At 48.4% G+C, this 72,089-nt stretch overlaps 1 protein-coding gene and 1 pseudogene across 1 annotated transcript; both read right to left on the bottom strand.

Moving 5' to 3' along the window:
• Positions 1-16,084: 16,084 nt before the first annotated feature.
• LOC143768259 (uncharacterized) lies at positions 16,085-31,701 on the bottom strand. Its single transcript, XM_077256953.1, has 3 exons — positions 31,675-31,701; positions 31,540-31,630; positions 16,085-17,885 (listed from the first exon to the last, which is right to left on the bottom strand). The coding sequence occupies exons 1-3, from the start codon at positions 31,699-31,701 to the stop codon at positions 16,996-16,998; spliced, it is 1,008 nt and encodes a 335-aa protein (XP_077113068.1). The 3' UTR covers positions 16,085-16,995.
• Positions 31,702-53,332: 21,631 nt separating this feature from the next.
• LOC143768019 (zinc finger BED domain-containing protein 5-like) lies at positions 53,333-55,622 on the bottom strand (annotated as a pseudogene).
• Positions 55,623-72,089: the final 16,467 nt, after the last annotated feature.

Genomic DNA, 72,089 nt, shown 5'->3' on the forward strand with positions numbered 1-72,089 from the left:
AAACCAGCATGAAACCGGTGTAAAAAAGCAGTGGAATGGCCGCAAAGAAAACCAAAATTACATGCTGCAGAAAATAGTGCGCAATATGTCAGCGCAGTATTGTCTGCAGCATGTAATATAACATTCAAAATGACCAATGAAAGAAAAAAAAGCAGTTGCATGTCATCAAACCCAAAAAACTTTTAAAAAAAAACTGCAGAAAATGCAACGCAATATTTCAGCGCAGTATTTTCTGCAGTCTGTTATCTAACATTCAATATCAGCAATGACATTTAAATAAAGCAGTGGAATGGCCGCAAAGAAAACCAAAATTACATGCTGCAGAAAATAGTGCGCAGTATGCAGTGGCGTAACTACAAAGTTATGGGCCCCGGTGCGAACTTCCAAATGGGGCCCCCCCCGCCATAAAATTCAATGTAACCCCCATAGAATACAATGCAGCCCCCCTCATAGTATAATGCAGCCCCTCCATACAGGGGCAGTGAGAAAGACACGAGCAAATGGTGACGAGGGGGCAGGGGAGAGGACACAAGGGGGCAAGGAAGACAGGCACAAGGGGACACATGGGGGCTAGGAGGCAGGGGAGAAGGTTACAAGGGGACTAGTGGGCAAGGGAGACTGACACAAGGGGACAATGGAGACTGACACAAGGGGCACACGGGGACAAGTGGGCAAGGGAGACACACAAAGGGCACACGGGGACTAGTGGACAAGGGAGACTGGCACACGGGGACACAGGGACTAGTGGGCAAGGGAGACTGATACAAGGGGACTAGTGGGCAATGGAGACTGACAAGGGGACACACGGGGACAAGGGACAAGCACAAGGGGACAAGGGATACAAGCACAAGGGGACACACAGGGACAAGTGGGAAAGGGAGACTGACACACAGGGACTAGTGGGCAAAGGAGACTGACACAAGCACAAGGGGACAAAGGAGACTGACACAAGCACAAGGGGACATAGGAGACAGGCACATTGGGACACACAGGGACTAATGGGCAAGGGAGACTGGCACATGGGGACACAAGCATAAGGGAGACAGGCTCAAGGGGACACACGGCCCCCTGACCTGCCAGAGACGCTTGCAGCTGCGACCGTGGTAGTTACGCCGCTGCCTCACACACACACACACATACTACAGATATCACAATTTAATAAAAAAGAAAACACTCTACAGATATCAGTGGAGCGATATCAGAATCAGTTAAAAAATCGGAAGCACACGCAATTTTTGCGGGATTCAGAGGAGTTTAGGACTAACAGGGCATACAACTTTACAGGGAGTGTGGACACCACCTCAGAGATATCTTCCTCAGAGGCAGAAGGTTCAGACACAGAGAGAGCAGGTGGTTTTTGGAGACAAAGAGGGAGAGGGGGTTCCTCGTCATATAGAGGAAAAGGAAAATGGCAGAAATCGAAAAATTACAAAAGCAGATACCAAGGGGGCAGGGATCAAGAACAAGGTTATGGTGGTCCAACAAATGGAGTTGGTGGTTTTGGTGTACCCCAAAGAAATCTAGCACAAATGGTGCCGCCCTCGTCCTCGGCTGCCTCTCTGTCCTCCTCTTCTTCCTCTCATACTTCTTCTTTTTTAGAACAGAGACCCCCTGGGGGGTACGATCTGAGGAAACGAATGTAAAAATGAGTTATGATGATAATCAGATTTTGAATCTTAGCAGTCATGTCCTGTCATTTGATGAGATGAGGGTTCTCAAAAAAGGACTGACATTTGTCCCAACGACTTTGTTTAATACCTTTTCATGGGTAAAAGATCTAAACCTTTATTGTCGTAAGTTAAAATGGAAGAAATTTTTTTGCTTGCACAATAGACAGCAATGCACGGAACTGGGCATATCCGAAGAGGATCTGGAGGGAGTAAATATCCTGACGGGTCTCTTGGAGGATAATGAGAGGGAGGAGGGTTTGGGTCCACATACAAGCCTTAAATTAAAGAGCAATAGGATGCCCCCCCCTGGTGATTATGCCAACATTGACATGTTTTTAAAAGTGGTCGAGGATGACCTTAAAAAAGTTTGCTGGAAAAATGATAGGTCATCTCAAAATTTGAGTAGTGAGGAATGGGAGGCTTTGGAGATGTTGGAGAAAAATGATCAAATTGTTATTAAGCCATCTGACAAAGGTGGTAATTTGGTCATCCTCGACCATCAACTGTATGTAGGGATGTGCAAGCTGATTTTGGATGATAAGGGGACATATGGTAGACTTACAAGTGACCCTACTGATGAGTATACCATGTTGTTGGTCTCTATTTTGGACACAGTTTTGAATGACAGGCTTATTTCCCATAATGAACACAAGTTCCTGGTTCCCCGTACTCCCATGATCCCTACCTTTTACGCCCTTCCTAAGGTCCACAAGGGTCTCTCGCCCCTAAGGGGGCGCCCCATAGTTTCGGGTGTGGGCTCTTTGAGTCAGAACGTCGGTATCTATGTAGATAATATCTTACGTCCGTTTGTAACATCTTTACCCTCCTATGTCCGGGACACGTCTGATCTACTCCAAAAGATAGATGGCATTGTGGTGGAACAGGGCACCATCCTGGGTTCAATTGACGTAGAGGCCCTGTATAGTAGCATTCCACACACGGAGGGCCTCAGAGCATTAGAATATTATCTGAAAACAAGGGCCATCTATTTTGAGGAACATAGTAAGTTTGTGGTAGAACTGATGAAATTTATCTTAACCCACAACTACTTTCTTTTTGACGGTAAGTACTTCCACCAGCTCAGGGGGACTGCGATGGGTTGTTCCTGTGCACCCTCGTATGCAAATCTCCTCCTGGGCTGGTGGAAGGAAACCGTGGTGTTCCCCGAGATTGAGGGTTGGTGGAACAACAGAATTTTGGGGTGGTATCGTTATATAGACGATGTCCTGGTCATATGGAGTGGCACACAAACGGAATTCGGTGGGTTTGTACAAGAGTTGAATAACAACAGGGTTGGCTTAAGATTCACCTCGGAGAGTAATATGTGTGAACTGGCCTTCCTAGACGTAAAGATCACCATTGGTGCCAACGGTACTCTAGAAACAAGATTGTTCCGCAAACCTACGGCTACCAATGCCCTTCTTCGGTGGGAAAGCCATCATCCGGTTCCCCTGAAGAGGGGCATCCCACGAGGTCAGTACCTCAGAGCCCGGAGGAATTGTTCCAATCTTGCCACCTTTAGGGCACAGGCCTACGATCTGAGGGAAAGGTTCCGGGATCGAGGCTATCCAGATGAGGTCCTGGATCCAGCTTTTCAAAATGCTATGGGAAGGGATAGACAGTCCCTCCTGAGTACCATCAGAGAAAGGGAAACCGAGAATGCTCTGAGGATCATTGGAACCTATGATAATCAAACCAATCGGGTGTTCAATATCCTAAAGAGACACTGGAGCATTCTACGGATGGATGAAACCCTAACAGATGTCATTCCAGATAGACCCCAGATTACCTTCCGTAAAGGTCGCTCTCTGCAAGATCGGCTTGTACACAGCCACTATAAAAGAGGAAAGCAAGCAGGAACTTGGCTTGACAGACGGCCAAATGGCACGTTCAGGTGTGGAAACTGCTCATTCTGTGACTTTATAAATCCCGGCAGGAATTTTGTTAGTGCATCTAATGGCAAGCAGTTTTTCTGCAGAGACTTCTCTAATTGCAAGACGACGGGCGTGGTATATATAGCTACATGTGGCTGCCCGAAAAATTATATAGGTAAAACCAAGAGAGAGCTGAGGAGGAGAATCGGGGAACATCTGGGTGACATCAAAAATTGTAGGGACACCCCCATAGCACGTCATATCTGGGAGTCTCATCAGGGAGATAACAGGACACTCTCATTCTGTGTCCTGGAGGTGGTGAAGCAAAATGGGAGAAGGGGGGATTGGGATAGAGTCATCTTACAAAAAGAGACACAATGGATATTTAGAATGGAGTCAGTAGCCCCTAGGGGGCTCAATGAACGATTAACATATAGTTGCTTCGTGTAAATTGTCTGCACAGGTCCAGGCTTCCCCGGTTCCCCGACATGATGAGAGAGGCTGTGCGGACCTAATAGATGGTTCGCAATATATAACAATAATAATTGGGGGTTACTTAAGGATCTAACCCTGTTTTCCGCCAGTAATGGACGAGAGGATAAATTCTTTGCAGGTGGGGGAAGGGCTCCTTACTATATGGAGCTGCACGGCCATGACCACAAAGGCTTTTGAGTCACATTTGAAGTGGCCTACGTGCAGACTGATAGATTTAGTAAGACCCTAAACTGGGGTATCTAGCATTTCTGGTACCATGCCCTAATGGGTATATCCATAGATGCTGACACTTTATAGGGGTAGATTCGATACATTACGAACGATATGAACTGGGGTGACTGCATATATTATAAATCAGATGTTAATTTGTATCCTGCTTGAGGATCCATAGAATGGTTCTGATATTAGCTGCAATGAGCACGGTATGTCCTTTAAGGGAGATAGGCTCCACATGAAAACGGAGTCCTCCCCGAGGGCCTGCGCAGTCTGGAGTAATACAATGAGTCTGTAAAAGGCGCATGCGCAGTGTGAACATACCGATAATGCTATAGGAACTATCTACAACAAAATGGATTCCTCTCTGAGCGCCTGCGCAGCTTGAAGTAATACAATGGACCTCTAGGGTCTGAAAACGGCGCATGCGCAGTGCGGGCACGCCGAGAATGTCATTGGAATAATGGCGGCTGCCATGTGCAACACAAGAAGACGAGCTGGGGGCATTTACTGGACATTTGCGTCACTATCAGCATATCAATCTGTAATTCAGAGGTATGATTCAACCCCTTTACTACCGCTGAATGGGCGGGAGCTATGTGTGAGATATATAAGCATGTTTATACCAGTGTTATCCCTGCACCTGCAACCAGGCACAGCATATCACCGATGTGGACACACACGGTTTTTTTCCCATGTGCCTCCTGAAGAACCATATCATGGGGGGGAAACGCGTTGAGGCGAGACCTGGGCACAGATAAGTGCAACAGATTTTTAATTGCTATCATTTTGACGTTTTCACCATGTGTATATCTTGAAACAATAGAGACATCACTATATATGTGTCTCTAGGGTATAAATAAGACTGCATCCATTTTTTGCTTTGTATGAGTAAATCAATGACAGAGCTACAGTATGTTCTAATTCACTGTGCAACTTCTGTTTATATGATAAGCTAAAGTATATTGTAGCCCTGCATCTAATCTTTGCTTTGTGTGAGTAACTCAATGACAGAGCTGATATACAACGTGCTCTAATTCACTGTGCAACTCCTATCTATATGATGAGCTAATTGTACATATTGTAGCCCACCAGTACAGCCCCATAGGCACTTTCCCGCAGCGGGTCCAATTTTTTGTAGGGACCTCTTTAGGGTGCCCCAGGGACAGCCGCCGAGGAGCGGGGGCGCCATAGTGCGATCAAGAGGGTGCCAACCTCCGCTGTGAGGTAGGGTATCGTTGGTAGGGACACGCTAGGGCGTTATAGCCAGTGAAGGAGGCCTAGAATAGATGGTTCAGTGTTTCAAGTTTTTGGATTGAGCCTTAAGAGACGGTGTTTTTATCTATTATTGTGGTATTGGTGAAAATATCATATCTGGTTTATATTGGTAATATTTGGGCCCTAGGAGTGGGCAGGCATGAGGCATTAACGACGTTCTGTGCACTAGGGACTCATAGGGCATTGAGGGTTAGCCGTCGACGAGCGGGGGCGCCATATTGCGTTCAAGAGGGTGCCAACCTCCGCAGTTAGGTAGGGGACACCACAGGGACGCGTAGGTTTAGATCCTAGACAGGGACCCCATCCCCCTGCCCGTATATACATATGTGACCAGATAGGTAACCCTGTCTTATACAGAAAGGGTTTTTTAAGGGGTTGTGTTGGTATATTTATCCTTAATATGTTGAAATAAAGATATTGGTTAAAAATTAGTTTTTGTTTAGTTTTTCTATTTAATACTAATTTGGGGATATCATTGAATAAAATTCAGACACACAATAAAACCAGCATGAAACCGGTGTAAAAAAGCAGTGGAATGGCCGCAAAGAAAACCAAAATTACATGCTGCAGAAAATAGTGCGCAGTATTGTCTGCATCATGTAATATAACATTAAAAATGACCAATGAAAGAAAAAAAAGCAGTTGCATGTCATCAAACCCAAAAAACTTTAAAAAAAAAACTGCAGAAAATGCAACGCAATATTTCAGCGCAGTATTTTCTGCAGTCTGTTATCTAACATTCAATATCAGCAATGACATTTAAATAAAGCAGTGGAATGGCCGCAAAGAAAACCAAAATTACATGCTGCAGAAAATAGTGCGCAGTATGCAGTGGCGTAACTACAAAGTTATGGGCCCCGGTGCGAACTTCCAAATGGGGCCCCCCCCGCCATAAAATTCAATGTAACCCCCATAGAATACAATGCAGCCCCCCTCATAGTATAATGCAGCCCCTCCATACAGGGGCAGTGAGAAAGACACGAGCAAATGGTGACGAGGGGGCAGGGGAGAGGACACAAGGGGGCAAGGAAGACAGGCACAAGGGGACACATGGGGGCTAGGAGGCAGGGGAGAAGGTTACAAGGGGACTAGTGGGCAAGGGAGACTGACACAAGGGGACAATGGAGACTGACACAAGGGGCACACGGGGACAAGTGGGCAAGGGAGACACACAAAGGGCACACGGGGACTAGTGGACAAGGGAGACTGGCACACGGGGACACAGGGACTAGTGGGCAAGGGAGACTGATACAAGGGGACTAGTGGGCAATGGAGACTGACAAGGGGACACACGGGGACAAGGGACAAGCACAAGGGGACAAGGGATACAAGCACAAAGGGACACACAGGGACAAGTGGGAAAGGGAGACTGACACACAGGGACTAGTGGGCAAAGGAGACTGACACAAGCACAAGGGGACAAAGGAGACTGACACAAGCACAAGGGGACATAGGAGACAGGCACATGGGGACACACAGGGACTAATGGGCAAGGGAGACTGGCACATGGGGACACAAGCATAAGGGAGACAGGCTCAAGGGGACACACGGCCCCCTGACCTGCCAGAGACGCTTGCAGCTGCGACCGTGGTAGTTACGCCGCTGCCTCACACACACACACACATACTACAGATATCACACAGACACTACAGATATCACACACACACACATCATACTACAGATATCACACACACACACACATCAGTTATCACACACACACTACAGATATCACACACACACATCATATTACAGATATCACACACACTACAGATATCACACACACACACACGCTACAGATATCACACACACACACACACACACACACTACAGATATCACACACACACACACTACAGATATCACACACACACACATCATATTACAGATATCACACACATACTAGTTATCACACACACACTACAGATATCACACACACAGACATACTACAGATATCACACACACACTACAGATATCACACACACACACATAGTACTACAGATATCACACACACACACAGATACTACAGTTATCACACACACACACATACTACAGATATCACACACACACACACACACCAGAGATACCAGCTCATATACACAACTCACAATCTCCTCTCTGGTACAGGGGTGGCTGATGTAAACCGGCTGCAGCTCCTCAGCTTCTCCTGACTAAAGCGGCTCTGTCCCGCACCTCCCGCCTGCTCTCGCCTTCTGTCCCGGGGTTATTTTGGCTTTCTCTTAAATACGATCTCATTCAGACGTACATGAGATGTATGAGGAGGAAAAATACAGACTGAGAAGCTGTCTCATCGTGATGACTGGAGCTGCTTCCTCTCTCTCACGTGCCCCGGCTGCCCCCTTCCCCTAGATACGCCTCGGACTGTTGCCGTGCAGGAGGAATCTCCTGCACTGCAACATGGTGTTGGGTGCCAGCACAGTGGTCTATCCAGCACAGCCCGCCCAGTGGTCTATCCAGCACAGCCCGCCCAGTGGTCTATCCAGCACAGCCCGCCCAGTGGTCTATCCAGCACAGCCCGCCCAGTGGTCTATCCAGCACAGCCCGCCCAGTGGTCTATCCAGCACAGCCCGCACAGTGGTCTATCCAGCACAGCCCGCACAGTGGTCTATCCAGCACAGCCCGCACAGTGGTCTATCCAGCACAGCCCGCACAGTGGTCTATCCAGCACAGCCCGCACAGTGGTATATACAGCACAGCCCGCACAGTGGTCTATCCAGCACAGCCCGCACAGTGGTCTATCCAGCACAGCCCGCACAGTGGTCTATCCAGCACAGCCCGCACAGTGGTCTATCCAGCACAGCCCGCACAGTGGTCTATCCAGCACAGCCCGCACAGTGGTATATACAGCACAGCCCGCACAGTGGTATATACAGCACAGCCTGCTTCTCTCGCCCCCCCCCCCCCCCGAGAATGCCCCCGCAGTCCAGTAAAAAAAACAACAAAACACTCTCCTTACCTTTCTTCTTGTCAGCGTTGCTTCCTGCTCTGGTCTCAGGCACGGCTGCAGTCTGCCCGGGACACAGCAGGTGCGCGATGATATGACGTCATCGCGCACCCGCAGTGTCAGAGGCAGAGCGGGGAATGATGGGAGAGGGAGCGTCTGTAGACGCTCTCTCCTCCGTCATTGCATTCAACTCGCCGGTATAGTTGAATGCGACGGCGGGGGGGTGAGTCGGCGGGGGGAGGCGGATCGAGCTGCCCATGACTGGCACCGGCTCTTCTGGCATTTGTCAGAAGTGCCCGATGGCCAGTCCGGCCCTGCTCTGACCTGCCGGGCCCGGTCGCAATGGCGACCGCTGCAACCGCGGAGGTTACGCCCCTGTCCATACTGTACAATGGCCACACATAGTGCTCCATACTGAACAATGGCCACACATAGTGCTCCATACTGTACAATGGCCACACATAGTGCTCTATACTGTACAATGGCCACACATGATGCTCCATACTGTACAATGGCCACACATGATGCTCCATACTGTACAATGGCCACACATGATATTGCCTACAGTATAATGGCCACACATAGTTACTCCTACACACGCGGCTGAGCTCCGTACACATTGCACATGCGGCTCCCCTCCGTACACCTCGTACACACGCGGCTCCGCACCATACACCGCATACACACGCGGCTCCGCACCATACACCGCATACACACCCAGCTCCGCTCCGTACACCTCATACACACCCAGCTCCGCTCCGTACACACCCAGCTCCGCTCCGTACACACCCAGCTCCGCTCCGTACACCTCGTACACACCCAGCTCCGCTCCGTACACCTCGTACACACCCAGCTCCGCTCCGTACACCTCGTACACACCCAGCTCCGCTCCGTACACCTCGTACACACCCAGCTCCGCTCCGTACACCTCGTACACACCCAGCTCCGCTCCGTACACCTCGTACACACCCAGCTCCGCTCCGTACACCTCGTACACACCCAGCTCCGCTCCGTACACACCCAGCTCCGCTCCGTACACCTCGTACACACCCAGCTCCGCTCCGTACACCCCGTACACACCCAGCTCCGCTCCGTACACACCCAGCTCCGCTCCGTACACCTCGTACACACCCGGCTCCGCTCCGTACACCTCGTACACACCCGGCTCCGCTCCGTACACCTCGTACACACCCGGCTCCGCTCCGTACACACCCAGCTCCGCTCCGTACACCTCGTACACACCAGGCTCCGCTCCGTACACCTCGTACACACCCAGCTCCGCTCCGTACACCTCGTACACACCCAGCTCCGCTCCGTACACCTCGTACACACCCAGCTCCGCTCCGTACACCTCGTACACACCCGGCTCCGCTCCGTACACACCCAGCTCCGCTCCGTACACCTCGTACACACCCGGCTCCGCTCCGTACACACCCAGCTCCGCTCCGTACACCTCATACACACCCAGCTCCGCTCCGTACACCTCGTACACACCCGGCTCCGCTCTGTACACCTCGTACACACCCGGCTCCGCTCCGTAGACACCCAGCTCCGCTCCGTACACCTCGTACACACCCGGCTCCGCTCCGTACACCTCGTACACACCCGGCTCCGCTCCGTACACACCCAGCTCCGCTCCGTACACCTCGTACACACCCGGCTCCGCTCTGTACACCTCGTACACACCCGGCTCCGCTCCGTACACACCCAGCTCCGCTCCGTACACCTCGTACACACCCGGCTCCGCTCCGTACACCTCGTACACACCCGGCTCCGCTCCGTACACCTCATACACACACGGCTCCGCTCTGTACACCTCATACACACACGGCTCCGCTCCGTACACCTCATACACACACTGCTCTGCTACATCCACACAAACCCCTCCTGACCTCACACAAAAGCTTACCCTCCTCCAGCACGATGACAACCAGCACTGCACTACTGTCCTGCACTACACGGAAGCCCTTGATCATGTGACTCCGACTCCTCCCCTCCTGTGACCTCATCACAGGTCCTGTGCGCACAGAGCAGCTGCAGCCATAGTTGTGGTGTGCGGCTCTCTGCGGTGGAGGGGCTCTGCTGCGGGACAAGTGCAGTCCCACCCGTGATCGCGCATGCACTGAGAGAGTGCACGCGCACCAGGGCCTGTAAAGGAGGTTTATTTAAAGGGCCGGCGGCCCATTTTGTAGCTCAGAGTTCTTAGGGGCCCGCCCAGTCTGCTGGACTGGAGGGGCCCCTAAGCACTGCGGGCCCCGTCGCAATTGCGACCCCTGCGACTGCGGTAGTTACGCCCCTGGCAGTATGTCAGCGCAGTATTGTTTGCAGCATGTAATATAACATTAAAAATGACCAATGACAGAAAAAAAATGAGGCTTACCGCAGGGTCACCATCAGCCGCTCCGCCGGTGTGATGGCAAGCCTCATCCTTGTGTCCTGTCTTCGGATGACATCCTCCATTTTTGCAAGCAAAAAATCAAAATGTTCCATCCTCATCCGCACGTAGTTGTGGAATTTGTGTGGATTGTGCCGCAACTCCAGGTAGAGAGTGGACTGGACACCCCGGGTCATCCGTAGTTCATTAATCGGATGAATCCACAGTCGTCTCCGTCTCCGTTGCTGCAGAAGCATCCTACGCCTTTCCACTGCCGCCTCCTTCTCCCGCACTATGATATCCAGGCGATTCGTCTCAAAGATAACGTCGGTAACCAAACTAGCAATCCTCACAAGAACACCTTCCATCGCTGCCACAAAACTAAAACCCTCAAAGATGGGCTGTAAAAACAGTAACTATATAGTTTTCCATATTTTCCAGTAGCCAATCAAATTTGGGAGCCTCCCATTTTAAAAACGGATCCGTCGGAAAAACGGATACAACGGATGGTAAAAACGGATGCAACGTATGCAACGCATCCAGTATTTTCGACGGAAACGTTTAGCGGATTTGCGACGTATCCGTCGAAATGCTGGATGCGTGGCATACGTTTGTCAACCGTTTTTCACTTTTTTGACGCATCCGTTTTTTCGGCAAAAAAGACGTTTTGAGACGTAATGCAGTTAACGCTAGTGTGAAAGTAGCCTAAGTTTCATATCTCTGTCACCACCTGGGGTAGAATTATTCATCATGAATAACTTTCACACAAATCACAAAGCACATGGCTGCAAACAAAAGAACTAATTTTCTGCTACCCCGCATTCTTGAGGGAGGGAGAACAGTCACACACAGGAGTTTCACATTACAGCTGTATTGTCAGCAGGGAGAAAGAGCTGGGAGGAAGGAGGGTCGGAAAGCCCACAGCGTGTGTTTGTACTCAGCTCTAATGGATGTAGCAGAGCTCAGTGTGCGTGATAATAGAGAATCAAATACATCATATTCCTGACATCACCTGACAATACAAAGGTGACATTAACCCCTCAAATATGAACCTCACATGCCATCGCTACAGGGCAAGTGGGAAGAGTCGGGCAAAGCACCAGAATTAGTGCATCAAATAGATGCACCTTTTCGGAGCATCTGCGGGCTTCTGTTTTAAGGTTGGGGTGCCTATATAAATGGTCCCTTACCAGCCCAAGAATACTAGCCCCCAGCTGTGAGCTTTAGCAAGGCTGGTTGTCAAAAATGGGGGGACCACACCCAGTTTTTTTTAATTATTTATTTAAATAATTCTATTCTTGATAACCAACCTTGCTGAAGTTGACAGCTGAGGGTTGCAGCCCCCAGTTGTGAGTTTTGCCTGGTTGGTTCAAGAAAATAGGGGGGAACCTACGTCGGGTTTTTCATTATTTTTTTTTGTTATATCGCAGGTGGTGGCTGAGGAATACCCCTACCATCCGTTCATGCTGTCATTATTATTAGCGGCAGCAGGTGTCGGATGATGGGAGTAAGAGTCCCAAAAGCCCACACCTGCTGTCATCGTTCTGATTTTAAAATAACTCTCATCATTCTCTTCTGCTCGTGCCGATTGTGGCAGAGAAGGGGAGAATGATGAGAGCAGTCTTCAGCACCTACCGCCGGGGAACAGCGCTTACTGTAGTGCTTCTTCCCCAGCATGACATGGACGGAATCCGTGTGCGGTATGTGTTTACAATCATTGACTTGTATGGGTCTGTGTGATCCGTGCAGATGCACAAAAACGGACATGTCTACGTTTGGGGCACACGGACACACAGTCCGGGAAAAAAAAATAGATATGTGCTGTGGCGTGCATCACAGGAGGTCTGTTGCAGTCCAATTCCAGGACAGGTGGCTGGGGTTTGTAGTCCCAGAAACCTGTATGTCTAGTAAAATGCTGGATTTAGGGTTAACCAGATGTGATGGGTGGGTCTGGTTAACCACACACCTTCCAAGGGGTGTGCTCCTAGAAAGACAGGATAGTATTTTGTTTCCTGTGTGCAGCACATGGTAGAGGCCCATGTGTAAGACTGGAGTGGTCGAGTGCTCCTGTGGAGTCCAGGAGGCACTGAGGGTCCGGGCTGAAAGGACCTATATGAAGCCAGGCTGGGAAACCTGATGACCTCGTAAGCAGGTAACCCTGAGAACTGTATGTGTTTGGCTCCAAACCGAGCCTGAATCCTGGACAAATAACCAGGCCTGTGTGATCAAAGGTCTGATTGAGCAAAGCCATGTTTATGGACATTGTTATTTTTGTTTTGCCAGATCTAAAGACTATTTTACTTTGTAGACAAAAAGAAAAAACGAATGGCACTAAGGTCATGCAATTAGCACACCTGTCGCTCGTGATGAACAGCACTTTGTGAACAGCGGTATGGAAGCTCTGGATTAACAGTACACGACATGAAAGGAACACATCCAACTGAAGCGTACACAGGAGAATAGAGATGCAGGGGAAAAGGATGGCATGCCTCCTACATCGGTTCGTCCCATGAACTTTGTGCAAATACCTATCATGGTTGAGTAAAGGACTTCGTTTTCACAGCTCATGGGTGAGTGCTGCATCTCTTTTCTCCTGTGTACGCTTCTGTTTTACCTTGTTTGTGCTGCTGGGGTTATGGAGCAATAAATCAAGGTGAACTTTTAAAGAAATACAGTTCTCCTGCATGTTTTATCGCTGCCAAGCGAGTACACCCCATCTGAAATGTCACAGTGCATAGACCCATTCATTTGAATGGGTCTACTTGTGTCAGTGTCTCCAGTACGTGTGAAAGCTGTCACCACACTTACTGGAGGCACTGACATGTGAAAGAGGCCTTAAAGTCTGGAAGGTGATTAAATCTTTGGGCATTCGAGTTTCAACAAATGTTAGATCATTTATACCTCCGAATTTGGATCTGCTATACATGAAATTCCAAGCAAAAGTCAACACCTGGTGTAAATTACATAATCAGCAGTGGCACAAATTTTGTTAAAATGATTCTCATGCCCCAGCTGTTATATGTCATCCATAACGCCCCGGGGTGGATTCCTCTGAAACATTTTTACAAATTTCAAGCTATGCTCGGAGAATTAATTTGGAAAAAAGGCACAGCTCGGATTAAATGACACATTAAAGAGGCGGAGGATTGGCTGCCTCTAACCTGTGGCTGAATTTTCTAGCCTCACAATTGTAAGAGCTTAAACTGCTTCAGGGCTCTATAGCTTCCATTGTCCGGGGATATACGGGGGAAACCCAATTATCCCATTTTTGGAAGCAGGTTATTGGGGGGGGGGGGGGGAATAAGATGAAGCTCCCTGCTCTAGTTGTCATGATTAAAACCTGGGAAAAACTAAGCAACTCCTTAATATTGATGGGTTTACTCCAGTTACTCCTACATGGCAAAACCCAAAGTTGCTGGAAATATTCACGTTAGAGGGCTTTAGCCCGGAGACGAGCAGGGATCCTATTTATAGATCAACTTCAGTTGGATGGAGTCTTTAAAAGGATTCAGCAGTTAAGAGATGAATTCCAGCTACCACATAAGGACTTTCTTCAGTACCTTCAATTGAGACAGGCATGGCATAAACAGGAGTCCCGAACTCCGCTTAGAACCCATAATCATTTATTGTTTACTATGGTTGGGAACCAGGATTGTGTCGCTGGTGCAATTTCTAGATTTTATCAACTACTCCTTGCCCAGGTTATAGATAAGCATCCGTTGAAGCTTAAAGAGAAATAGGAGCAGGATGTTGGGGTAATAGACAATGAGCAGTGGGATGACATATTATGGTCAATTCCCCAGCTGTCCACTAGTGAGGCACAAAGGCTGTCACAGATGTACCTGCTGCATCGGGTATACCGGACTCCCAAATTCCTGCATAAAATTGGGGTAAGAGAGGACTTGTGTCCGAGATGCGGTTCGGGCCCTGCCGATTTGCTACATATGTTTTGGTCATATGGTTTCATATGGAATTTCTGGACCCAAGTCATAGACCACATAAACACGGTGTTTAGGGTTGTGATTCCTACTCTCTGGTTTGTGCTTTGCGTTTTTTGGATGGGGTTGCTGAAGATGAAAACATAAGGTTGGCACTTAAAAGATCGTTATATCAAGCCAGGAAAATTATAGCAGCACACTGGTTGGACAGGGTGCCACCTATGTTTAGGGAATTTATGGAAAAAATTAATCTACTGCTACGTCTGGAAGAAGTATATAAAAAAGAGGAGAGCCCAGCATTAATTCTGTAAAACATGGGAGGCCTGGAAAAGTCACTAAGGCATGGATATTATGTCCTTACTTGGAGGTGCTGGGTAATATTACCATATATGCTAGAGTATAAGCTGACCCGAGTATAAGCCAAATCACCTAATTTTGCCACGGAAAAATGGGTAAGCTTATTGACACGAGTATAAGCCATGTAAGCATTGACCCCTCATACTTGTCCTGGTACGCGTGGCTCCCCTCGTTGCTGTCCTGGTATGCGTGGCTCCCCCCGTCACTGTCCTGGTATGCATGGCTACCCCCCTCCTGTCCTGCTATGCATGCTTCATATTACAAAAAAAACCAAAACATCATACTCACCCTCTTCCAGTGCGTCCTTAAAGAACCATGTTGGTGCCGGCTTCCAGCAGCTCTTCCTGTGCTTAACAATCACGTGGCACCGCTCATTAAGGTAATGAACATTCCCTCCACGCCTATGGGAGTGGAGACGTGTGCATATTCATTACCTTAATGAGCGGTGCCACATGATCATTTAGCACAGGAAGAGCTGCTGGAAGCCGGCATCACTGAGATGCTGCGAGGGCACGCTGGAGGGCAAGTAGGATGTCTTCTGGAAGATTTCGGCTGCGGCTCCCACTGTGCACACTATAAGAGAAATGAATATTAATTTCTCTTTAGCAGCGGCACAGGCTTTAACCACAGCCACCTGCTCCTGCCTCTGTCACCCGCTGCTGCGCCTCTCTCTCTCCCCTAATGGCTTTCTGGGACAATGACTTGTGTATAAGCCGGGGGGGGGGGGGGGGGGGGGTGCGTTTTCAGCACAAAAAAATATGTGTTCAAAAACTCGGCTTATACATGAGTACATACGGAATAACGTGTGTTGAGCTAAATATATCTGATTAAGGTCCTTGGAGTGAAGCATATAAAATCTGTTCCCATAATGTCCTTCCTGTTTCAGGTGAAATCTAAACAACTTGGAGACTTGGGACTTATCTTTCATAATGTTTATTTGCACATGTGTGTACAGATTCCAGTATTTAGCTTAAATATGTTGATTAATATAATAAGATACTTGTTAATTGCTATGTAGTCTGGAACAAGGAGGGGGAGGGGGTTTGGATGGGTGTTGTCATTTGCTGCATATTGAAAAATTCAATAAAACTGTATCTGATTTAAAAAAAAAGATTTTACAAAAGGGATAAACAATACAGCATATGCAGAGCATGAAATAAACAAGATTAAAACAGGAAACTTACTATGGTGATCACAGAGATGATTTGGCTTAGCGAAGGAGAGCACTGTGATTGGGAACGTCCAGTGAACGGGATCGTACATACACTGATATATATCTTTTTGCATGAACCCAGATCATAATTAACCTTGACCTTTTATCAGCACCTAAGTTACACCCAGACAACCCTCCTTGATGACCTCACGTGGGCCGGCCGGGTTGTGGGATGTTCTCAGCCCTTCAGGATTTTATAAAATTCCCAACATTAATAGCTTCACTCCTCAAGACGGCTATGTTTTTTATCGCGATTTTACTTTTCCATATAGATAGTAAACATGACATGGCTCGAGTCAGCGATCTGACCACTACTGATTTGGGTCTTAAACGCAGGTATTGCTTTATGGATTTTAATGTTTTCCATAGCAGTGTCTTATAGTAAAAAAAAACTATGGTTAGTTGTAAAGTAATTTCCCTTTCCCATTTAATTATACAACTGTCTGTTATATCTTTTTGTACAATTTGTCAATTACATTGTTTCTCCCCATCTGAGAGCAAGGCTCGTGTGATGTAACAACCTCACGTGAGCCTCGGGAATGCGAGTCCCGACACCACTGGAACAGCGCCTGCACGGAAACTGAGATGAATATTTTTATTTTAATGAGGCCAATCATGAGGAATCACAAGGGGTTGTTGTCGGTTAAATCATTTCCAACATTCTGAACATAAAAAAGCTTCTCCCCTGTGTGAGTTCTCTGATGTGTATCAAGAGTTGATTTAGCTACAAATGATTTCCCACATTCTAAACATACAAATGGTTTCACCCCTGTGTGAGTTCTTTTGTGTCTATCAAGATGCCCTTTCCGGTTAAAACATTTCCCACATTCTGAACATGAAAAAGGCTTCTCTCCTGTGTGGGTTCGCTGATGTTCGATAAGCCATGATTTCACTGTAAAACACTTTCCACATTCTGAACATGAAAAAGGCTTCTCTCCTGTGTGAGTTCTCTGATGTTTGATAAGATGTGATGTATCTGTAAAACATTTCCCACATTCTGAACATGAAAATGGCTTCTCCCCTGTGTGAGTTCTCTGGTGAATAACCAGATTGTATTTCTTGCTAAAAGATTTCCCACATTCTAAACATGAAAATGGCTTCTCCCCTGTGTGTGTTCTCTGGTGATCAACCAGATTTGATTTCTTGTTAAAACATTTCCCACACTTGGAACAATAATAGTTATTCTCTACTGTGTGAATTTTTTGATGTTTCAGAAAAGATTTATCAAAAGGAAAACTATTTCCATATTCTAAACCTGAAAATGAATTTTTTGCTTTGTGAGCAGTTAGTTTTTTAATGCTTATTTTGTGACTTTGATTTTTTTTAGTAGTCTGTAATGAATCATAAGACATGACCTGTTTGAAAGGATCAGATGAGAGATCATCGCTGTGAAGGGACGATGTTATATCTGGAGTAATGGCAGTCACTTTAATTATATCCTGTGGAATCTCAAGATCATCTGATTTAAAAATTGAAGATGTCATCATTCCCTCTGATCTCCTGGTACAGTCATCTGCCAAGAACAAAATCAATTATTAATTTTGACTAAAATATCCTTGACATATATTTTTGAACATTTCTACTTAAACTGTCTGTAAAAATAGCAAGTCATGTAAAAATATTGATTTACCAAGACAACAGCTAATAGGCTAATAGAAAACCTCATAAGATGCACAAGTAGATCGTGGCGCTCAACTGTTTGTTCACTCTGCTTCCCAAATATCGAATAAAAAGCCACCAAACTGTATTGTAGGCAAAAATAATACCAATAAAAACTCTAGTCAACGGAAAAAAAAAAAAATCCCCACTCAGGTCATCATCTGTCAGTGGAAAAACAGGTTTCCACATTATTAATGGCTCAAATTCTTTTGAAAAGCAAAACGGCTTCTGTAAGCCAATCCAGCAATATCAGCTCTGCCAGAAGGTGCCAGATATAGGCTTGTTCTCCTCTGGTTCAGTCCTCTATAGTGATGGGTGATGGTGTGTCTGTCTCGCCTGTACTCCTTGATTGTCCAACAAACTGTGACCTCTGCCGCCAGTGTTTTCAGCTGGAAAATTTTTTAACAATTCTGCAGCAAGGGCCCTCTGGTACTGCCCCATTTTAGTAGACCTGTCTGCCTCAGGAATAAGAGATTGAAAGTACTCTGTGTAGCGTGGGTCTAGAAGTGTTACCAACCAGTGATGACTGTCACCCAATATTTTGAGAACGCGAGGGTCACGGTAAAGGCAGCGCAACAAACTCAGCCATGCGTGCCCGACTGCTAACAGGCAAGGCTTCCGTGTTCTCACCAAGAGGACAACTGACCATGCTCTACCCCTCCTCCTCCTTTCTGTTCTCAGGCCATCCCCACTGAATTGATGGTATGACAGTTGTGCAGGTAGCACCGTCTATAGCGAATGAAACTAGCTCCTGTTCTTCCTCCTCCTGCTCCTCTTCCTCATTGTCACCCAATCGACGTTGGGATGAGATGAGGCTGGGCTGTGTGTAATCATCGTGTATGGTTCCTTGCTCCATCTCATCGTTCTCCACCTGCAATGTGTACTCTTTGATTGAGAGAGGAGAGCGTTTCAGAACACAGAGAAGAGGGATGGTGATGCCTTTTATGGCATCATCACCACTCACCATCTGGGTGTAGTCCTCAAAGTTTTGGAGGATGGTACATAGGTGTAACATCCATGTCCACTCCTGAGGTCTTATGTGTGGAATCTGAACTGAATACCAATGGCCTTGTTGATGCTGGTAGTCAACAACTGCCCTCTTCTGCTCACAAATCCTTTCCAACATTTCCAATGTAGAGTTCCAATGTGTGGGGACATCACACACCAGTCGGTGAGCAGGAAGCTGCAAACGCTGCTGAAGCACGGCAAGGGCGGCGGAAGCTGGAGTGGACTTTCTAAAATGGGCACACAGGTGGCGTACTTTGACAATTGACAAGCAGATCCAGCAGCTCCGGGTAGGTTTTTAGAAACCACTGAACCATGAGATTAAGCACAAGGGCCAGGCATGGTATGTGTGTGAGCTCACCTCGTCTCAGAGCCGCCACCAGGTTCCGGCCATTGTCACACATGACCATGCCTGGCTGTAGGTTCAATGGTGTCGGACACAGATCTGCCTGCTCATTCAGAGATGTCCACAACTCTTCAGCATTGCACGGTTTCTCACCTAAGCATTTTAGCTTCAGCACAGCCTGTAGCTGCTTGGCTGAGGCAGTGCTGCAGTGCTTCCAGCTTGTGACTGATGTGGTCATTTCGGAGATGGAGCCTGAAGAGGAGGATGAGGTGCAGGAGCTGTAGACTGTGGAAGCATCCCTGATTGACCTAGGGCCCGCAATCCTCAGCGTCGGGAGGATGTGCTCTATCCCAAGGTCCGACTGGGTCCCGGCTTCAACTATGTTAACCCAGTGTGCCGTCAACAAGATGTACAGTCCATGCCCACAAGCACTTGTCCACGTGTCCTGTTATGGACCTGGTGGTTAGGAGCACCCGGAATGACCTGATGAGTAAACTAGTAATCGGGACAAGCTCTGGGGAGTGGGAACTCTGCTTACCGCAAACCCTACTCCTATCACACACACTAGAAATAGCCATGGAGCGTACCTAACTCTCCCTAGACGCCTCTTCACAGCCTAAGAGCTAACTACCCCTAAAGATAGAAATAGAAGCCGAACCTTGCCTCAGAGAAATTCCCCAAAGGAAAAGGCAGCCCCCCACATACACTCACCGGCCACTTTATTAGGTACACCATGCTAGTAACGGGTTGGACCCCTTTTGCCTTCAGAACTGCCTCAATTCTTCGTGGCATAGATTCAACAAGGTGCTGGAAGCATTCCTCAGAGATTTTGGTCCATATTGACATGATGGCATCACAGTTGCCGCAGATTTGTCGGCTGCACATCCCAAAGATGCTCCATACAAGGCAGGATGGATCCATGCTTTCATGTTGTTTACGCCAAATTCTGACCCTACCATCCGAATGTCGCAGCAGAAATCGAGACTCATCAGACCAAGCAACGTTTTTCCAATCTTCTACTGTCCAATTTCGATGAGCTTGTGCAAATTGTAGCCTCAGTTTCCTGTTCTTAGCTGAAAGGAGTGGTACCCGGTGTGGTCTTCTGCTGCTGTAGCCCATCTGCCTCAAAGTTCGATGCACTGTGCGTTCAGAGATGCTCTTAGGCCTACCTTGGTTGTAACGGGTGGCGATTTGAGTCACTGTTGCCTTTCTATCAGCTCGAACCAGTCTGCCCATTCTCCTCTGACCTCTGGCATCAACAAGGCATTTCCGCCCACAGAACTGCTGCTCACTGGATTTTTTTTCTTTTTCGGGCCATTCTCTGTAAACCCTAGAGATGGTTGTGCGTGAAAATCCCAGTAGATCAGCAGTTTCTGAAATACTCAGACCAGCCCTTCTGGCACCAACAACCATGCCACGTTCAAAGGCACTCCAATCACCTTTCTTCCCCATACTGATGCTCGGTTTGAACTGCAGGAGATTGTCTTGACCATGTCTACATGCCTAAATGCACTGAGTTGCCGCCATGTGATTGGCTGATTAGAAATTAAGTGTTAACAAGAAGTTGGACAGGTGTACCTAATAAAGTGGCCAGTGAGTGTATATTGACTGTGAGTCAAGAGGAAAGTTACAAACACAGGAATGAAACAGGTTTTAGCAAAGGAGGCCAGACTTCACTAAATAGTCAGAGGATAGAAAAGGGAACTATGCGGTCAGCACAAAAAACTACAAAAACCACGCAGAGTATGCAAAAAGACCCCCACACCAACTCACGGTATGGAGGTGCAACTCTGCACCCCCAGAGCTTCCAGCTAGCAAGGAAATATCATGATAGCAAGCTGGACTAGAATTTAGCAGTACTAAGAAATACAGGTCCTTCTCAAAAAATTAGCATATAGTGTTAAATTTCATTATTTACCATAATGTAATGATTACAATTAAACTTTCATATATTATAGATTCATTATCCACCAACTGAAATTTGTCAGGTCTTTTATTGTTTTAATACTGATGATTTTGGCATACAACTCCTGATAACCCAAAAAACCTGTCTCAATAAATTAGCATATTTCACCCGTCCAATCAAATAAAAGTGTTTTTTAATAACAAACAAAAAAACCATCAAATAATAATGTTCAGTTATGCACTCAATACTTGGTCGGGAATCCTTTGGCAGAAATGACTGCTTCAATGCGGCTTGGCATGGAGGCAATCAGCCTGTGACACTGCTGAGATGTTATGGAGGCCCAGGATGCTTCAATAGCGGCCTTAAGCTCATCCAGAGTGTTGGGTCTTGCGTCTCTCAACTTTCTCTTCACAATATCCCACAGATTCTCTATGGGGTTCAGGTCAGGAGAGTTGGCAGGCCAATTGAGCACAGTAATACCATGGTCAGTAAACCATTTACCAGTGGTTTTGGCACTGTGAGCAGGTGCCAGGTCGTGCTGAAAAATGAAATCTTCATCTCCATAAAGCATTTCAGCCGATGGAAGCATGAAGTGCTCCAAAATCTCCTGATAGCTAGCTGCATTGACCCTGCCCTTGATGAAACACAGTGGACCAACACCAGCAGCTGACATGGCACCCCACACCATCACTGACTGTGGGTACTTGACACTGGACTTCAGGCATTTTGGCATTTCCTTCTCCCCAGTCTTCCTCCAGACTCTGGCACCTTGATTTCCGAATGACATGCAAAATTTGCTTTCATCAGAAAAAAGTACTTGGGACCACTTAGCAACAGTCCAGTGCTGCTTCTCTGTAGCCCAGGTCAGGCGCTTCTGCCACTGTTTATGGTTCAAAAGTGGCTTTACCTGGGGAATGCGGCACCTGTAGCCCATTTCCTGCACACGCCTGTGCACGGTGGCTCTGGATGTTTCCACACCAGACTCAGTCCACTGCTTCCTCAGGTTCCCCAAGGTCTGGAATCGGTCCTTCTCCACAATCTTCCTCAGGGTCCGGTCACCTCTTCTCGTTGTACAGCGTTTTCTGCCACATTGTTTCCTTCCAACAGACTTACCATTGAGGTGCCTTGATACAGCACTCTGGGAACAGCCTATTTGTTGAGAAATTTCTTTCTGGGTCTTACCCTCTTGCTTGAGGGTGTCAATGATGGCCTTCTTGACATCTGTCAGGTCGCTAGTCTTACCCATGATGGGGGTTTTGAGTAATGAACCAGGCAGGGAGTTTTTAAAAGCCTCAGGTATCTTTTGCATGTGTTTAGAGTTAATTAGTTGATTCAGAAGATTAGGGTAATAGGTCGTTTAGAGAACCTTTTCTTGATATGCTAATTTATTGAGACAGGTTTTTTGGGTTATCAGGAGTTGTATGCCAAAATCATCAGTATTAAAACAATAAAAGACCTGACAAATTTCAGTTGGTGGATAATGAATCTATAATATATGAAAGTTTAATTGTAATCATTACATTATGGTAAATAATGAAATTTAACACTATATGCTAATTTTTTGAGAAGGACCTGTATATTCAGGAAGCAGTAACAACAAGTGAACTAGCAAGGACTTAGCTTCTGCTGGAGTAGACAGGTCCTCAGAGAAGTCCAAGAGAGATCTGAACCAATACTGAGACATTGACAGCTGGCATGAAGTAACGATCTGAGTGGAGTTAAATAGGGAAGCCAACATAGCAGTAAACGAGGGCAGCTGAGAAAGCCAACCTCAGTGACCAGCAGTTCCGCTCAAAGCCACCAGAGGGAATCCAAGAGCAGAACTAACCAAAGTACCATTCATGACTACAGGAGGGAGTCCGAGAACGGAATTCACAACAGTACCCCCCTTGAGGAGGGGTCACCGAACCCTCACCAGGGCCCCCAGGCCGATCAGGACGAGCCAAATGAAAGGCACGAACCAAATCGGCAGCATGGACATCGGAGGCAACAACCCAGGAATTATCCTCCTGACCATAGCCCTTCCACTTAACCAGGTACTGAAGCTTCCGTCTCGAAATACGAGAATCCAAAATTTTTTCCACCACATACTCCAACTCCCCCTCAACCAACACCGGAGCAGGAGGATCAACGGAGGGAACCATAGGCGCCACGTACCTCCGCAACAATGACCTATGGAACACATTATGGATGGCAAAGGAAGCTGGAAGGACCAAACGAAATGACACAGGGTTGAGAATTTCAGAAATCTTATAAGGACCAATGAAACGAGGCTTAAACTTAGGAGAAGAAACCTTCATAGGAACATAACGAGAAGACAACCAAACCAAATCCCCAACACGAAGTCGGGGACCAACACAACGACGGCGGTTAGCGAAACGTTGAGCCTTCTCCTGGGACAACGTCAGATTGTCCACTACGTGAGTCCAAATTTACTGCAACCTGTCCACCACAGAATCCACACCAGGACAGTCAGAAGGCTCAACCTGCCCTGAAGAAAAACGAGGATGAAAACCAGAATTGCAAAAAAAAGGCGAAACCAAAGTAGCCGAACTAGCCCGATTATTAAGGGCGAACTCAGCCAATGGCAAGAAGGTCACCCAATCATCCTGATCAGCAGAAACAAAGCATCTCAGATAGGTTTCCAAAGTCTGGTTGGTTCGTTCGGTTTGGCCATTTGTCTGAGGATGGAAAGCCGAAGAAAAAGACAAATCAATGCCCATCTTAGCACAAAAGGACCGCCAAAACCTAGAGACAAACTGGGAACCTCTGTCCGACACAATGTTCTCCGGAATGCCATGCAAACGAACCACATGCTGGAAAAATAATGGCACCAAATCAGAGGAAGAAGGTAATTTAGGCAAGGGTACCAAATGGACCATCTTAGAAAAGCGATCACAAACCACCCAAATAACTGACATCCTTTGAGAGACAGGAAGATCTGAAATATAATCCATGGAAACATGCGTCCAAGGCCTTTTCGGGACCGGCAAGGGCAAAAGCAACCCACTGGCACGAGAACAGCAGGGCTTAGCCCGAGCACAAGTCCCACAGGACTGCACAAAAGAACGCACATCCCGTGACAAGGAAGGCCACCAAAAGGACCTAGCCACCAAATCTCTGGTACCAAAAATCCCAGGATGACCAGCCAACACCGAGCAATGAACCTCAGAGATAACTCTACTAGTCCATTGATCAGGGACAAACAGTTTCTCCGCAGGACAACGGTCAGGTCTATCAGCCTGAAACTCCTGCAGCACCCGCCGCAAATCAGGGGAGATGGCAGACAGAATTACCCCCTCTTTGAGAATACCAGCTGGCTCAGGGACTCCCAGAGAATCAGGCACAAAACTCCTAGAAAGGGCATCTGCCTTCACATTCTTAGAACCTGGAAGGTATGAGACCACAAAATCGAAACGGGAGAAAAACAGCGACCATCGAGCCTGTCTAGGATTCAACCGCTTGGCAGACTCGAGATAAGTCAGATTCTTGTAATCCGTCAAGACCACCACGCGGTGCTTGGCTCCCTCAAGCCAATGTCGCCACTCCTCGAATGCCCACTTCATAGCCAGCAGCTCCCGGTTGCCAACATCATAATTACTCTTAGCAGGCGAAAACTTTCTAGAAAAGAAGGCACATGGCTTCATCACAGAGCCATCAGAACTTCTTTGAGACAAAACAGCCCCTGCTCCAATCTCAGAAGCATCAACCTCAACCTGAAAAGGGAGCAAAACATCTGGCTGACGCAACACAGGGGCCGAAGAAAAACGACGTTTCAGCTCCTGAAAAGCCTCAACGGCCGCAGAGGACCAATTCACCACATCAGCACCTTTCTTTGTCAGATCAGTCAAAGGTTTAATCACACTAGAAAAATTAGCGATGAAGCGACGGTAAAAATTAGCAAAGCCTAGGAATTTCTGAAGACTCTTCACAGATGTAGGTTGAGTCCAATCATAAATGGCCTGAACTTTATCAGGATCCATCTCAATAGTAGAAGGGGAAAAAATGAAGCCCAAAAAGGAAACCTTCTGAACTCCGAAGAGACATTTAGACCCCTTCACAAACAAAGAATTCGCACGAAGGACCTGGAATACCATTCTGACCTGCTTCACATGAGACTCCCAATCATCCGAAAATACCAAAATATCATCCAAATATACAATCATGAATCTATCCAGATACTTTCGGAAGATGTCATGCATAAAGGACTGAAACACAGATGGAGCATTAGAAAGCCCGAATGGCATCACCAGGTACTCAAAATGGCCCTCGGGCGTATTAAATGCTGTTTTCCATTCATCGCCCTGTTTAATACGCACAAGGTTATACGCCCCTCGAAGATCTATCTTGGTGAACCAACTAGCCCCCTTAATCCGAGCAAACAAATCAGACAGCAGAGGCAAAGGGTACTGAAATTTGACCGTGATTTTATTAAGAAGGCGGTAATCTATACAGGGTCTCAGAGAACCATCCTTCTTGGCCACAAAAAAGAACCCTGCTCCCAACGGTGATGAAGACAGGCGAATATGCCCTGTCTCCAAGGACTCCTTTATATAACTCCGCATAGCGGCGTGTTCTGGCACAGATAAATTGAAAAGTCGGCCCTTAGGAAACTTACTACCAGGAATCAAATTTATAGCACAATCACAATCCCTATGAGGGGGTAGGACACTTGATTTGGGCTCATCAAATACATCCTGGTAATCCGACAGAAACTCAGGGACTTCAGAAGGAGTGGAAGAAGAAATTGACACCAACGGAACATCGCCATGTACCCCTTGACAACCCCAACTAGACACAGACATTGATTTCCAATCCAATACTGGATTATGAACCTGTAGCCATGGCAAACCCAACACGACCACATCATGCAAATTATGCAACACCAAAAAGCGAATATCTTCCTGATGTGCAGGAGCCATGCACATGGTCAACTGAGTCCAGTACTGAGGTTTATTCTTGGCCAAAGGTGTAGCATCAATTCCCCTTAATGGAATAGGATACTGTAAAGGCTCCAAGAAAAAACCACAGCGCCTGGCAAACTCCAAGTCCATCAAATTCAGGGCAGCGCCCGAATCCACAAATGCCATAACCGAGTAGGACGACAAAGAGCAAATCAGAGTAACAGACAAAAGAAATTTAGGCTGTACAGTACCAATGGTGACAGACCTAGCGAACCGCTTAGTGCGCTTAGGACAATCAGAGATAGCATGAGTGGGGTCACCACAGTAAAAACACAGCCCATTCTGACGTCTGTGTTCTTGCCGTTCAGTTCTGGTCAAAGTTCTATCACATTGCATAAGCTCAGGCCTCTGCTCAGAGGACACCGCCAGATGGTGCACAACCTTGCGCTCGTGCAAACGCCGATCAATTTGAATGGCCAAGGACATTGATTCATTCAGACCAGCAGGCGTGGGAAACCCCACCATAACATCCTTAAGGCCCTCAGATAGCCCTTTCTAAAAATTGCTGCCAGGGCACACTCATTCCATTGAGTAAGCACAGACCATTTTCTAAACGTCTGACAATATACCTCCGCTTCATCCTGACCCTGACATAGAGCCAGCAAGATTTTCTCTGCCTGATCCACTGAATTAGGTTCGTCATAAAGCAATCCAAGCGCCAGAAAAAACGCATCTACATTAAGCAATGCAGGATCTCCTGGCGCAAGGGAGAATGCCCAGTCTTGAGGGTCGCCACGCAACAAAGAAATAATAATTTTTACTTGCTGAATGGGGTCACCAGAGGAGCGGGGTCTCAAAGCAAGAAACAGTCTACAATTATTTTTGAAATTCAGAAACTTAGATCTATCCCCAGAAAACAAATCAGGAATTGGAATTCTAGGCTCTAACATTGGATTCTGAACTACATAATCTTGAATGCTTTGTACCCTTGCAGTGAGCTGATCCACACAAGAGGACAGACCTTGAATATCCATATCTACACCTGAGTCCTGAACCACCCAGAGGTTAAGGGGAAAAGAGAGACAAAACACACTGCAAAGAAAAAAAAATGGGTTCAGAACTTCTCTTATCCCTCTTTTGAGATGCATTAACACTTTGTGGGCCAGCTGTACTGTTATGGACCTGGTGGTTAGGAGCACCCGGAATGACCTGATGAGTAAACTAGTAATCGGGACAAGCTCTGGGGAGTGGGAACTCTGCTGACCGCAAACCCTACTCCAATCACACACACTAGAAATAGCCGTGGAGCGTACCTAACTCTCCCTAGACGCCTCTTCACAGCCTAAGAGCTAACTACCCCTAAGGATAGAAATAGAAGCCTAACCTTGCCTCAGAGAAATTCCCCAAAGGAAAAGGCAGCCCCCCACATATATTGACTGTGAGTCAAGAGGAAAGTTACAAACACAGGAATGAAACAGGTTTTAGCAAAGGAGGCCAGACTTCACTAAATAGTCAGAGGATAGAAAAGGGAACTATGCGGTCAGCACAAAAAACTACAAAAACCACGCAGAGTATGCAAAAAGACCCCCACACCAACTCACGGTATGGAGGTGCAACTCTGCACCCCCAGAGCTTCCAGCTAGCAAGGAAATATCATGATAGCAAGCTGGACTAGAATTTAGCAGTACTAAGAAATATATTCAGGAAGCAGTAACAACAAGTGAACTAGCAAGGACTTAGCTTCTGCTGGAGTAGACAGGTCCTCAGAGAAGTCCAAGAGAGATCTGAACCAATACTGAGACATTGACAGCTGGCATGAAGTAACGATCTGAGTGGAGTTAAATAGGGAAGCCAACATAGCAGTAAACGAGGGCAGCTGAGAAAGCCAACCTCAGTGACCAGCAGTTCCGCTCAAAGCCACCAGAGGGAATCCAAGAGCAGAACTAACCAAAGTACCATTCATAACCACAGGAGGGAGTCCGAGAACGGAATTCACAACAGTGTCCCTGGTTAGGTGGACTTTCCCAGTAACTGAATTGTTGAGGGCATGGCTAATGTTGTGGGGCACGTGCTTGTGTAATGCGGGGACGGCACACCAGAAGAAATAGTGGCGGCTGGGGACCGAGTACTGAGGGACTGCCGCCGCCATCAGGTTGTGGAAAGCTTCTGCCTCCACGAGCCTAAAAGGCAACATTTCGAGCGCAAGCAGTCGCAAAATGTGGGAATTTTAGTAGTGTGGCCTGTGGGGCGTTGGCTGCATATTTGCGCTTGCGTTCCAATGACTGGGGTATGGACAACTGAACTCTGCGATGGGATAGGGTCGTGCTTGTTGATGGTGCTAGTTGAGTGTGTGCAATGACAGGTGCAGGGCAGGAGACATCTTTGCATGCACCATGGACAGGGGATTGGCATGCACGCATAACAGTGGAAGAAGCAGTGCTGTCACCCGCAGACCCTGTTCCTGGACGCAAGCGCGGAATCCCGCGGCCATTTTCCTGAAGCCCAGGGCAGCAGAGCGCTCCATCTGCGCACGCGCGGCCACAGGAAAGATGTCCGCGCCCACCGGTAAACGGCTGAATAGCGCAGATCGCGCTCTTTTTCATCTCCTGGGCAGTGGATATTCTCTGTTGGACATGCGCACACCACTACGCCACCAACGGAATGATGAGCCTGATCTGGGGGAGAAACAGCGCTGTCACCATGCCCATAGGACCAGACCAGCGTGAGTGACAGCAGAAAGCGGTGACTTTACAAAGGTATTTCAGCAGCATAGGTGGGTAATAAAGGCACACAAAAGACACTAATGTAACGCCCAGCTCTGCCCCTATTTAACGATATTTTTAGCTCATCTTCAAAAAACGGGGTGACAGGTTCCCTTTAACTGTCTAAAGAGAGCCAAACATGCAGGGCGGGGACCCGAACTCCCACCGAGCAACCCTGGAAATACTCGGCGAGCTGCGAGCATCTCGAGCAGTGAGATGCTTGGTCGAGCACCGAGTAGTATGCTCGCTCATCACTAGTAATGATCAAAAGCTGCCTGTTTGACTGTTTTAACAAATTCAGTGTCCCCTGGATTGTTTATTCTGAAGATTCTGGAAGATGGGAGCATGAAGTCAGTGGAGGAATATGGGCCACAAGTAAGTGTGATGCACCCACACACAGCAGCACTCTGGGACTGAGACACATTTTGTCTGTAGGGTGCCAGAGTGTGCAGAAGCAGCAGCTCGCCCACAACTACCTCGCTCAGTCACCTTACACAAGCAAGGTACATGTGTGAGCTTGCTAGGTTGTAGGGTCTGCAACGAGAGCCACAGATCTGCCTGGTCTGTTATTCCTTTCAATAACTCTGCAGCGGTGTGCGGTTTGTCTCCTAGACAAATTAACTTCGGCAGAGTCTGTTTCCGCTTTGCAAAGGCAGTGCTGCAGATCTTCCAGCTTCCGGCTGATGTGGACAATGTGCCATGAGATAGCAAATCAAAGATGGTAGATGAGTAGTAGGGTCTGCAGGAACTGGAGTAGGAAGTGGAGGAAACCCTGATAGAACTAGTGCCAGCAATCCTCCGTGTCGGTAGCACATGTGCCATGCCAGGGTGGGACTCGGGCCCAGCCTCCACAATATTCACTGTGTGTGGTTAGGGAAATGTAGCATCCCTGAGCACATGCAATTCTCCACATGCTTGATGTTAAGTGGACAATCACAGTAACCACGTTGATAAGGGCATACGTGATAATAGCGGACACGTGCTGGTATAAGATCGGCACACCGCATCGGGACAAATAGTGGCGGCTGGGGACCGAGTAGCGAAGGACCAAATGTGTACACCTGTAGCAGGCCATTTTTTATATTTTTATTTCAAACAAACAAAATTTCACACAAAGCAGGTTATTCAGTATGTATGACAAAAAGTAAAATTTTGGAGCAAACATATTTAGAGAATTGTACCAGTCCAAGTGTTTTTTTTGTTTTTTTTAAACACCGTAATATTACACAAGGCACGTTAAACTGTATGGATGACTAATTGAATCCAGAATTGTTTTTTAAAGTAAATATTTTGCAAGTGTAGTTTATGTACTTCTACACTCATAAAGGCTTTGCAAAAAGTTCAAAACAAGGAAAACATTATAAGGAAGGTCATCCATAGAACCCTGAAAGGCAACAACTGGCGAGCCTCATTAAAATATATATTTGATGTTCTCCTACACTCAAAGGCTTTGCAGAACTTGCAAAGATAGGAAAAAGTTATATGGAGGGTAATGCAATAATCCTCTTTAGGTGTGAGATTCTTCTTCTTCTCATTTCTCAGGAGGTAAGAGGAACTGTTCTAACCCAAATTGTTCACATGGGATGCATTTTGATAGCGCTGGGTAGCCCGCCTGATCTATTAGAAAGGTGTAAATACTAGGCTGTTAACCTGGATGCTGTGCATTGCCATAGTGTGAACAGCGCCACATACAAGTCTTTAATGTGCAAATAGAAATGGGTGACAGAACTCTTTGTCACCTGCACCATTGCCTGTTACCACATAGGAGGTGGAGAACCCCAAGAACAGTATGATCTCTCGGGAGTGATCTCGAGGTGCTTCTCCCAGACACATTCATTCCTCAAGAAGGGTTCATCCTGCTCCCTGCCTTCTGGGATCACACAAAACCGCATACCAGTGATGTTGCCCCTCCATTTTGAGGAACGTGACAACTGGTTCCAGCAATCAGCTATTACAGCCTTTAAGGCAAATGTTCCAACTCTACAGCCCACTGGTTGAATGAGATGTGATGAAGGGTCCTAAACTCTTCTATGGACTCCCATCTCCGCTGCCAGTTGTATGCAGCGACCTCACGCAAGATGTCAACTGGTGGTACCTTGTGGCTAGTGGGCCCGACAGAATTTCTCTAGCCGTGGTCCTGGCTTGCCTCCTTGTCTATTCTGACTACCCTAGGTCCCGCACCACTTCCTTGATTCTGACTCTCCTAACTGCAGTCCACAGGTCCCCAGCAGTAAAGGCTGCAGCCTGGGTTATTCCTTCATGGTTCCAGGAAAGCATTCCGCTCCTGCCCCCCCTGCTGTTGTGCAAGCTTTCTCTGGCTCCGACATGGCTTTGTAGTTTACAGAACTTTGCAGGTAATGGTCAGTATCTTCTAATTGCTTGATGTAGGTGGATCGTCCAGGTTGTAAGTTCAATAGGAAAGGGCTTTCACAAAATCATTTGAACATTTTTGGATGGAGGAGGTTATACTCTAGAGGCAAGATGGTGATCACACAAAACGGCCGGACTACACAACCGATAAAGTAGCCACAGCCGGTGACGGAGAAGAATCTGTGACTTCTCTGCATTTAGTGGATACTACTCACCTCGGTAGTCATATGTAGGAATCTCCTCTTTACACACCTCATCACTTTTCACATATGTCTCTGTAGTATTAATATGGGTTAGAGCTTCACCCTGAAACAAATATTGGAAAAGTTACAGGCAGATGGAGAAGTCACATCTATGATCAGCTCTAATCCTGCCATCTCCACCGTTCTCATTACACAAGTATAAAACATATAATATTGGTGGATAAAACAGGACTGAGCACAAGACCTTCACAGCCACCTACACATCATATGACACCTTCTCTACCTGATGATCCTGAGGAATATTAGGATCTTCCTTTTTACAGTACTCTGGAAGAAGAGCACGGGGACATCTCTCTGGTCTGGTCCTCTTACTCGATAGAACTGGAGGATACACATACAGGGACTGAATTCATTCATACATACAGATAATTATAGGTTGTGTGTATTTAGTCCTGTCTATTACCTGGTGATATGATGGGCTGGGGAACCTCCATCATGACGTCCTTGTACATATCTTTGTGTCCTTCTAAATACTCCCACTCCTCCATGGAGAAATAGACGGAGACATCCTGACATCTTATAGGAACCTGACACATACAATGATACCATCATGCCCCCGATCCCTTCACAGCGTTACTGTATAATGTCCTAGCATTCCCACCTCTCCAGTTAGCAGCTCAATCATCTTGTAGGTGAGTTCTAGAATATTTTGGTCATTGAAGTTCTCATGTATCAGGTGAGGTGAAGGCCCTATGATTGGGCCCAGGGATCTTCCCAATCCCTCACACACCAGGTCCGGACAGCGCTCACTAGAAGTCTTCTTCACTACTGTGTAATCCTGGTTATGGAGAGACACACTAATAATTCTTAGTACAGACATTTCCAGAGTCCTCACCTCTACAGTTGTCCATCTGTTAATCCCATAGCTAAGAATGATGTAATGTGAAGTCATAAGAATCTCTCACCTCTCCAGTAAGCCGGAAGAGGATCTCTAGGGTGAGGTGTAATATTCTCTCAGCCATCCGGTCCCTGTCCATATCCATCCTTAGTGATTCAGAAAAATTATCCTAATATACAAGATGTCCACTGAGAGTATCTGATATTGTAGGGAAATAAAAAGGATGAAAATGAGCCAATGTAAAATCATAAAGATTGACAACAAGGGGAAGCATACCCGGAGATAGAACGTGTAGATGTTGTATTCTCTAGTCTCGTATGGACTGGAACACAAGTCAAATTGCTGACTAAGACATAGTCACCATGCTCTCAATCAATGGCCAAGTTGGCCACTGCTTCAGCAACGTATTGGCTGTAGGAATCAGAAGTTTGTCGGGACTGACCAGGATGTGCTGCAAAAGACCGGAGAAGATGGAGGAATGCAGAGACCACCTGTGACAAGATGGAGATCAAAAGAAAGACAACTCCAGAGAAGATGTAAACCATAAGATACCTGGATGTAAATGATTATTGTATGGTCCACAGTGTGATGATGGCTGTTAATAACTCCCAGAATCTTACCATTTTTAAGGACATACTGGGAGTTGTAGGGTTGTAAATTCATGCGATACAATTGCTTATGGGGCTGAATTGATATGACAATTGATTGTTGTGCTTAGTTATTGTATTCAAGAACTCTTGTTTCTGGTCATGTATTCATATACCTATGGTGGTTTTGGTGATGTATTCATGTACTGATGGAGGTTCTGGTGACATATTAATTTAATGATGATGATTCTGGTGATGTACACTTATGGTGGGTCAATTAATTACCTGAGTATTTAGCCAGCTCTCTGCCTCAGAATAGTGCAAATTGTAGCTTTTTGCTCACTGGTGTATGTTTGCCTTGTTTCACTGTGCTCTGTTCTATTGCTGCCTGACCTAGGACCGTGCTCTGAATCTGTGTGTTTTCACCCTTTGCTTGATCCGCTATCGTCCTGGTATTTTGACCCCTGGACCATGATCTGACTATTTTTTTGTATCACCCCTCTGTCTATGACAAACCCTCCTGGCTCCTGACCTTGGACCTTTTGATTTTGTCCATGAATAGTAACTAGCGTCACAAATAAACCGTGTAATGGGGGAATGGCTATACTGTGAGAACCATAGTGACCTATGATACTTCAATCTCAGAACAAGGTTCCATAGGTTGAACTATGATGGTGAATGAAGGACTGTCTCTTGTCTATATTCATTTAATTCCCTCTTTTTATTTTAGGTTTTTCAGGTTGCCATTTGTCGACTATGTTGGAATCCGTGGACTCCTTGGAACCAGAAAGGCTTTTTAATTTTTTTTATATAATTTCGTGAACCAGGGGTAGGGTTTTTTTTTTTTTTTACAAATAAAATATTTGGGGTTGTCTGACAGATGTCTCTCCAAAACTAACCTCTAGGATTGATGTCAGCAAACATAAATCCCTCAAAGGTTCTCTATAGGGTTAATGTCAGGGGAAGATGGTGGCCACACCATGAGTTTATCTCCTTTTATGCCCATAGCAGCCAATGACTCAGAGGGATTCTTTGCAGCATGAGATGGTGCATTGTCATGCATGAAGATGATTTTGCTCCTGAAGGCACGTTTCTGCTTTTCATGCCATGGAGGAAAGTTGTCAGTCAGAAACTATATACTTTGCAGAGGTCATTTTCACACCTTCAGGAACCTTAAAGGGCCCTTCCAGCTGCTTCTCCATGATTCCGGCCCAAAACATGACTCCTCCACCTCCCTGCTGATGTTGCAGCCTTGTTGGGACATGGTGGCCATCCACCAACCATCCACTACTCCATCCATTTGGACCATCCAGGGTTGCTCAACACTTATCAGTAAACAAGACTGTTTGGAAATTAGTCTTCATGTATGTGTGGGCCCAATGCAACCATTTCTGCTTGTGAACACTGTTTAGGGGTGTATTATGGACCTGGTGGTTAGGAGCACCTGGAATGACCTGATGATTAAACCTGAAATAGGGACAAGCTCTGGGGAAGTGGGAACTCTGCTGACCGCAAACCCTACTCCTATCACACACACTAGAAATAGCCGTGGAGCGTACCTAACTCTCCCTAGACGCCTCTTCACAGCCTAAGAGCTAACTACCCCTAAAGAGAGAAATAGAAGCCTTACCTTGCCTCAGAGAAATTCCCCAAAGGAAAAGGCAGCCCCCACATATATTGACTGTGAGTTAAGAGGAAAGTCACAAACACAGGAATGAAGCAGGTTTTAGCAAAGGAGGCCAGTCTTCACTAAATAGTCAGAGGATAGAAAAGGGAACTATGCGGTCAGCACAAAAAAATACAAAAACCACGCAGATTATGCAAAAGGACCTCCACACCGACTCACGGTGTGGAGGTGCAACTCTGCACCCCCAGAGCTTCCAGCTAGCAAGAAAATATCATGATAGCAAGCTGGACTAGAATTTAGCAGCACTAAGAAATATATTCAGAAAGCAGTAACAACAAATGAACTATCAGGGACTTAGCTTCTGCTGGAGTAGACAGGTCATCAGAGAAGTCCAAGAGAGAACTGAACCAATACTGAGACATTGACAGCTGGCATGAAGTAACGATCTGAGTGGAGTTAAATAGGGAAGCCAGCATAGCAATAAACGAGGGCAGCTGAGAAAGTCAACCTCAAGGACCAGCAGTTCCACTCAAAGCCACCAGAGGGAGTCCAAGGACAGAACTCACCACAGTACCATTCATGACCACAGGAGGGAGTCCGAGAACGGAATTCACAACAGGGGTGGCCGAATAGTAGGTTTATGCACCACAGCAAGTCTTTGAAGGAGCCTACACCTTGAGGTTTGAGGGACTCCAGAGGCACCAGCAGCTTCAAATATCTGTTTGCTGCTTTGTAATGGCTTTTTAGCAGCTGCTCTCTTAATCCGATGAACTTGCCTGGCAGAAATCTTCCTCATTATGCCTTTATCAGCACAAACACATCTGTGCTCAGATACAGCGACAAATCTCTTAACAGTACGTTGATCACGCTTAAGTTTTCGGGAAATGTCTAATGTTTTCATCCCTTCACCAAGGCATTGCACTATTTGATGCTTTTCAGCAGCAGAGAGATCCTTTTTCTTTCCCATGTTACTTGAAAACTGACCTGCTTAATAATGTGGAACATCATTTTTAAGTAGTTTTCCTTTAATTAGAATCACCTGGAAAACCAATTATCACATGTGTTTAAGATTGACTTCAGTGATCCATTGAGCCCTGAGACACAATACCATCCACGAGTTTATTTGAAAAACAAAACAATTAAATCTTTATGACACTTAAATCCAATTTGCATAATAATTTGGAACACAGTGTATTATAACCTCTTTTTCTCATCTTTCAGAATACATCGGGGGCTTATCTACAGCATTCCAGAATGCTGTAGATAAGCCCCTAATGCCGGTGGGCTTAGCTCACCTTCCATTTTGTGGGTGACAGGTTCCCTTTAACCTGAATTTTTCAGACATATTATTTCAGTAGGCCCAGGGACATGAGATAGAGTTCATGTGACAATGAATGTTGGCCCTTATTGTAATTGATTTAATCTTCAATGGCTGCAAATGGTTGACTGGCTGCTGATTAGATGTTGTATCTTTCCTATTATTGTTCTACTATCTTTGGGAAATAAAGGCAAAATGTTTGAAGGACAATCTATGCATGTTTGCACACTCCAGCAGTGAGGGATGGCCTCCTTCATGGGATCTGCCCATGTTCAGGAAGTCGACATTACAGAAGTCATGGGATCATCACTCCAACTGAAGAAATACAGAGCTGCCACATTTGACCATCGCTGAACCATGGATATGTTTTGAGAAAGCCAGGATTGGGACCTGCCGGTCATCTGGTTCCATGGAGATGTTTGAAGAAGCCAGGTTGTGATCATTTAATCAACTGGCCTTGTACCTTGTATGAACTCAATGGATTGTCATCTTCTGAAGCTTGTCATTACCTCCTCTCTGTCTGCGTGCTACAGATGGGGTAGAGACCCTGGAAGAACTGAAGTCACAGCTGCCAAGTCAGCGGAAGGGTGAGTCTCTGCAATGTGCAACATCTTGGGTATTGTGCCAGGACTGTTTTATGTGATATCTGTCTGTTTTGTAGTTCAATAAAGCATTGCCACATGTTTTCTGCCCACGAGGAGAGAGAGCGGGCGTTCAGTGGTGTGAGCCCTAGTCCAGGCAGTATTTCTAAAGACAACCGAGACAGCGGACGAGGGCAACCACTGACCCTGTATCTCCACACCCAGTAATGGAGCCTCCAGCACCGACCTCCACCCACAGAGCCGCACTCCACATAGAGAATAATGGGGCCTCCAGCACCGACCTCCACCCGCAGAGCCGCACTCCACATAGAGAATAATGGAGCCTCCAGCACCGACCTCCACCCGCAGAGCCGCACTCCACATAGAGAATAATGGAGCCTCCAGCACCGACCTCCACCCGCAGAGCCGCGCTCCACATAGAGAATAATGGAGCCTCCAGCACCGACCTCCACCCGCAGAGCCACACTCCACATAGAGAATAATGGAGCCTCCAGCACCGACCTCCACCCGCAGAGCCGCACTCCACAGAGAATAATGGAGCCTCCAGCACGGACCTCCACCCGCAGAGCCGCACTCCGCATACAGAATAATGGAGCCTCCAGCACGGACCTCCACCCGCAGAGCCGCACTCCGCATACAGAATAATGGAGCCTCCAGCACTGACCTCCACCCGCAGAGCCGCACTCCACATAGAGAATAATGAAGCCTCCAGCACCGACCTTCACCCGCACTCCACATAGAGAATAATGGGGCCTCCAGCACCGACCTCCACCCACAGAGCCGCACTCCATATAGAGAATAATGGAGCCTCCAGCACCGACCTCCACCCGCAGAGCCGCACTCCATATAGAGAATAATGGAGCCTCCAGCACCGACCTCCACCCGCAGAGCCGCGCTCCACATAGAGAATAATGGAGCCTCCAGCACCGACCTCCACCCGCAGAGCCGCACTCCACATAGAGAATAATGGGGCCTCCAGCACCGACCTCCACCCGCAGAGCCGCGCTCCACATAGAGAATAATGGAGCCTCCAGCACCGACCTCCACCTGCAGAGCCGCACTCCACATAGAGAATAATGGAGCCTCCAGCACCGACCTCCACCCGCAGAGCCGCGCTCCACATAGAGAATAATGGAGCCTCCAGCACCGACCTCCACCCGCAGAGCCGCACTCCACATAGAGAATAATGGAGCCTCCAGCACCGACCTCCACCCGCAGAGCCGCACTCCACATAGAGAATAATGGGGCCTCCAGCACCGACCTCCACCCGCACTCCACATAGAGAATAATGAAGCCTCCAGCACCGACCTCCACCCGCACTCCACATAGAGAATAATGAAGCCTCCAGCACCGACCTTCACCCGCACTCCACATAGAGAATAATGGGGCCTCCAGCACCGACCTCCACCCGCAGAGCCGCACTCCACATAGAGAATAATGGAGCCTCCAGCACTGACCTCCACCCGCAGAGCCGCACTCCACATAGAGAATAATGGAGCCTCCAGCACCGACCTTCACCCGCACTCCACATAGAGAATAATGGGGCCTCCAGCACCGACCTCCACCCACAGAGCCGCACTCCACATAGAGAATAATGGAGCCTCCAGCACCGACCTCCACCCGCAGAGCCGCACTCCATATAGAGAATAATGGAGCCTCCAGCACCGACCTCCACCCGCAGAGCCGCGCTCCACATAGAGAATAATGGAGCCTCCAGCACCGACCTCCACCTGCAGAGCCGCACTCCACATAGAGAATAATGGAGCCTCCAGCACCGACCTCCACCCGCAGAGCCGCGCTCCACATAGAGAATAATGGAGCCTCCAGCACCGACCTCCACCCGCAGAGCCGCACTCCACATAGAGAATAATGGAGCCTCCAGCACCGACCTCCACCCGCAGAGCCGCACTCCACAGAGAATAATGGAGCCTCCAGCACGGACCTCCACCCGCAGAGCCGCACTCCGCATACAGAATAATGGAGCCTCCAGCACTGACCTCCACCCGCAGAGCCGCACTCCACATAGAGAATAATGAAGCCTCCAGCACCGACCTTCACCCGCACTCCACATAGAGAATAATGGGGCCTCCAGCACCTACCTCCACCCGCAGAGCCGCACTCCATATAGAGAATAATGGAGCCTCCAGCACCGACCTCCACCCGCAGAGCCGCGCTCCACATAGAGAATAATGGAGCCTCCAGCACCGACCTCCACCCGCAGAGCCGCGCTCCACATAGAGAATAATGGAGCCTCCAGCACCGACCTCCACCCGCAGAGCCGCGCTCCACATAGAGAATAATGGGGCCTCCAGCACCGACCTCCACCCGCAGAGCCGCACTCCATATAGAGAATAATGGAGCCTCCAGCACCGACCTCCACCCGCACTCCACATAGAGAATAATGGAGCCTCCAGCACCGACCTCCACCCGCAGAGCCGCACTCCACAGAGAATAATGGAGCCTCCAGCACCGACCTCCACCCGCAGAGCCGCACTCCATATAGAGAATAATGGGGCCTCCAGCACCGACCTCCACCCGCAGAGCCGCACTCCACATAGAGAATAATGGAGCCTCCAGCACCGACCTCCACCCGCAGAGCCGCACTCCACATAGAGAATAATGGAGCCTCCAGCACCGACCTCCACCCGCAGAGCCGCACTCCACATAGAGAATAATGGAGCCTCCAGCACCGACCTCCACCCGCAGAGCCGCACTCCACATAGAGAATAATGGAGCCTCCAGCACCGACCTCCACCCGCAGAGCCGCACTCCGCATAGAGAATAATGGAGCCTCCAGCACCTACCTCAACCCACAGAGCCGCACTCCACATATATGGCTGCTCTGTGCGCACAGGACCTGTGATGAGGTCACAGGAGGGGAGGAGTCAGGGGTCACATGATCAGGGGCCTCAGTGTATGCAGGACTCTGCTGTGCTGGTTGTCATGGTGCTGGATGAGGGGAAGTTTCTGTGTGGGGTCAGGAGGAGTTTACAGTGTGGATGTAGCGGAGTCATGTGTGTATGAGGTGTACGTAGCAGAGCAGTGTGCGTACGAGATGTACGGAGCGGAGCCTTGTGTATATGAGGTGTAAGGAGTTGAGCCGTGTGTGTACGAGGTGTACGGATCGGAGTATGTGCTTTAACATGCCCTGATCTCCCATCACGTGAATATAATGTCCCCTCTGCGGCATACCTTCTGCACCATCAGGGTCCCTTCGGCTGAAGATCGGCTACTGGCGTTGTTGCATATAAAGAGACAGAGTCCATTTCAAACTTATAACGTAAAACTTTACTTTCCTCTGTTCGCAGCACATCTTGTTCAGATACAGCATCAGCATCAATTTCCATACTTTACACATTATCGACTGTCCCTGCACTTCTGTCTACGTCCTTCAGTACGTGCCCGCGTCTTACCTCTTGCGGCAACGCAGCGTCCTCCCTGTCTAGACTCACTACACTTGGTATTCCCTTGTCCGTTTCGTGCCGGATCTGAGAGCATCAGCCCAGGCAATGATCTTACACATGATGAGTGACTTGCATCCCCGTACTGCTTAGGACCTCTTTTCCAGCGTCTGCTCCACACTGTTGTACTTCTGACCCTTCTGGGCCCTGGATGGCTGAGCTGCTCGCTTACAGCATTTCAGAGCTACTGGGTAGCTCGGGCTCTAAGACCCACCCAAGCTGTTCAGGCTCCCTAGCCCCTCTGACTCCAACCAGGAAACTGTTCCTGCCTTATCCCAGGAAACTCCTCCTTTAATAACTATTTACTATACTAAGCTTTTACTACCTAATCCTACTGTGCCCCATCTAGTGTCCTAAAAAAGGTACTGCGCTTTCCCTAAGCAATCATCTTCATGAAACAGCATATACATAAACACAATACTGTATATAAATATATGTATATAACAGCACTAGATACGGCATTTAACTTCAACAACATGCTTCATTTAGTACTAGCTTCAACCAGGACGTGCTTATAGGGGTGAGGGCATATACCAGTCTCTGTCACCACTTACATTTGTCCATGTAGTATTACAAAGTTTGAGGGAGAATTCTTTGTTTGCTAAAATTGAGAAATTATTTTTTTCTGCTCAGGAAATTTCACTTCTTGGGATCATTTTATCGGCTGATGAGTGTAAGATGGATCCTGGGAAGGTGAAGCCATAATAGATTGGGATAAACCTCGTGACCTTAAAGCATTAGAACGTTTTGTAGGATTCACCATCTATTATAGGAAATTCATTAGGGTTTAGTCAGATTGCTGAACCTCTTCTGGACCTCATACATAAGGGGGCAGATATCAAAGTTTGGCCACCGAATGCTATCAGGGCTTTTGAAAAATTTAAAAAATGTTCTATGTCTGCTCCAGTTCTAATTCAACCCGATCTCCAAGAACCATTTATTGTGGAGGTGGATATTTTGGAGGTCGGGGTTGGGGCAGTTTTATCTCAGGGTTCCAAAACACTGACCAATTTGCGGCCAGGTGTGTTAGGGCTAGCAGAACACACCTAATGAATGTATATATTTGATTAGGATAGATGCGTTCGCAGCCCGGTGTAAGCTAACTCTGTTACTTCACAGAGCAGCCGTGAACTCAAAGCACTGCGCCCTGTTAGACACCACAGAGGCACAGGCTAACTGTCTAAACAAGAACAGTCAGTGGTCTTGCATGCACACGAAACTCCTTGCCGGAGGTGCCAGCATTCTAGGGGCTTATTTCGGCCAGGTCCCTGAACACACAAGCATACAAACTCCTCGCCGGAGGTGCCAGCATTCTAGGGGCTTATTTCAGCCGGGTCCCTGAACACACTCATAAAAGACCACACTGACGCGAAGTACATAAATGAAAGCAATACTAGTGCATGGCCGTGTGGCCATGCGAGCCTTAAATAGTTGCAGCACATACAGGACCTACCAAGAAGGACCAATGAGAGGTTGCCACAGAGCATGAGCACTTACAGGACCTTAGCTGCAGTGTCTGATCATGTGACCCTCGATCTCCACTGAGAGATCTTACTCTGGGCATGCTCAGAACGAGAAAAGCAGGACTTAGTCCCAGAAGCGTCTGCTCGCTGCTGCCCAGCACTGACTTCAGACTTCAATGGCAGAAGCAAGAAAAGCCGCAGCAACTCACTGTACAGAGTCAGACTGAGCAAGACGCTGGGACCGACGTCTCCGCTGAGCAGACTCCACTGCGGCAGGAGAAGAATGGGAGACTGCAGCAGAGATGGTTTGAGATTCCCCCTGTGCAGAGATGGGAACTCGACCCCTAACATGGCCTCGCTACGCTCGAAGGCAGCAATGAGCTGCGGAGCCCGAATGCGCTCAGCAGGCTCCCAGGACCTATCCTCAGGACCGTAACCCTTCCAGTCCACCAGATTAAAATTTTTGCCACGAACCACCTTGTACTCCAAAATAGCGTTCACCTCGTAATCGTCCGTAGACGAACCCGATGTCCCAGCATATGACTCGGAAAACCGGGACATGTATACAGGTTTCAAGAGGGACACATGAAAGGTGTCGGTGATACCAAGGCGTGGCGGAAGGGCTAAACAATAGACCACAGGGTTAACCTGTTCGAGGACCTTTAAAGGACCCAAGTAGCGAGGTGCAAACTTAGTGGACTCAACTCGCAGCCTGATGTTACGGGCGGAGAGCCACACTAAGTCGCCAGGAGTAAAGGTTGGAGCGGGGCGCCGATGTGCATCGGCGGAGGACCTCATTCTCTCCTTGGAGGCCTGAATGGCTTCCTGAGTGCGGTCCCAAATATCCCATGCTTCCACAGCCCAGTCTGCCACCCTGGAGTCGGCAGAAGACACGGGCATAGGCACAGGTACCCGCGGATGCTGACCATAGTTGAGGAGGAATGAGGTTTGTCCAGTGGAGTCGGCAACCGCATTGTTCAGCGCAAACTCTGCCCACGGTAGCAAGGATGCCCAGTCATCCTGCCTGGCTGAGACAAAATGTCGCAGATATGTGACCAAGGTCTGATTGGCCCTCTCTACCAATCCATTCGTCTCGGGGTGATATGCGGAAGAGAGATTTAACTCAATGCTGAGAAGACGACAAAGCTTTCTCCAGAACCGAGACGCAAACTGGGGACCCCGGTCACTGACAATCTTGTCTGGCATACCGTGTAGGCGAAAGATGTGCTTTATGAACAATGCTGCCAAGGCCCGTGCCGAAGGTAACCGCGGAAGCGGCACCAAATGCAGCATTTTGGAGAAGTGATCGGTGATAACCCAAATGATGGTACAGCCCCGAGACTTGGGCAAACCCACCACAAAGTCCATCCCGACCATCTCCCAGGGCCTGTCTGCCACCGGCAATGGATAGAGTAACCCAGCTGGCCGTTGTCGAGGAGACTTATTTTTGGCGCAGGAGACACACGCCTGAATATAATCCCTGACATCACGGACCATATGTGGCCACCAATACGTCCTCGCCAACAGCTCAGATGTCCTTTTTGTCCCAAAATGTCCACCCACCCTGGACGAATGAGCCCATGAGAGAACCTCCGGTCGCAAATTGGATGGTACAAAGGTCTTGCCCAGAGGCACAGACTCTAGCGAAACCGGAGCTACGGTTCTCAGGCTCTCAGTGGGGACAATAAGCCGAGGCTCCTCTTCCTCCTCCACAGATGACACAACGGAGCGAGAGAGGGCATCGGCGCGATTGTTCTTCTCCCCAGAAAGAAAATGGAGGGTGAAATGGAACCTGGAGAAGAACAAGGACCATCTAGCCTGGCGAGAATTTAACCACTGGGCTGTGTGTAGGTACACCAAATTTTTATGGTCTGTGAAGACTTGGAAAGGAAAACGAGCGCCCTCCAAGAGATGTCTCCACTCCGAGAATGCCAACTTCATGGCCAGCAACTCCCTGTCCCCGATGGAATAATTCCTCTCTGCTGGTGAGAAGGTCTTTGAAAAGAAGAAGCAAGGATGCTTCCGACCTTGAGCATCCTTTTGGAAAAGGACTGCTCCAGCACCAACAGATGAGGCATCCACCTCCATGATAAATGGTTTGTCTACATTGGGGCGATGTAGGATGGGAGCGCTGGCGAAGTGTGACTTTATGGAATTAAAGGCCTTGGAGACCTACTCAGACCACAATTTGGGATTTGCTCCCTTCTTGGTAAGGGCAACCAAGGGAGCTACCAACGTTGAGAAGTGTGGAATGAACTGTCGATAGTAGGTAATGAACCCCATAAAGCGCTGCACCGCTTTAAGAGAATGGGGTTCCTGCCAGTCCATCACAGCCTGTAGCTTGGCAGGATCCATAGCCAAACCCTGGGCAGAGATGATATAACCAAGAAATGGCAAGGACTCCTGCTCAAACACACACTTCTCCAACTTGGCGTAGAGGGAGTTTGCCCATAAGAGGTCAAAGACTTTGCGAACATCTCTCCGATGGGAGTCGATATCTGGAGAGTAGATGAGAATATCATCCAGATAGACTACGACCGAGGTGGTGAGCATATCTCGGAAGATGTCATTCACAAAGTCTTGGAAAACGGCTGGGGCATTACAGAGCCCGAACGGCATCACCAGATACTCATAGTGCCCATCCCTGGTGTTAAAAGCTGTCTTCCATTCGTCCCCCTCATGGATGCGAATCAGGTTGTAAGCACCCCGCAGATCTAATTTTGTAAATACCCTTGCTCCCCGTAGCCTATCAAAAAGCTCGGATATCAGGGGTAATGGGTATTTGTTCTTAATGGTGATGGCGTTAAGACCCCTGTAGTCTATACATGGACGCAGTTCCCCATTCTTCTTCTGAACAAAGAAGAACCCAGCCCCAGCAGGCGACACTGACTTCCTGATGAACCCTCTTGCCAGATTTTCTTGGATGTACTGAGACATAGCCTCCGTCTCTGGGAGAGATAACGGATAAACTCGACCCCGGGGAGGCTCAGCACCAGGCAAGAGATCAATAGGACAGTCAGGCCATGTTCACACTTAGCGGTTTTTACCGCGGATCCGTGGCGATTTTGATGCTGCGGGTCCGCAGCAGTTTCCATTGCATTTACATTAACATGTAAACCCTATGGAAACCGCAGTGCACATGCTGCGGGAAAAACCGCGCAGAAATGCAGCGGTTTACAACCCGCAGCATGTCACTTCTTTGTGCAGAATCGCTGCGATTCTGCACCCATAGGAATGCATTGATCCGCTAACTTCCCGCATGGGGCTGTGCCCACATTGCGGGAAGTAAGCGGATAATGTGCGGGTGGTACCCGGGGTGGAGGAGAGGAGACTCTCCTCCAGGCCCTGGGAACCATATTTGGGTGTAAAAAAAAAGAATTAAAATAAAAAATCATGATATACTCACCTCTCAGCGCTGCACGCGGCCGGCCGGTCAGAGTTGATGTGCGAACAGGACCTGCGGTGACGTCGCGATCACATGACCGTGATGTCGCGGTCACATGACCGTGACGTCACGAAGGGTCCTTCTCGCACATCATCTTTGGAACCGGACCGCCGGGTGCAGCGCCGAGGAGATCGGGACGTCAGAGGGTGAGTATAAACCATTTTTTTTTATTTTAACATTATACTATTGATGCTGCATATTGCTGCATATGCAGCATCAATAGTATAGGCAGAAACCGCGGAACAAACCGCGATAAATCTGCAGGGATAACTGCAGCGGGTTTGCCCTGGAGATTTATCAAATCCGCTGCGGGAGAACCCGCAGAGCACACCGCAAAGTGTGCACATAGCCTCATAGGGGCGGTGAGGCGGAAGGGTCTCCGCCGCCTTTTTGGAGAACACGTCCGCATGAGACCAGTATTGCTTGGGGAGAGAGGATAGATCTGCGGGTACCTCTGTAGTAGCAACCTGAACGCACTCTCTTTGACACCTACCCTCACAAGACTCACCTCATCCCAAAATTCTGCCTGAAGACCACTCGATATGTGGAGAGTGGTACCGTAACCAAGGTATCCCCAACAGGACCTCATCAATACCCTCAGGTATGACGAGCAGAGATATTGTCTCCTGATGGGATGGCGACATGGAGAGAGAAAAAGGAATGGTCTGGTGAGTTATCTGTGAAGGCAGTATCGACCCATTCACCACTCGTACCGTAACTGGTTGCGCTAGCATAACCAGGGGTATTGCGTGACTTTGGGCAAAGGCAGAAGACATGAAATTGCCCTCTGCCCAGAATCCACGCAGAGCTCTACTGAGTGGGAAGATGAGCCAATAATAATTGTCCCCTTAAAGGACAATTTTGAGGCAAACGTCGCCGTATCTAGAGTACCTCCTCCGACTACCACTAGAGGCTGACGTCTCCTCGACTGCTGGGAACATCTGGTGGCAAGATGTCCAGACTGCTGGCAAACATGACAGACCTTGGATGCCCAAGCGGTCCAGGAGTTAGAATCCGCTTGTGACACCTCCCTGGCCTCATGTGACTCAGGAATCAGGACCGGAGATTCCAGAGGTCTGGCGAAGGTAGGAGCCAGCCGAAACCTCTGCCTACACTGGGCTCACTCTAACCTCCGCTCGTAAAAACGGAGGTCAATATGGGTAGAGACAGTTATTAACTCCTCCAGTGTGGCTGGAATCTCCCTAGTGGCCTTAACGTGATCAGCCCGCCCCCTCCAAAATATGGGGATAAGGGCTTTATCCGACCACTCCAGCTCTGAAGCCAAAGTTCGGAAATGGATGGCAAATTGGCTGACCAAGGACTCACCCTGAGTTAATGCCAGCAGTTGGAGCGCCGTATCATGGGTGACTTGAGGTCCTAGGAAGACCTGTTTCAGAGTGCTCAGAAACAAGGGAGCACTCTGCACCACATGATCGCCACGCTCCCACAGCAGCGTAGCCCATTCCAACGCCCTGTCCAACAAGAGGGACACAATAAATCCCACCTTAGCCCGCTCTGTGGGAAAACGTGCAGCCAGAAGCTCAAGGTGAATAGAGCACTGACTCACGAATCCCCTACAAAAGCCGCCAACCTACCCTCCAGCTGCTGGATATACCGCAAAGATTGCTGTATGTCCGCCATTTACTAGCCAGACCCTGGCGCTAGTATTATGTTAGGGCTAGAGGATCGCACCTAATGAATGTATATATTTTATTAGGATGGATGCGTTCGCAGCCCGGGGTCCACAGTGCAGGAGAACCTGCTGCTAGCAAATAGCGGAACTAAATGGTGGTGTAGGCTAACTCTGTTACTTCACAGGGCACCCTGTTAGACACCACAGAGGCACAGGCTAACTGTCTAAACAAGAACAGTCAGTGGTCTTGCATGCACACGAAACTCCTTGCCGGAGGTGCCAGCATTCTAGGGGCTTACTTCGACCAGGTCCCTGAACACACAAGCATACAAACTCCTCGCCGAAGGCACCAGCATTCTAGGGGCTTATTTCAGCCGGGTCCCTGAACACACTCATAAAAGACCACACTGGCGCGAAGTACATAAATGAGAGCAATACTAGCGCATGGCCGTGTGGCCATGCGAGCCTTAAATAGTTGCAGCACGTAAAGGACCTACCAAGAAGGACCAATGAGAGGTTGCCACAGAGCGTGAGCACCTACAGGACCTTAGCTGCAGTGTCTGATCATGTGACCCTCAATCTCCACTGAGAGATCTTACTCTGGGCATGCTCAGAACGAGAAAAGCAGGACTTAGTCCCAGAAGCGTCTGCTCGCTGCTGCCCAGCACTGACTTCAATGGCAGAAGCAGGAAAAGCAGCAGCAACTCTCTGGACAGAGTCAGACTGAGCAAGATGCTGGGACCGACATCTCCGCTGAGCAGACTCCACTGCGGCATTAGAAGAATGGGAGACTGCAGTGGAGATGGCCCGAGATTCCCTCTGTGCAGAGAGGGGAACTCGACCCCTAAAAAGGTGCTTATTTATCAAAACAATTTTCATCTGTTGAAAGAAATGATGCTGTTGGATATTGTGAGTTACTCACCATTAAATTAGCCTTTAAGTAATGAAGACATTTTCTGGAGTTCATCAAGTCACTGTGGACACTGACCATCAGAGTTTAGCAATTATAAAAACTTGGTTCCAGCTCACCCACTTGCTCTATGCTCATCCACCTGGAACTCAGACATCGGCCTCACCCTGGCATAACATCAAGGAAAGTAGAAAAAATTGGAGCACGGCTCAACAGGACTGGATTTTCTTTTTGTTTTTCAATAGATAATATAGTGCATACAAAAGAAAAACTTACATGGTCGATTTGACCCAGTCGACGCGTTTCGGCTGCATTAAGCAGTCTTACTCATGAGTTTAGCGTATATTGAATCAGTTAAACAGCTAACTCCTAGACAGTCCAGGTGTCCTTAGTTTTCTCTAGATTCAATTTCTCCCTCACTTTCAGGCTGGTGTCCAAAATTGTGAAGATTGAGGCACTATCATGCAGTTTTAGTTCAGTTTCTCCTCCAAAACTTTTATTCTCCCTCAGGTCATGTGCTATACTCAGAGTTGGAAGCTGAGATCCGTAAAGTTCAGTCGTTAGCTCCTTCCACCACTCCTGGGTCCAAATTATTTGTAGATGTGTATCTAGGATTGCATCTATTGCAGGAGCTGAATGATTCCATCTTGAGTCCTGGGGTGACAGCTATGCAGAAAGCTATTACTAGGCTATTTTGTTGGCCATCTATGAATAATATTAAAGATTTATATCCGCTTGTGAAGTTTGTGCAAAGTAACATTCCGGAAGAGGAATTTGCTCTGTTGCCATTTCCAGAAAAGTCTCTGTCTGGTGGGAAGACTGTTATTTGGGAGGTGGTGGACCGATTCAGTAAACAGGCTCATTTTGTTCCTTTGTGAGGGTTACCTAATGCTGAGACACTCCAGGTTGTTTATTTGTCATGTTGTGATACTGCATTGAATTCTTCAACATTGTGTCTGATAAGGGAGTGCAATTTGTCTCCAATTCATGGAGAGGTTTTTGTAAAAAAAATGGGGATCGATTTTCAATTTTTCTCTGCTTACCACTCTGAAACCATCGGTCAGGCAGAAGGGACAAATCAATATTTGGAACAAATTTTAAGGTGTTTTGTTGCGGCTCAGCAGGAGGACTGGCCTTCATTCTTACCTTTTGCTCATTTTGCCTTTAACAGTTGGATCAGTTAGTTCACTGTCGCTGTTTTTTTGTGTTTAGAAAATTTGCATAACTGGGGATGCAAATCATGAGATAAGTTTTGCATTTCGGGGATTAGAGGTCACCATGCAGAAACATGAGGATGTTAGATAGAAAAAAAGACCTACGTCCATCAAGTTCAGCCTTTCTCCACCAATTATACATTTTTTGTCATTAAATTATCTATACCTCACAATGTTATATGTACTGAGGAAATCACTCAGCCCTTTTTTAAAGGCTGTTATAGTGTCTGCAATTACTACCCCCCCTAATGAATGCCCCCTAGTCCTTAATATAGTCTTTGGAAGGAATAAGTCAGCTAGAGATAGTCTCTCCAGAGATCGCAGAGCATCCCCTAGGAATAAGATTAAATCACCGGCATACAATGCCACCTTCTTTTTCGTGGTCCCATATTTAAATTAATTTATCTCAGACGTTTTACTAATTACTGCCGCAAATGTTTCAATTGCTATTGCAAGCAGTAAGGGAGACAGGGGGCACTCTTGTCTTGTAACTCTGGGAAACAAACATTGATTAGACATAGAGCCATTCACTCTTATTTTGGCCTTAGGGTCCAAATAAAGCAATTACACCCATTTTATAAATTTGTTACCAAACTCCAGCTGCCACAACGTTGCCCAAAAGCCAGGATTACCCCTTACATTCCAGATAACTATTTTCACCGACCCTGCCATATTTTATGTAGTAGATATGTTGTTTACAATATCCTACCAGCAGAGCATTTCCGTTTTACAGAGCTAGTTAAGCGAATATTACAAGGTTTTGTAACTCCTCGCCAATGATACTCCTAAAACCGAGGTTCTCCCTGTATGCGCTGAAGAACCAATGCAGTTAGGAAGGATCTCCTCTCCGTATGAGTCTCTTAGTGTTCGACACTTCTGTTGTCAAAAGCAAGGAAGGAAGAGGAAGCTAGAGTAAAAAGCTCCTTTGCTAAGAGGGAGGCTGAAGTGGAAGTAGAAGCTCAAAGAATTGAGATGGAGGCTCAAAGGAAATTAAAAATACTCCAAGCAGAAAAGGAAGAAACAACAGCCCTTGCTAAACTGAAGGTCCTTGAACAAGCATTGGGACAAGAAGATAATTCAGACTGTCTTATTCAAGGAGAAATGGAGGACTCAGCTGATCGCACTTCTGACTACGTGCTAAGACATTTAACATCTGCACCAGCACCACCTCCAGTTTCTAACACGGATGCGCCCGCAAGTCAAGAAATGTCGCCACCTACTGCCGACAAGGTAACTTCCAGCACTAACTCACAATTTAGGACACAGCCAGCAGAACCTATAGAGACTAAACCGCAGTTTAACCCTTATGCTGCATCATTTCGACCTGATTTGTCGCAGTCATATAAGCCAGAGAACTTACATCCCCTATGGATACCACAAGTTCATCCTGCAACAATGACTGTGGAAGATCAGACATGTCTGACTTCACCAGATACATGATTCACAGGGAGTTAATAAATATTAGTCTCTCAAAGTTTGATGATCGTCCCGAGAATTATAGGGCCTGGAAATCGACCTTTCAAGCAGTGATCCAAGACCTTAATCTCACTGGCAAGGAACAACTGGATTTGCTTGTTAACTGGTTAGGCCCTGAATCAGCAGAGTGCATAAAGACAATAAGGGCAGTTCATGTGGACTATTCAGATGCAGGTCTTATTGCAGCCTGGGAGAGACTGGAACAAACCTACAACAGCTCAGAAGCCATAGAATGTGCCTTATTTAAAAGACTGCAAACCTTCCCAAAGATAACTAACAAGGACAATAGGAAACTTCAAGATTTGAGCGACCAGCTAAAGGAAATAGAATTGGCGACATTAGACCCACGTCTCTCAGGCCTGAGCTACCTAGATACTGCTCATGGCGTTAATCCAATAGTGTCCAAGTTGCCACACGGCATGCAGGATAAATTGGCAGACCACAGCTCGTGGTATAAAAGGCAGCATGATGTGTCCTTTCCCCCCTTTTCACATTTTTCCAGGTTCATCAGTGACCAAGCTCGGAAGAAAAATGATCCCAGCTTCGACTTCACTGAGCCTACTCCACCAGCATCATCATCATCTACAAGGTATGATAACATTGCCAAATGTAGAGATTCAAGGAACACTGTATCCGTGAGAAAGACTGACGTTCCACTTACTACACCTGCCTTCACTAAAACAAATAATGTTGCTTCTAAAGTCATGGACAGAGGCAGTGTGCAGTGATGCCCAACAGCTTTTTCTCTCTGAGTCTGAAGAGGCGGGTGGGCCAGTGCCTCCGGTCACCACACCGCAGAACGCATCCACTGATGGCACTCAGGTGCCACTTTCTGGAGCGTGCTCTGCTGCTGAGACTACCCAGGAGGAGCAGTTGGTGGCAGAGGGTAGTGTAGATGATGAGGTCCTTGACCCATCATGGCATGAGGGACAGGAAGGTGGTGGGAGCAGCTCTGAGGAAGAGATTCCCCGAATGGGCCAAAGAGGGAGAGAGAGGGGGAAGACTGCGGATCCTGTAGCCTCCACTTTGGCACCCGTTAGGAGCATGTCTCTTCCAAAAGCCAAAAAGGGCGCTCCCAAGACTTGCAGTGCCTGGTCCTTTTTTGACACAGTTGCAGATGACATTTGCTATGTCAAATGCAAGGTGTGTCATCACAAAGTCAAAAGAGGGAGAAATGTCAGCAACCTCAATACCTCCAACATGTGGAAACATGTGCGGACCAGGCACGCGGCGTTGTTAGAAAAACACACTGAAGAGCTAGGCCAACCAACAGCGGCAGCTACCACCTCTTCAGCTCGTGTTGCCTCTTCCTCCAGCTCACACACAGCTGGTTCGGCTTCCTCCCAGGATCGCCATGGAAGAACCTCTGGCACTGTTGTCCAGAGACCCACTGTAATTCCACCCGCAGCACCACGTTCCCAGTCATCCTCACACTCCCAGCCCAGTCTACAGCCATCGGTAGTACAGGCATGAGAGAAAAGGCGGCCTTTCTCAGCAATCCACCCACGAGCACAGGCTCTGACAGGCATTGCCAAACTTCTGTCACTGGAAATGCTGTCATTCAGGCTGGTGGAGACTGACAGCTTCCGTGACTTGATGTCATTGGGAGTCCCACAGTACAATGTGCCCAGCCGCTTTTATTTCAGCAGGCAAGCCGTCCCTGCCCTGCACAAGCATGTGGAGGGACACATAAAACACGCGCTACTGAACGCCGTCAGTAGCAAGGTCCACCTCACCACCGATGCATGGACCAGTCGACATGGACAGGGGCGATACCTTTCCCTCACTGCCCATTGGGTTAATGTTGTTGAGACGGGTACAGATCGTGCGAGTGGCGCAGGACGTGTCCTGCCCACTCCAAGGATTGCAGGAATCCAGTCTGTACGCATTGACTCCTCCTCTTACACAAGTTCCTCAGAATCATCACTGCAGGAGCCGTCACAGTCCACCTCCACATGGACCCATGAATGTTTACCTGTTACGACCGACATGAGCACAGCCGTGGCCAAACATCAACAAGCCGTCTTGAAATTAATTTCTTTGGGGAATCGAAGCCACACAGCGCAGGAGCTCTGGAATGCCATCAAGCAGGAGAGCGATGTGTGGTTTGTGGCAGCGAATCTCCAGCCAGGCATGGTAGTGTGTGATAATGGCCGAAATCTGGTGGCAGCTCTGGGCTTCGGCAACCTCACTCACATCCCATGTCTGGCACATGTGCTCAACTTGGTCGTGCAGAGTTTTTTGAGGGACTATCCGGATCTTGATGCACTGCTGCACAAGGTCCACCTAGAGTGTGCTCACTTGCGGCGTTCCAGCACGGCAAAATCGCGCATTGCGGCTCTGCAGCGCCGATTCCGCCTTCCGCAACATCGCATCATATGTGACCTACCTACCAGGTGGAATTCCACGTTACATATGTTGGAGCGGTTGTGTGAGCAGCAGCAAGCAGTAATGGAGTACCAGCTGCATCAGGCGCAAAGAAGTCGCACTCCGCGCCGTTCAGACTTCACAACCACAGAGTGGGCCACTATGAAGGACGTCTGCCAGGTTTTGCATCCCTTCGATTATTCCACGCGGATGGCGAGTGCAGATGATGCACTAGTCAGCATGACTGTCCCCCTTATCTGCCTGCTTGAAAAATCACTGCAAGCGCTAAGGGATGATGTTGTGGAAGGGGTAGAGGATGAGGATTCACCATTTCCATCATCTTCTGGACAGTCAGCGCCACGTGGTTCTTCACAAACGCGTAGGCAGGGGACACTTTGTGAGGAGGATGAGGAGGAGTCAATGGAGGAGGAAGACATCCGTCCAGAGGAGGGAGTTACACAATTGTCCAGTAGTCAGTGTGTACAGCAAGGGTGGGGTGATGACGAGCGGGCAGAGATCACGCCTCAAGCAGAGGACAGCGTTTCTTGGCCAGTTGGCAGTCTGCAGCACATGGTTGATTACATGCTGCAGTGCCTGAGAAACGACCGCCACATCGCCCACATTCTCAACATGTCTTATTATTGGGTTTTCACCCTCCTCGATCCTCGCTACCGGGACAACATACAAAGCCTCATCACACCGTTGAACCGGGAGTGTAAAATGCGGGAGTACCAAGACACACTGGTGAATTCCATCATCTTCTCCAGTCCAACTGAGAGAAGTGCTGCTAGTGCAGTGGTTCTCAACCTTTCTAATGCCGTGACCCCGCAATACAGTTCCTCATGTTGCGGTGACCCCCAACCCAAAAAATAATTTTGGTGGCTACTTTAAAACTGTAATTTTATTAGTTATGATTCGGAATGTAAATATCTGATATGCATTATGTATTCTCATTGCTACAAATCAAACATAATAAATAATCACAAAAACAATTATATGTTGAGAAATATTTATTACGAATTCCAATAAATAACATTTCACCATGGCATACCATGGGTTTAAATATAACAGTAAACAACAGTGCAATATTTTGCTACAGTATGCTGCCAAATTCAGTGAGATCGTTGTGGTTGCTTCTTGCTTACCAATTCAGAAATTCTTGGGGCAGTCTTTGCAAGGGCACAGCGAAGATCATTTTCCACAACAAGTCTACTTCGGTATTTAGACTTGATTACCAGCAATCTGGAAAACCCTGTTTCGCAAAGATATGTTGTTGGAAAAGGAAGAAGAAGGCGCAGCACAGTCTCAGACAGAATAGGATATAACTGTAAACTCTTAATCCAGAATTTTGTCAGTGGCATTGTAGAGAAATCTGTTCTCGCTGCATCATTGTTAATTAGGTCGATGAACTCTTCTTGCGCTGTCTCCGGAACATCTTCAACTTTCACTGTGAATGGACTTCTGGCAAGTGCAAATGGGGTGTCAGGTAGATTAGGAAAGTATGATGAAATTTCCTCTGAAAACATGTGCAAATGTTCTTTCACAGAAGATATCATCATAATTTTGTTGTCTGGCTCAATGTCATGTTCCTCAAAGAAGGCAGATAATGTAAGAAACATGTAAAAAAAATTTTATCCAATTTATCTTTCCAAAGCTGAAGTTTCATTTGGAATGATCTCATTTTTTCAGACAAATCGAGGCACGTTGCATTTGGTCCTTGCAGTGATACATTTAAGTAATTCAAGATGACAAAGATGTCCACCAAGTAAGCTATTTTCTGCAGCTCAGTTTTATCGCTAAACAATGCTTCGAATTGCGGTCTTGCTTTCTGATTAAAAAACGTTTTCAGTTCCTCACGAAGCTCAAAGACACGTTTTAAAACTTTTCCTCTTGACAACCATCTGACTTCAGTGTGAAATAACAGAGCATTGTTTGGCGCATCTAGATCGTTGCACAGTTGGCAAAACAGCCGACTGTTTAAGGCGCTCGACTTAACAAAATTGACACGTTATGACGCTTTTCATTACTTCTTGTAAATCTTGCGGCAGTGTCTTAGTCGCTAATATTTGGCGATGTATCATACAGTGTGTTCCGATTGCTTTTGGCGATTCATTTTGTACCAAACGCTGAAATCCTGAGCGACATCCTAGCATAGCAGGAGCACCATCTGTGCATACACCGCAAACCTTTTCCCAGGAGATGTTATGCACTTTTAGAAAAGAACCAACTGCATCAAAAATATCATGTGCAGTTGTTGTTGTTTCAAGCGGTTTGCAAAAAAGAAACTCATCTTTAAAGTCGCCATCATTAATATACCTTGCGTAAACCAACAACTGTGCACAGTTTGCCACGTCTGTAGATTCGTCAAGCTGGATACTGAATATTGGTAGTGGTGCAGATTTAATTTCCTGGATCACCTGATCAAGAATATCAGCAGACATGTCCTCTATTCTTCTGCGGATAGTGTCATTAGATAAGGAAATCGCATTCAATTTCTGAACATATTCATTTCCAATTATCACTCGAACTATGTCTTTTGCAGCTGGCAACAGTAAATCCTCACCAATGGTGTGAGGTTTCATAGCTCTGGCAATTCTGAGTGCCACCAAATATGACGCTTCAACAGCTGCTACATTGTGTTTATGGTACTGGCCACCAGTGTCAAATCTAGATTTCTTGAGTCCATCAGCTTTGCTTCTAAAATAGCTGATATCCTTGCTAGCAAAGAGTGGATGCTTGCTATCAAAATGCCGTTTTAGTTTGTTCGGCTTCATAGATTCAGCTGAGAGAACTTCAGTACAAATAACACATTGTGGTTTCTCAATTCCTGCTGAAATTATGGAGGTAAAACCATACTGCAAGAAATCCTCAGTGTATTTTCTTTTCTTAATATTCTTTTCTACACGATTCATTGTCATGAGACGGTTTCCTAAAAAAAAAATAAAAGATGGTCGCGTCTAAAGAGCTTGTTAAAGTTTCCTATTATTTACTATTCCCTGTGTTGTTTTCTATTACACACCTGTTACTATGACCAGGGCGCCGTATTCACATGCTTAAAGCGCACCTGTCACCCCCTTTGACCCTATGAAGCTGCTGCCATTACCTTGTGGGTGCAGTGAATAGCATCCTTATACAGGTCCTTCTCAAAAAATTAGCATATAGTGTTAAATTTCATTATTTACCATAATGTAATGATTACAATTAAACTTTCATATATTATAGATTCATTATCCACCAACTGAAATTTGTCAGGTCTTTTATTGTTTTAATACTGATGATTTTGGCATACAACTCCTGATAACCCAAAAAACCTGTCTCAATAAATTAGCATATTTCACCCGTCCAATCAAATAAAAGTGTTTTTTAATAACAAACAAAAAAAACATCAAATAATAATGTTCAGTTATGCACTCAATACTTGGTCGGGAATCCTTTGGCAGAAATGACTGCTTCAATGCGGCGTGGCATGGAGGCAATCAGCCTGTGACACTGCTGAGATGTTATGGAGGCCCAGGATGCTTCAATAGCGGCCTTAAGCTCATCCAGAGTGTTGGGTCTTGCGTCTCTTAACTTTCTCTTCACAATATCCCACAGATTCTCTATGGGATTCAGGTCAGGAGAGTTGGCAGGCCAATTGAGCACAGTAATACCATGGTCAGTAAACCATTTACCAGTGGTTTTGGCACTGTGAGCAGGTGCCAGGTCGTGCTGAAAAATGAAATCTTCATCTCCATAAAGCATTTCAGCCGATGGAAGCATGAAGTGCTCCAAAATCTCCTGATAGCTAGCTGCATTGACCCTGCCCTTGATGAAACACAGTGGACCAACACCAGCAGCTGACATGGCACCCCACACCATCACTGACTGTGGGTACTTGACACTGGACTTCAGGCATTTTGGCATTTCCTTCTCCCCAGTCTTCCTCCAGACTCTGGCACCTTGATTTCCGAATGACATGCAAAATTTGCTTTCATCAGAAAAAAGTACTTGGGACCACTTAGCAACAGCTTCTGCCGCTGTTTATGGTTCAAAAGTGGCTTTACCTGGGGAATGCGGCACCTGTAGCCCATTTCCTGCACACGCCTGTGCACGGTGGCTCTGGATGTTTCCACACCAGACTCAGTCCACTGCTTCCTCAGGTTCCCCAAGGTCTGGAATCGGTCCTTCTCCACAATCTTCCTCAGGGTCCGGTCACCTCTTCTCGTTGTACAGCGTTTTCTGCCACATTGTTTCCTTCCAACAGACTTACCATTGAGGTGCCTTGATACAGCACTCTGGGAACAGCCTATTTGTTGAGAAATTTATTTCTGGGTCTTACCCTCTTGCTTGAGGGTGTCAATGATGGCCTTCTTGACATCTGTCAGGTCGCTAGTCTTACCCATGATGGGGGTTTTGAGTAATGAACCAGGCAGGGAGTTTTTAAAAGCCTCAGGTATCTTTTGCATGTGTTTAGAGTTAATTAGTTGATTCAGAAGATTAGGGTAATAGGTCGTTTAGAGAACCTTTTCTTGATATGCTAATTTATTGAGACAGGTTTTTTGGGTTATCAGGAGTTGTAGGCCAAAATCATCAGTATTAAAACAATAAAAGACCTGACAAATTTCAGTTGGTGGATAATGAATCTATAATATATGAAAGTTTAATTGTAATCATTACATTATGGTAAATAATGAAATTTAACACTATATGCTAATTTTTTGAGAAGGACCTGTACATCTTTTCTTATCTTCTTCATCCTCAGGAATGCTCAGAAATTCATCTTTATAATCTTCTTGGCAGCTCCACAATCCATAACATCGCATTACGTGTGTCCGGCGCCGGACACACGTAATGCGATGTTATGGATTGTGGAGCGTCCCCCCCCTTAATTAGACATCCTTCCTTATTACAGGGATAATTCTCCATTTGTCACTTCTTTTAGGTTTCCTATAGCTGGGTCAGCAAGCTCCATCCCTCAGCTCCTGGGCACATTTTTCATAGAAAGCCTCCCTCCAGAGTCCAGATTCATCCAGTTCCCCCCTAGCCCACAGTCAGTGCATAAAAGTATAAAATAGGACATTCTGCTTTAAATGACCAGTTATTGAGCCACAAAAATAACTGGTAGGTTCCCAATGTCTGGGAGTCTTACTTGTTACTCCGGAGGGGATGGGGGAGGTGTCTGTCCGGGGGCACACTGTAACACAGTGATGGCGGCGGATCACTGCTGGGTACCGAACGGCTCCTTTATGGCGTGCTCTTCCGCAGCCCTTCAAGCCGATTACCGATGCCGGCAGCCGCGTTCTTCCTGCATCCCTGGATTCCGTTGCCAGATACGTGCCACAGATTCCGGATCTGTCCTGGCTGCACCAAAGAAGAAGGGGGGACGTCGGAAGTTGGTATCTCCCTAGATCCGATGCGCGATCGATTCATTTTCCTGCGGGGATCCCAAAGCTATGCCGGGAGTAAAGCTAGCAGTCCAGGCATACGGGGGAAGGTGGATGGGGAGGTGAGAGAGGTGGCGACCCCTGTGTTTTGGTCGTTCGACCCCCCTCGGGGTCGCAACCCCCAGGTTGAGAACCACTGTGCTAGTGCTTTACAAAGCAGCTCAGTGCGTCCAGGCAGTGGAGGAGGCTCTGCACAAAGAGGGAGCAGAAGCAGAGCCTCTGCCCAAGGCAAGACCAGTATGGCCCAACTGTGGCACAGTTTTCTGTGCCCGCCACAAATGTCTACACCATCACAGACGGCTCCAGTCAGCAGGAGGCAACGGTTCCGTCAGATGGTGACAGACTACATGTCTTGCCCTCTTGCTGTACTCCCAGACGGCTCTTCCCCTTTCAAGTTTTGGGTCTCTAAGCTGGATACATGGCCAGAGCTAAGCCAGTATGCATTGGAGGTGCTGGCTTGCCCTGCGGCTAGTGTATTATCGGAACGCGTCTTTAGTGCTGCAGGTGGTGTACTAACTGACCGTCTCATGCGACTATCCTCCGATAATGTTGACCGGCTTACTTTCCTGAAAATGAACCAGGCCTGGATCTCGCAGGAATTTGCCACTCCTCTTCCTGATTAAATAATTAATTGGGTGACTGTCTACAGTATCCAGGTCTCCTGTTGTGTTCATCTTTCTACCACCTGAACTGTAATTCCTGGGCTCCAACACCGCCAGTTGAGGCTCAGAAGTGCCGTCTGCACAGTCAAAACATACGACCCAGTGTTATTGGGTGTCAGTAACGTCAGCTGATCCCCAGCTGTGTAGCCGGCAATGTGTCCTGCGACCGCCACGCTGACACAACAACTGAAATGTAAGGGAACCTGTCCCCCCCCCAGGCGTTTGTTACTGAAATAGCCACCTTGTGCAGCAGTAATGCTGCACAAGGAAAAGGTAACTATTTTTGTTTAGCTCCTTGCACACGCAGAACTTAACACTTTTAAAGTGTGTCCACTGATACCGTAAAACCATCCCGGAGGTGGGACTTTCCTTTGTAATGTGACGCAGCACACCTGTCATTCCTACCCCCTTGGTGCCGTGCGCCGCCTCCTCAGCGTTGTTTGATTCTGTCCCGGAGCCTGCGCTGTTATGTTATCCCTTGGCCAGGCACACTTTGCGGTGCCCGTCTTCTGACATCATTTGGTGTCAGGCTGGCTGCGCCTGTGCAGCCGCGCTGGATGAGATCCCGCCTCGCAGTGTCTTCTGATTTAATCACACTGCGTGCCTGGGATCCATGGGCATGCGCAGTGCATATCTTCACCTCCGCCTCTCACTCATCTCCCTCCGCCTTCTTCAGACTGTGTGCCGTCAGCTGATCCCTATTAGCATGCCACGGCCGTGACACCGCACAGTCTGAAGAAGCCGGAGGGAGGGGAGTGAGAGGCGAGGATATGCACTGCGCATGGCCACGGATCCCAGGCCCGCGGTGGGATTACATTAGATGACACTGCGAGGCGGGATCTCGGCCAGCGCAGCCGCACAGGCACAGCCAGCCTGACACCAAATGAAGTCAGAAGACGGGCACCGCAAAGTGCACCTGGCCAAGGGATAACATAACAGCACAGGCTCCGGGACGGAATCACACAACGCTGAGGAGGCGGCGCATGGCACCAAGGGGGTAGGAATGATGGCTGGGCTGCGTCACATTACAAAGGAAAGTCCCACCTCTGGGATGGTTTTACGGTATCAGTGGACACACTTTAAAAGTGTTAAGTTCTGTGTTTGCAAGGAGCATAATGAAAAGAGCCACCTTTTCCTTTGGCATCCTTTGTGATGCAAAAGCTGGCTCTTTCAGCTACAAACGCCTTTTGGGGGGGTTAAAGGTTCCCTTTCGACTTGCTCCAATCAGGCTTCGGCCTAAACGGTGTTCCTCTGCTCCTCCTGCTCTCCCTGGGCTCCAACACCACTAGTTGGTGCCTGGAAGTGCTGTCCGCACAGTCAACAGTCGCTCCTCTGTTATTGGGGTTCAGTAACGTCAGCTGCTCCCCTGCTGTGTGTGCTGCAATACCTCCTATCTGCTCCTCCTGCTGTCCCTGGGCTCTAACACCACTAGTTGGTGCCTGGAAGTGCTGTCCGCACAGTCAACAGTCCCTCCTCTGTTATTGGGGTTTAGTAACGTCAGCTGCTCCCCTGCTGTGTGTGCTGCAATACCTCCTATCTGCTCCTCCTGCTGTCCCTGGGCTCCAACACCGCTAGTTGGTGCCTGGAAGTGCTGTCCGCACAGTCAACAGTCGCTCCTCTGTTATTGGGGTTCAGTAACGTCAGCTGCTCCCCTGCTGTGTGTGCTGCAATACCTCCTATCTGCTCCTCCTGCTGTCCCTGGGCTCCAACACCGCTAGTTGGTGCCTGGAAGTGCTGGATGCACAGTTAACAATTGCTACCGTGTTATTGGGGTTCATTAACGTCAGCTGCTCCCCTGCTGTGTGTGCTGCAATACCTCCTATCTGCTCCTCCTGCTGTCCCTGGGCTCCAACACCGCTAGTTGGTGCCTGGAAGTGCTGTCCGTACAGTCAACAGTCCCTCCTCTGTTATTGGGGTTTAGTAACGTCAGCTGCTCCCCTGCTGTGTGTGCTGCAATACCTCCTATCTGCTCCTCCTGCTGTCCCTGGGCTCCAACACCGCTAGTTGGTGCCTGGAAGTGCTGTCCGCACAGTCAACAGTCGCTCCTCTGTTATTGGGGTTCAGTAACGTCAGCTGCTCCCCTGCTGTGTGTGCTGCAATACCTCCTATCTGCTCCTCCTGGTGTCCCTGGGCTCCAACACTGCTAGTTGGTGCCTGGAAGTGCTGGATGCACAGTTAACACTTGCTGCCGTGTTATTGGGGTTCAGTAACGTCAGCTGCTCCCCTGCTGTGTGGGCTGCAATACCTCCTATCTGCTCCTCCTGCTGTCCCTGGGCTCCAACACCGCTAGTTGGTGCCTGGAAGTGCTGTCCGCACAGTCAACAGTCGCTCCTCTGTTATTGGGGTTCAGTAACGTCAGCTGCTCCCCTGCTGTGTGTGCTGCAATACCACCTATCTGCTCCTCCTGCTGTCCCTTGGCTCCAACACCGCTAGTTGGTGCCTGGAAGTGCTGGATGCACAGTTAACACTTGCTGCCGTGTTATTGGGGTTCAGTAACGTCAGCTGCTCCCCTGCTGTGTGTGCTGCAATACCTCCTATCTGCTCCTCCTGCTGTCCCTGGGCTCCAACACTGCTAGTTGGTGCCTGGATGTGCTGGATGCACAGTTAGCACTTGCTGCCGTGTTATTGGGTTTCAGTAACGTCAGCTGCTCCCCTGCTGTGTGTGCTGCAATACCTCCTATCTGCTCCTCCTGCTGTCCCTGGGCTCTAACACCGCTAGTTGGTGCCTGGAAGTGCTGTCCGCACAGTCAACAGTCACTCCTCTGTTATTGGGGTTCAGTAACGTCAGCTGCTCCCCTGCTGTGTGTGCTGCAATACCACCTATCTGCTCCTCCTGCTGTCCCTGGGCTCCAACACTGCTAGTTGGTGCCTGGAAGTGCTGGATGCACAGTTAACACTTGCTGCCGTGTTATTGGGGTTCAGTAACGTCAGCTGCTCCCATGCTGTGTGTGCTGCAATACCTCCTATCTGCTCCTCCTGCTGTCCCTGGGCTCCAACACCGCTAGTTGGTGCCTGGAAGTGCTGGATGCACAGTTAACACTTGCTGCCGTGTTATTGGGGTTCAGTAACGTCAGCTGCTCCCCAGCTGTGTATCCGGCAACGTGTCATGCGACCGCCACGCTGGCACAACTAACAGACATTTACATGCCTCCAGTGCAGGCTTCGGCCTACACTATGCTCCTCCAGCTGTCCCTGGGCTCCAACACTGCTGGTTGCTGCCCGGAAGTGCTGTTTGCACAGAGCCAAACACCTCGCCAATGTGTTAGTGGGGTTCAGTAACGTCAGCTGCTCCCCTGCTGTGTATCCGGCAACGTGTCATGCAACCGCCACGCTGGCACAACTAAAATTTAAGGGAACCTAACCACCCCCACCCCCCAGGCGTTTGTTACTGAAAGAGCCACCTTGAGCAGCAGTAATGCTGCAGAAGGAAAAGGTGGCGCTTTTAATTATGCTCCTTTCAAAGGCTGAACTACACACTGAAATGTGTCTCCTCACACCGTTTAACCGTCCCGGAGGTGGGACTTTCCTTTGTAATGTGACGCAGCACAGCCATCATTCCTACCCTCTTGGCGCCATGCGCCGCCTCCTCAGCGTTTTTTGATTCCGTCCCGGAGCCTGCGCTGTTATGTTATCCCTTGGCCAGGCACACTTAGCGCTGCCCATCTTCTGACATCATTTGGTGTCAGGCTGGCTGCGCCTGTGCGGCCGTGCTGGACGAGATCCCGCCTCGCAGTGTCTTCTGATTTAATCACACTGCGGGCCTGGGATCCATGGGCTTGCACACTGCATATCTTCACCTCCGCCTCTCACTCATCTCCCTCCGCCTTCTTCAGACTGTGTGCCGTCAGCTGATCCCTATTAGCATGCCACGGCCGTGACACCGCACAGTCTGAAGAAGCCGGAGGGAGGGGAGTGAGAGGCGAGGATATGCACTGCTCATGGCCATGGATCACAGGCCCGCGGTGGGATTACATTAGACGACACTGCGAGGCGGGATCTCGGCCAGCGCGGCCGCACAGGCGCAGCCAGCCTGACACCAAATGATGTCAGAAGATGTGCAGCGCTAAGTGTGCCTGGCCAAGGGATAACATAACAGGGCAGGCTCCGGAACAGAATCAAACAACGCTGAGGAGGCGGCGCACGGCGCCAAGGGGGTAGGAATGACGGCTGTGCTGCGTCACATTACAAAGGAAAGTCCCACCTCCGGGACGGTTTAACGGTGTGAGGGAACACATTTCATAAGTGTCTAGTTCAGCCTTTGAAAGGAGCATAATTAAAAGAGCCACCTTTTCCTTTTGCATCATTCATTAGTGCTGTACAAGATGGCTCTTTCAGCAACAAACGCCTGGGGTGGGGGTTAAAGGTTCCCTTTAAACTTGCTCCAGTGCAGGCTTCGGCCTACACTCTGCTCCTGCTGACCCAGGGCTCTAACACTGCCAGTTGGCGCCCGGAAGTGCTGGCTGCACAGAGAAAAACACCCGCCAATGTGTCAGTGGGGTTCAGCAATGCCAGCTGTTCCCCTGCTGTGTAGCTGGCAACGTGTCCTGCAAAAGCCACGCAGACACAAATCTGCCGCCAGTGCAGGCTTTGGCCTACACTCCGCTCCCTCTGCTCCTCCTGCTGACCCTGGGCTCTAACACCGCCAGTTGGTGCCCGGAATGCTGGCTGCACAGAGCAAAACAACCGCCAATGTGTCAGTGGGGTTCAGCAACGCCAGCTGTTCCCCTGCTGTGTAGCTGGCAACGTGTCCTGCAAAAGCCAAGCAGACACAAAGCTGCCGCCAGTGCAGGCTTTGGCCTACACTCTGCTCCCTCTGCTCCTCCTGCTGACCCTGGGCTCTAACACCGCCAGTTGGCGCCCGGAAGTGCTGGCTGCACAGAGAAAAACACCAGCCAATGTGTCAGTGGGGTTCAGCAACGCCAGCTGTTCCCCTGCTGTGTAGCCGGCATCGTGTCCTGCAAACGCCACGCAGACACAAGAACTGAAATTGAAGGGAAGCTGTCCCCCCCAGGCGTTGGCATGTATAACAGCCACCTTGTACAGCAGTAATGCTGCATTTGTATAAGGCGGCTCATTAAGTTACTCTCCTTGCACATGCCGAACACAACACGTCTAAAATGTGTCCCCTGAGACCATTAAACCGTCCCTGAGGTGTGACTTTCCTTTGTAATGACACGCTGCAACCCCCTTGGTAGCGCTGCCCGTCTTCTGACATCATTGGTTGGCTGGATGCGCCTCTGCGGCCGCCCTGCCCGGCACAACGCCCCTCGGTGTCTTATTTAGTTTGACTGCGAAGGTGTGATTGATGGGCATGAGCAGTGCCTATCTTCGCCTGGCACTTATCTCCTTCCGCCTTCTTCACACTGTGCGGCCTCATGGCCGTGGCATGCCATAAGGGATCAGCTGGCGCCGCACAGTCTGAAGCAGGTGTAAGGACCCGAGTGAGAGGCAAACATATGTACTGCGCAAGGCCATGAATCCCAGCCCCCCAGTGTCTTAACAATGTAAAGACACTGCGGGGCTGGGATTCATGGGCATCGCGAACCGCACCGGCCGACATCAAATGATGTCAGAAGACGGACAGCGCATGGCCAAAAGATAACGCAACAGCGCAGACTCCTGTACAGCAAAATGCGATGCTCAAGAGGCCACGCCAAGCACCAAGGTGGTCTTTTTGCCAGCTGTGCTGCGTCTCATTACGAAGGGAACTCCCGCCTCCAAGACAGTTTGACTGTATAAGGGCCAAAATGTTGTACGTGTTTCATTCAGCGTGTGCAAGGAACAAAATTAAAAGAGCAACCTTTGACTTGTGCAGCACTACTGCAGCATAAGGCATGGCTCTTCTAGTTTGTAACACCTGAGGGGGAGTTAAAGGTTACCTTTAAAATTGGTTCAGTTAGGCTTCGGCCTACACTCTGCTCCTCCTGCAGAGCCTGGGCTCTAACAACGCCAGTTGGCGCCCGGAAGTGCTAGCTGCACAGAGAAAAACACCAGCCAATGTGTCAGTGGGGTTCAGCAACGCCAGCTGTGCCCCTGCTGTGTAGCCGGCAACGTGTCCTGCAAACGCCACGCAGACACAAAGCTGCCGCCAGTGCAGGCTTCGGCCTACACTCTGCTCCCTCTGCTCCTCCTGCTGACCCTGGGCTCTAACACCACCAGTTGGTGCCCGGAAGTGCTAGCTGCAGAGAGAAAAACACCAGCCAATGTGTCAGTGGGGTTCAGCAATGCCAGCTGTGCCCCTGCTGTGTAGCCGGCAACGTGTCCTGCAAACGCCACGCAGACACAAAGCTGCCGCCAGTGCAGGCTTCGGCCTACACTCTGCTCCCTCTGCTCCTCCTGCTGACCCTGGGCTCTAACACCGCCAGTTGGCGCCCGGAAGTGCTAGCTGCACAGAGAAAAACACCAGCCAATGTGTCAGTGGGGTTCAGCAACGCCAGCTGTTCCCCTGCTGTGTAGCCGGCATCGTGTCCTGCAAACGCCACGCAGACACAAGAACTGAAATTAAAGGAAACCTGTCCCCCCCCAGGCATTGACATGTATAACAGCCACCTTGTACAGCAGTAATGCTGCATTTGTACAAGGTGGCTCATTAAGTTACTCTCCTTGCACACGTCGAACGCAACACGTCTAAAATGTGTCCCTGAGACCATTAAACCGTCCCTGAGGTGCACCTCTGCGGCTGCCCTGCCTGACACAACGCCCCTCGGTGTCTTATTTATTTTGACTGCGAGGGTGTGATTGACGGGCATGAGCAGTGCATATCTTCGCCTGTTGTCACTCATCTCCTTCTGCCTTCTTCAGACTGTGCGGCTTCATGGCCGAGGCATGCGATAAGGGATCAGCTGACGCCGCACAGTCTGAAGCAGGTGTAAGGACCCAAGCGAGAGGCGAACATATGTACTGCGCAAGGCCATGAATCCCAGCCCCGCAGTGTGAATTAAGGAAAAGACACTGCGGGGCTGGGATTCATGGTCATCGCGAACCGCACCGGCCGACATTAAATGATGTCAGAAGACGGGCAGCGCTAACAGCGCAAGGCCAAGGGATAACACGACAGCGCAGACTCCTGTACAGCAAATAACGACGCTCAGGAGGCTGCGCCCAGCACCAAGGTGGGATTTTTGACAGCTGTGCTGCATCTCATTACGAAGGGAACTCCTGCCTCCAAGACAGTTTGACTGTATAAGGGCCAAAATGTTGTACGTGTTTCATTCAGCGTGTGCAAGGAACAAAATTAAAAGAGCAACCTTTGACTTGTGCAGCACTACTGCTGCATAAGGCGTGACTCTTCTAGTTTGTAACACCTGAGGGGGGGTTAAAGGTTACCTTTAAAATTGGTTCAATTAGGCTTCGGCCTACACTCTGCTCCTCCTGCAGAGCCTGGGCTCTAACAACGCCAGTTGGCACCCGGAAGTGCTAGCTGCACAGAGAAAAACACCAGCCAATGTGTCAGTGGGGTTCAGCAATGCCAGCTGTGCCCCTGCTGTGTAGCCGGTAACGTGTCCTGCAAACGCCACGCAGACACAAAGCTGCCGCCAGTGCAGGCTTCGGACTACACTCTGCTCCCTCTGCTCCTCCTGCTGACCCTGGGCTCTAACACTGCCAGTTGGTGCCCGGAAGTGCTAGCTGCACAGAGAAAAACACCAGCCAACGTGTCAGTGGGGTTCAGCAACGCCAGCTGGTCCCCTGCTGTGTAGCCGGCAATGTGTCCTGCAAACGCCACGCAGACACAACAGACCTAAAACTGCCTCCAGTGCAGGCTTCGGCCTACACTCTGCTCCCTCTGCTCCTCCTGCTGACCCTGGGCTCTAACACCGCCAGTTGGCGCCCGGAAGTGCTAGCTGCACAGAGAAAAACACCAGCCAATGTGTCAGTGGGGTTCAGCAACGCCAGCTGTTCCCCTGCTGTGTAGCCGGCATCGTGTCCTGCAAACGCCACGCAGACACAAGAACTGAAATTTAAGGAAACCTGTCCCACCCCCAGGCGTTGACATGTATAACAAACACCTTGTACAGCAGTAATGCTGCATTTGTACAAGGTGGCTCATTAAGTTACTCTCCTTGCACACGCCGAACGCAACACGTCTAAAATGTGTCCCCTGAGACCATTAAACCGTCCCTGAGGTGTGACTTTCCTTTGTAATGACACACAGCGACCCCCTTGGTAGCGCAGCCCTTCTTCTGACATCATTGTTTGGCTGGGTGCGCCTCTGCGGCCGCCCTGCCTGACACAACGCCCCTCGGTGTCTTATTTATTTTGACTGCGAGGGTGTGATTGACGGGCATGAGCAGTGCATATCTTCGCCTGTTGTCACTCATCTCCTTCCGCTTTCTTCAGACTGTGCGGCTTCATGGCTGTGGCATGCGATAAGGGATCAGCTGACGCCGCACAGTCTGAAGCAGGTGTAAGGACCCGAGCGAGAGGCAAACATATGTACTGCGCAAGGCCATGAATCCCAGCCCCGCAGTGTGAATTAAGGAAAAGACACTGCGGGGCTGGGATTCATGGTCATCGCGAACCGCACCGGCCGACATTAAATGATGTCAGAAGACGGGCAGCGCTAACAGCACAAGGCCAAGGGATAACACGACAGCGCAGACTCCTGTACAGCAAATAACGATGCTCAGGAGGCTGCGCCCAGCAACAAGGTGGAATGTTTGACAGCTGTGCTGCGTCTCATTACGAAAGGAACTCCCGCCTCCAAGACAGTTTGACTGTATAAGGGCCAAAATGTTGTATGTGTTTCATTCAGCGTGTGCAGGGAACAAAATTAAAAGAGCAACTTTTGACTTGTGCAGCACTACTGCTGCATAAGGCGTGGCTCTTCTAGTTTGTAACACCTGAGGGGGGGTTAAAGGTTACCTTTAAAATTGGTTCAATTAGGCTTCGGCCTACACTCTGCTCCTCCTGCAGAGCCTGGGCTCTAACAACGCCAGTTGGCGCCTGGAAGTGCTAACTGCACAGAGAAAAACACCAGCCAATGTGTCAGTGGGGTTCAGCAATGCCAGCTGTGCCCCTGCTGTGTAGCCGGCAACGTGTCCTGCAAACGCCACGCAGACTGTTGTGAATTCCGTTCTCGGGCTCCCTCCTGTGGTCATGAGTGGTACTGTGTGAGTTTGTTCTTGAGCTCCCTCTGGTGGCCTTTAGCGATATGGCTGGTCTGTGGCTGGGCTCAGCTGCTTCATTTCCTGCTTTGCTGTTCCTATTTAACTCACCTGGACCTTCACTTGTTGCCTGCTGTCGTTGCATTCAGTCCTGATTCTGATCACTCCTGGATCTTCCTTGTGACCTGTCTCCTACTGGAGAAGCTAAGTCTTGCTTGTTCATTTTGCTCATTATTTCCTTGAAAACATTTCTCAGTATATGATGAGTTCAGTCCAGCTTGCTTTAATGTGATTTTTCGCTTGCTGGTTAGTTCTGGGGTGCAGAGTGCGCCCCTCACATCGTGAGTCAGTGTGGGGGTTCTTGTATTCTCTGCGTGGTTTGTTTTTGATAGTTTTTGTACTGACCGCACAGATTCCTAGCTATCTTCTGTCTGTCTAGTGTTAGCGGGCCTCATTTGCTAAACCTGTTTCATTTCTACGTTTGTATTTTCCCCTTATCTCACCGTTATTATTTGTGGCGGGCTGTCTAAAACTTTGGGGTTATTTCTCTGAGGCAAGTGAGGTCTTTGCTTTCTCTCTAGGGGTAGCCAGTTTCTCAGGCTGTGAAGAGGCGTCTAGGTTTTTAGGTAACGCTCCACGGCTGCCTTTAGTGTGTGTGGATAGGATCAGGATTGCGGTCAGTATAGCTTCCACATCCCCAGAACTTGTCCTAATATTCTGGTTTACAGGTCAGGTCAGTTTTGTGATCCTACCACCGGATCATAACAGTACAGCAGGCCCACAAAGTGTTAATGCAGCAGAAGAGGGAGAAGAGAAGTCCTGAGGTCATTTTTTTTTTCCTCTGCACTGTGTTTAGCCTCTCTCCTCCCCTTAATCTCTGGGTGGTTCTGAATTCAGCTGCAGATATGGACATTCAGAGTCTGTCTTCTAGTGTGGATCATCTCACTGCAAGGGTAAAGGGCCTTCAGGATTATGTAGTCCGCAGTCCTATGTCAGAGCCTAAAATACCAATTCGTGAGCTGTTCTCCGGAGATAGATCTAGGTTTTTGAACTTTAAGAATAATTGCAAGTTATTTCTTTCTCTGAGACCTCGCTCCTCTGGTGACTCTGTTCAGCAAGTTAAAATTGTTATTTCTTTGTTACGTGGTGACCCTCAAGATTGGGCATTCTCTCTGGCGCCAGGAGATCCTGCATTGCTAAATGTGGATGCGTTTTTTCTGGCGCTTGGATTGCTTTATGAGGAACCTAATTTAGTAGACCAGGCAGAAAAGATTTTGCTGGCTCTCTCTCAGGGTCAGGATGAAGCAGAGGTTTACTGTCAGAAGTTTAGGAAGTGGTCTGTGCTCACTCAATGGAATGAGTGCGCCCTGGCAGCGATTTTCAGAAAGGGTCTTTCTGAAGCCCTTAAGGATGTTATGGTGGGGTTCCCCACGCCTGCGGGTCTGAATGAGTCAATGTCTTTGGCCATTCAGATTGATCGGCGTTTGCGGGAGCGCAAACCTGTGCACCATCTGTCGGTATTTTCTGAGCAGAAGCCTGAGCCTATGCAATGTGACAGGATTCTGACCAGAACTGAACGGCAAAATCACAGACGTCAGAATGGGTTGTGCTTTTACTGTGGTGATTCTGCTCATGTTATCTCAGAGTGTTCTAAGCGCACAAAAAGGTTCGCCAGGTCTGTCACCATTGGTACTGTACAACCTAAATTCATTTTGTCTGTTACTTTGATTTGCTCTCTGTCATCCTACTCAGTTATGGCTTTTGTGGATTCAGGTGCTGCCCTGAATTTGATGGATTTGTCATTTGCCAGGTGCTGTGGTTTTGTCTTGGAGCCTTTACAGTTCCCTATCCCACTAAAGGGAATTGATGCTACGCCATTGGCCAAGAATAAACCTCAGTACTGGACCCAAGTGACCATGTGCATGGCTCCTGCACATCAGGAGGTGATTCGCTTTCTTGTGCTACATAATTTGCATGATGTTGTCGTGTTGGGTCTGCCATGGCTGCAGGCTCATAATCCAGTCCTGGATTGGAAAGCAATGTCTGTGTCAAGTTGGGGTTGCCAGGGGATTCATGGCGATGCTCCTTTGGTGTCAATTGCTTCTTCTACTCCTTCTGAAGTCCCTGAATTTTTGTAGGACTACCAGGATGTATTTGATGAGCCCAAATCCAGTGCATTACTGTTATGATCCTTAATGGCTGAGGATCACAAATAGACCAGCAAGTGAATAAACTAAGGACGAGCTCTAGGGAGATGGTAACTGGACTGATCGCAAATCTGAACCTATGCAACACAACTACAGGTAGCCGGTGAACGTGCCTAAAAAATTTCTAGCCGTCTCGAGCCAGCCTGAGGAACTAGCAACCCCTAAAGAGAAAGAAAGACCTCGCTTGCCTCCAGAGAAATAATCCCCAAAGATATAGAAGCCCCCAACAAATATTAACGGTGAAGTAAGAAGAAGGCACATACATAGGGATGAGATCAGATTCAGCAAAAGAGGCCCACTAGTACTAGAAAGCAGAAAATAGAGCAGGGGTCTATGCGATCAATAAAAAACCCTTACAAAATATCCATCCTGAGATTTCAAGAACCCACACACCAACTAACAGTGTGTGGGGAGAAACTCAGCCCACTAGAGCAACCAGCAAGCGAGGGAATTACATTTTAGCAAGCTGGACAAGAAAACATGATAAACACTGCTGATCAAAAAAATGAGCAAACAAAACTTAGCTTATCCTGGATGGACTGGGAGCAAGGTAGACAGAAGGAATCTGAGTAGCACTGATTACATCGACAGCCGGCAACAAGTGGAAGTAACACAGAGCTATATAGGAACCTCCCAGAGGATAACGAACCAGCTGATAGCCAGAGACCAGCAGGATAACAGACAAAGCCACCAGGGGGAGCCCAAAGCAAAAGTCACACCATACCACCAGTGACCACAAGAGGGAGCCTGAAAACAGAGCTCACAACAGTACCCCCCACTTGAAGAGGGGTCACCGAACCCTCATGAAAACCGCCAGGGCGATCAGGATGAGCCACATGGAAGGCACGAACCAAATCGGCCGCATGAACATCAGAGGCGACCACCCAAGAATTATCCTCCTGACCATAGCCCTTCCATTTAACCAAATACTGGAGCCTCCGTCTAGAAATACGAGAATCCAAGATCTTCTCCACCACGTATTCCAATTCTCCCTCAACCAGCACCGGGGCAGGAGGCTCAACCGGAGGAACCACAGGCACCACATACCTCCGCAACAACGAGCGATGGAACACATTATGAATAGCAAATGATGCTGGGAGGTCCAGACGAAATGACACAGGGCCAAGGACTTCCAGAATCTTATAAGGACCGATAAACCGAGGCTTGAACTTAGGAGAGGAGACCTTCATAGGAACGAAGCGAGAAGACAACCACACCAAGTCCCCAACGCGAAGTCGGGGACCCACACCGCGACGGCGGTTGGCAAAGAGCTGAGCCTTCTCTTGAGACAGCTTCAAATTGTCCACCACATGATTCCAAATCTGATACAACCTATCAACCACAACATCCACTCCAGGACACTCAGAAGGCTCCAACTGACCCGAGGAAAAACGAGGATGAAACCCCGAATTACAAAAAAAAGGAGAAACCAAAGTAGCAGAACTAGCCCGATTATTAAGGGCAAACTCGGCCAACGGCAAAAAAGTAACCCAGTCGTCCTGATCAGCAGAAACAAAACATCTTAAATAAGTCTCCAAGGTCTGATTAGTTCGCTCGGTTTGGCCATTCGTCTGAGGATGGAAGGCCGACGAAAAAGACAAATCAATGCCCAATTTAGCACAAAAGGTCCGCCAAAATCTAGACACAAACTGGGATCCTCTGTCAGAAACAATGTTCTCAGGAATCCCGTGCAAACGAACCACATTTTGAAAAAACAGTGGAACCAACTCGGAGGAGGAAGGCAACTTAGGCAAGGGCACCAAATGGACCATCTTAGAAAAACGATCACACACCACCCAGATGACAGACATTCTCTGAGAGACAGGGAGATCTGAAATAAAATCCATGGAAATGTGCGTCCAAGGCCTCTTCGGGACAGGCAAAGGTAACAGCAAACCACTGGCTCGAGAACAGCAAGGCTTAGCCCGAGCACAAATTCCACAAGACTGCACAAAGGAACGCACATCCCGCGACAAGGAAGGCCACCAAAAAGACCTGGCCACCAAGTCTCTGGTACCAAATATTCCAGGATGGCCTGCCAACACCAAAGAATGAACCTCGGAGATGACTCTGTTGGTCCATCTATCCGGGACAAACAGTCTCTCCGGTGGACAGCGATCAGGTCTATCCGCCTGAAACTCTTGCAGCACACGTCGCAAATCTGG

The sequence above is a fragment of the Ranitomeya variabilis genome, chromosome 4 (assembly GCF_051348905.1).
Source record: "Ranitomeya variabilis isolate aRanVar5 chromosome 4, aRanVar5.hap1, whole genome shotgun sequence".
NCBI classification, from domain to species: Eukaryota; Metazoa; Chordata; class Amphibia; order Anura; family Dendrobatidae; genus Ranitomeya; species Ranitomeya variabilis.

Bases quoted from the DNA above. Each gene is read 5' to 3' on its own strand.
- LOC143768259 (XM_077256953.1), bottom strand. From the start codon at position 31,701: ATGGCAGGATTAGAGCTGATCATAGAT. The intron at 31,631-31,674 runs GTGACTTCTCCA...TATTTGTTTCAG, and splicing joins GATTAGAGCTGATCATAGAT to GGTGAAGCTCTAACCCATAT. The intron at 17,886-31,539 runs GTGAGTAGTATC...TGTTCTTGGCAG, and splicing joins TCCTACATATGACTACCGAG to ATGACTGTACCAGGAGATCA.